Here is a 72,089-nt window from a genome sequence, read left to right on the forward strand (position 1 = left end):
AAATGTGTTTTTCAAACCGAAGCAGATGCGTGGATCGAATAATTTAGGTTTCCATAAAAGCCTCTATAAATATTTCTGCGCACATTAGCAGCTGCTACAAAGACACGTTTCAAACGCAGCAATGGAGATATCACATATATTTAAAAGCGGCAGTTTGACTTGAAGTGCCGCTGAGAAATTTGCATTCGAAGGCAGCGAGTGCAATTTCGTCATTAGATTTATCGCCACGTCTAATTGGACCGCGAACTTGGTCGACCGCACCGCAATTACCGCTTCCCAATGATCTAAATAAAAATAAACAATCCGCAACTTCGGGGCATGAAACGAAGCAATAAACTTGAAACCAGCTCGGCGTCTCTTTGCTGTTTGTCCATAATATATGTGAAAATTAAGGGAGCGGGAGTCGTTTTCCATTTAAAAGAGCAATTAAGTTCGATCGTCACCTCGGCAATGCCTGCCGCTTGATTTCCGATTTGCATGCAAATGGTCGCCAGACGCCAAACAGAATTACGGCGCGGATAAAAATTATAAAAATATCGACACTCGCTACATAAGCGAATTTATCGACCGCGTCTTGCGGAACCCCGGCGCACTGGGCGGTTAATTGGGTAATTAATTTACGCCTTCGCCTGCCCGCGACTCGTGGGTGTGGCGCGGTAAATTTCAAACTAATGGTTCAATAATTTTGCGGAATGAGTTGCTATGTTTATCTCTCCCCTCGACTTTAAGCTGCTGATATATGCAGCTCAGAAAATGCAACGGAATATTCCCTTCCATTGTGATATTGGTAAATATTTCAGAATATAAAAATTTATTAAACACTGACCGTATATACAACACATGAATTACAATATGAGTTGCTTCAGAAAATACTTTGTGTATTTGGCAGCAAAAAATTATTAGAAACTTCTAAATGGAAACTTTATTCCCTGCAAATCGGAAAGAGATTTCCATGGAATATTTAGTAAATATTATTTAAAATCCTATTATTTTGTAAATATTTTTAACAGAGATTGCTCTCAGCAAATTTTTTCCGTCATATCACCACCTTCCAAAATTCATAAGAATAAAATATAAGTTGAAGCTTACTTACCTTTGGACAAATGATATATAGTTAAAAATATTCTAAAACATTAAATGAATTAAAACACTATGAAACTCATATTCTGCAGTTTTATACAATGCAAGAATAATAATATAACTGCAGATTCGGCCCCTTTATTGGCTTGTAAAGTCAACTGCATTAATAGAATCGGCTTTTCGGGAGAAATGCTGAGCAGCTTGTTTACACACAAGCGAGAACAAGTCACGCCGAAAGCCATGTTTCACGCGTGTCCCGGTGAATTATAAATCTGATTCTAATCAAGCGCCGCCGTGCATGCTGGGATTTTTCTGAGAACGCCTCGTTTTTAATGAAATTATAACAGCCAGCAACTTTTGTGGGTAAGCCGCGCATAACAGCAACAACACAAGCGCGAGAAAGCTGATGATGACTTTTCACCAGCACGACCAAACAAGCAACAACACCTGAATAGATCACCGTGGCCAGATTGTAAATTTTGCTTTCAGACGAGAGCGTACGCGCACACATACAGTATAATTTCGTAACAAGCTCACACGTTTTCCTGAAATTCGCATTTTTCGCTTCTTAGAATGCTGATGAAATCAAATTTCTTTGTCCTTAGCTTACCTCTGTGTTATTAAATTAAATGCAAAAGGCAATTATTTAAATAGAATTTTTTAAAACGAATTCACGTCGTTTAAATGCTGCCATAAAAAGGAAAATGGTAATTTTACAGCCATAAATCATCAGCATCATGTCTTGGAAAATCTGCATATATTGGAGTAAAATTTAAATTCGTTTTCTGAATTTGGCAAAAGGTTAAATATTTGCAAAAACTTCCATATCAAACTGCACCACCAAAACACTTTTCAAAGAGTCATTCCAGCTAGGAAACGAAATGACTTCGTCTTTTCTCTTTCATTCTCAATAGAAAAGTTCAGCTACTGAATGCGATCGTTAAAATACCTCCGAAATAGCCGAAAATTAGTTTCCATAAGCGCGCAGGTGAGTTCGGCGAATCCGCTGCGAAAATAACTCCACTGGCTGAGCAGCCCATCTGTTTGAATCAAATTCCACAGAGTCACAATACGCAACAGCTGATAATTTTTCTCTCAGGCGCGAAGGAATTCAAAACAAAAAATAGCCCAAGGCTCTCCTTGAGTGCGTTTCCTCCTCTCAAAGCAGGGCCCTTGCCATGCTTTTTCACGGCGTGCGCGCGCGTGTGTGATTTTTTTCCCCGTCCGGCGCCAGGTGCATCGCGCGCGGGAAATAATCAGATGCACAAGATGAACATTCATTAGCGAATATAATGGACGCGCTTCCATTCGCGGGAGGCTGCGTCGTGATTAAGGGACCGCACCGGTGGCCCTTCAAACAGGATTTTTCTGCAATCCCAGAGCTGGGCCCCCGAAACAAGATGAAAAGAGAGTTTCGAGTCGCTGACCTGATGCAATTTATAAGTGTTTTTCTCTAGCTGGCCGGCTGCCGGCCTTCTGGTCCAGAGAACACCTTTCCAAGCTGTTCTCTAAACTGATATTTGATATCAAAAACCATCAGCACGTCATTTATTAATTATTAAAATCTCTCTCTAAAGGTTTAGTGGACATTCAGTCTCCTCTTGCAAGAATGATGATTAAAATGTTTAAAATCCCGTATTTCCGACAGAACATAAACATACAAACTTGATCCTTGTTGTCACGCAAGAGATAATTTGGCTTTAGACTCATTGGAGCTGTGAGAAGTTAGAGAGCAAGGAAGAATTTTACAAAGAAATTTTAATATCGTCGAAATTGAGGAAATTTACTAAAAATTCTAATTCTTCCTGCCCGAACAGGATTTGTGTTTTGCTATTTTAATTTCCAAACTGCGACTCAGCAACCCGCTGGAGACCAGGGCCAAAAAGCCAGCTCAACATTTGCATGAATTACATTGTGTGGAGAAGAATTTTAAAACAGGAGGTAAGTTAAACGTCGTAAAGAGAAATTTTATAAATTACTGCAGAGGAGACAACAGAGTCAATTCGGTAAGGGATGTGAATGAGCCATGATCGCCCCTTATAGAAAATATTTTTCGCTCAGTCCAGATGACTGGTGGGTATTTCAATTGCCAACTTTTCTGACGAAGACTTGGAATTATCCGAAATTGCATTATGTACAAACCAGTGTTTAATTGATTGTGTTATTGATCTCCTGGCACAGTTTTTAATTTCACTTTCCAAACGCACAAGCGTATCGTCCTGTCCTGGCGACGCAGAAATTGCGCATAGCTCAACAAACTCAAATTTTCATTGTCGAATTGATTGTTGCCCTTTTATTGTCACAAGAAAATTTGAGTTTAATTTTTTAGTTATACTCCAGGATGAAATGGAAAATTTCCTTCTCCAGCTTGAAAATTTTTCTCGAATTTATTTCAACATCTTTTTATAAATAAAAAATTATATCAACTTGTCCCAAAAAGCATACTTAAAATCAATATATGACATTCTCAGAAACCATTTAATGGTTCACTCTGTCAAATTTAAAGAGCATAAAGATAAGATCAGCTCCATATACAATGAATTCTAAATTCCATTGAGTCAGAGATGCCGCGCTTGATTAGAATTGATAATAGACTGCATTAAACGGCGAAGGCCGCTGGGAAGGGAATCAAACGCGCAGGTGATCGGACGTGGGGCCACGAGGTAGATCGAATTGGCACAGGAGAGAGGCGCGTGACTGACGACTGACTTGAGGAAAAAATACAGTCCGATGTGTGTGTGCTCGTGCGTCAGATTAAGAGCTTCAGCAAAGTGCAAACACAAGACGAGATGTTGACAGCCAGCACATGTGGGGCCATTAACGGACTTAAAATTTGTTGTCTTTTTGTAATAAACGAGATGTAAATTATCGATGGGAGTAAGTGGAAGAGCTTGTTTTTGCATTATGGAAATTCAACCTGATTTAGCTTAAAAGGTGTTGAAGAGGATGATGAGATGGATTTAGAGTACGGTCACTTGTTAGTTTTGGTTGGCAACTGTCACATCGTGGACGAAAAATGATAAAAAAATATTGGCGTGTGGGACCAACAATTTCTCTTATTGATGGCATATTTTGATATAAAGAAAACATTTATTTCTTAAATTTATGGAGAGTCATTTTTTATATTGAGTCTCCTACTCCCTTTCTTACGCTCAGATGATTTAACAAATTATAATAAAATTAAATCTGCAACTGAAAACCCTTTTTCTAATTTTACTCCAATCTTTAATCTTTGTGCATCGTGAACCCTCAAATTGTAATTTTCGAAGTGTGATTTAAGAAGGTGGAAAACCTGATAAATCGTTCTCAATGAAGTTAGACTTTTGGGACTAAGACTTTTCGAACTATCGAATATTCCTTTTTTCCGTGAAATATTTTAAGAATTGAAAAAGTAGCCTAATCACGGAAGAGAAGAATTAAATGGAGTTAATACAATTTTGAAAATAAATTAAAAGAAATATTGTAAACGTAAATCAACGGCAGTAATTAACTTTGTTAATCAGTTGTTAATTCCACGTCTGACTTTGAAATTTCCAGACACACTCCGAAGATGTTGCCACGCATTGGGAATGATATTATATTCAATTATTCGCTGCGATACCTCGGCATGATTAATGACGGCGGGGCACGAATGCTGCGAGCACACGCATCCCGACAGAGAAAAATGCACGCAGAGATGGAGAGAATGCATTCGGTGGCTTCCTGAGGGAAATTACACGCAAACACTGGCGTCGTAAATCAAAAAAAATTTCGGCCCGGCGTCCTCGCGCACCTTATTAGGATAATGAGACTGATCTGCTGCTCCTGATGAATATTCAATTAGGTCGACGGCCACGAATTAAAAATGAAGCAGCAGCACCGCCGGCAACTCAGCGCCGGGTAACAATAATTATATTGTTTCGAGCACAGTTCCTCGAATGCAGCATACATAATTTTTTCCTGTTTGGGATGGGAGGTATTTATTTTGCAATGGATTCAATTAAAATATCGACAAATAGTTATATTCTTTCATCTACCATTAGCTAAAACACTAATGTTTTGTGCACCGATGTTTTATAGGGCATGGAGACTAGTGATATATGGGGAAAAATTTATTCCCACGTGTGCGGAAATTATAAATTTATTTTAGCTTTTTCATAAAATTTCCTGCACTTGTGTTTTTTCCGGGTTTTTTTCATTTTGTTATAAATGATGGAAAACATATTTCATTTATTTTTCAATTTCAACATACAAAATTTGTCATTAAGGCTATTTTCCTTCTTAACCTCTTAAAATATTTATTTTCTTTTTTGTCACCGATATTATTTCACAGAATTTCCTTGATCTCACGCGCAGCCTTGAACGACGCTTCTTTCCCATTGAGTGCATCCAAAAGCAAAAAGCTGACTTCGGAACTCGCTCGTGCATTCAAATGAATGAAAATGCGCCGCGGTGTGTGGAGCTAATTACGTGCAGCCAGCGACTTTTGGAGGCGCACACCAATTTTCCTATCATTTCTGTTCGGCTGCCCTCGAATGAATCGAACGCCTACCTTTTTTTCTCTACGTGTCCAAACACTTTGCGGGCAAAAACACACGTCCAGCGAGCACCTGCTGCCGTCATTCAGCCAGCGTGGGTGCCCAAATGCGGCACGAAAAAGCCATCCGCAGTGTTTTGCCGGGCACAATATAGATGAATGATTCAGCACCGAACGCCATGCATCAATTACCATTCGCATGAATGAATTTCCTCGCAGCGGCCAGTCATCTTGGAAAACGACGTTTTCGCTCCTGAATTTCAGCTTGGCAGTCAAATAATGCTCGAGTGGATTAGATGAATGTAAGGTGTTTTCTCCTGCGGTCTGCGTACAGAGATTCCCCAGCTGCTTCTGGTAACTCATCAAAAGGGACTGCACTAGTAAACAACTTCAGCTTCAAAGAGCTTGATGGTCCAAGATTCTGCTTCAGTTCTTTATCATCCTTTTGTGAAATATTACCCAGGGCCTCTGTTTTGCATTTAGTCCAGAAAAAGGACGGTTCGTGGCGCGCTGTCCGAGACTACCGAAAACTAAATTCGAGAACCTTGAGTGACAGATATCAAAATTCCTTAAGCACTAGGAGACATTTATTCGAAGTCTCCACAACCTTTAATTGTAGCTTGATTTTCTACTCGGCAGGTTCCCTTGGCCGTCAAACCAGTGGTTTTGTCAACAAGGGTTCCGTTGTTATGGTGTACAGCAAGGCGGAAATGCACCAAGAAGTCAGTTCCTATTAATATGGGAGTGTTCACGTCTGCGATGAGGAAGCACCACTGAAATTCTCATTGGGCTGGAATTTCGACTGGTTTCCTTTCGGTAGCCACGTCCGGCTGCACCAAAGGATTATGACGCCCGCGGTAGACAGCCGAAAAAGGGTGATAGTAACCGCGGTTGGCGATTCAACAGAAGTAAATCGCGCCCGCGCAGTTCGCAATCTCGGGAAAATGCGTCAAACGACTCCTCACCCTGCTGGCAAGGCTTTTGTGGGCAAAAGTGTTTAATATGACTTTGCAGGCGCAAATGTGTTTCAGTCGGAGTTAGCTGGGATTCAGGTGGGGGCACTACAAATGGGACGGGAAACACGCTTTTTCTTGTTGCAGTCGCGGGTGATTTCAACGCACAAGTGTGACGCCTTCGCGACTCTATCGCTATTAAACTCATTGAAACTTTTTATTCGCGAGTGGCAGCTGCAACACTTGATGTTTGGGAACAATTCATGCCGCTGTGGCGAATAATTTATTTTTTATTGCTCTAGTGATTATTCAGTTTTTAGAAACTAGTTGAAAAAGTACAATTAACATCAATTTAAAGGAACCTCATGCTGACATATAAATTAAAATTATGAAACAAGAAAGTTACAAAAATGGTTAAATTATTAATGAGGGTTGATTTATTAAACACGAAATGTGTACAACTCAAATCTTGAATATCAGTTTGCTTTCTTGGGTTAGACTGATACCTCTCTTGCAGATTTTCCAAACTGTTGTAAATTCAAATTTAAAATAATTGTATTCAGTTATGGTGAAATACTGATTTTTTTATACATAAAAAATCTACTAGAATCTGCAAAAGTAGTTAAAAGAAAGAGTATTACGAGCCATAAATCATAAAATGGAATTAAGCCGAACAATGCCTTCGTTTTATGATGCTGATCACAATTTGCACGATTTTTTTTGCCAATTTGGGCGGTTTAAGACCACTTATACTTGTTACAATCACATATTATTGATAATAAAGGCATTGATAATTTTTAAAATCATTTTAAATGAAGATTCCCTCTTGCGTAATTCAATTTTCTGTTTTATAATCTGCTAATCTTAATTATTGCAAAGCAAAGGTGATTAACATTTCACCCGCGGTGATTAAAATATTTTCTCGACATCCATTCTAATTTAATACCAAGTGCGTAATGATCTTCCACTGATTTCATAATGAGATTGAAGTAAGATATTAAATTTTATTCACTATCACATTCACTTGGAAGCAGCATCCAGGTTACACGTATGGCGCTGGAGCATTCGAACTGCGTGCCTCTCGCATGCATGGTGCCGTGTGCGACAGAGATCGGAGTCATGCAGCACCATTGAGCGCGGAGGCATTCCACTTTAATTTCATTGCGGCACGCATCTGCATAAACAGCGGCGGCGGCGACATGTCAATACCATAAAAGTTATTGTTCGTTTGAGGCGAGTGTGCCCCGCGAGCAGAGCAAACGGCCTTTTACGACTGTTTGTCCTGCGCGCACCGCCTCTCGTGTGTGTAATAATAATCATCATGGGAGCGTCTCGTAAATAAATTCATAAATAAGCAGCGGAGAATGGATGGTAATATGAAATCAGATGCACGCCAACGATAATAACAGGGGCGCATTATTGCGCTCGCTCGAGGTGCACGCCGCGCGAATCAAAGCAGCACGCTGCTCACTTCGCGCCGCACGTCAACTTAATTATTGCACTGCGCTGCCTGGTGCCGCCGATCGCTGAAAGGGTTAGCCACATGCCATTATTTATGTGCATTTAATTTGATTTGCTTCGCCGAACTGGCTGCACAGCAACGCTGGTCTGCATTCCATCGCGCGGTGGTTTCAAATTGGAAAATATTACTCACTTAAATCAAGAGTGGAGAACATCACACTCAAGGGGAGATAATTAGTGCTTGTTGATCGGCTTGCAATTTTCCAGCCCATGCGTTGATTGGCTTCTAGCATTTCAAGCCTTGAGTTTATCCAGAGATGAAAATTGCTTATTTGTCGACAGATGAGTACAATTAAAGGAACAGAAAAAACACGGAGGAATTAAATGTTGAGTTTAGAAATTGGTGGAGTTGCACATTTTCAAAGACCGTTAATTTTGAGTTCTCTTATACTGTATAGCATGAAATTTGTTTTCTTTAGATATCTGAGGGGTCGAAACTGCGAGCTGTGAAGTACAAAAGCGCGTGCGAGATTTCAATTGCTCTACAAATTTATGTACTCATTTTTAATCTACCACATATTTGGAATAACCGCAGTGTAAAATTTGGTCTAGAGAAAGAAATTTATTATTTATCGAATTGTTACAAAATTAAATTCAAAATTTTCAGTAGCTGATAATTATAGGCTTCTGGCTACTCTTTCTTCACTCACATTTCCCATATGAGAGTGGTAGCAATTTTTGTAATTGTTTGTTCTTCTCTCTGATTATTTTCTTGTTTCCGAAAGACGTTCCTACGAGTTAAAAGCTTCTTTACTCACTTGTCCGTTGCTTAATTCACTAAACAAGGAGATAATTTTGCTAATTTTTGCTACGCTATCTTTTTTATTAGTCATAAAAACTAAATGCACGCCTAAAAAAGATAATTTAAATGTAAATTAACTAATAACAGGCTATTTTTTAATATAACTTGGTTTCTAAGTTTTGTATTGCTATTTTTACCGACTGCTAAATTTAACTGTACAGATTTGACGCTAAAATGTCTTGGGTCCCGACATTGGAAATTTAAAAACCCCCCTTGCATGTTACAGCGAACGCTTTCTTGTTAAATTATGACGCAATAAAAAAGTAAATATCCTAACTACACAATCGGCTGAATATAGGCAATATTTATGTGCCCTTTATTGCTATGTTGAAATGGAAGCAAAAATGAAGAATATTTCCGATAAATAGAATATTTTAAATGCGTGCCTCGTGCAGCTGCGTGGAACAACAATAAGCAAAATATTCAGCACCGAAAGACGGGCAGACAGCTCTGTGTCATTGCAGCGGAACGCGACTCAAAAATAGAGTGCGTCGTAAAACAGTCTATTTGGCCGAGCGTAAAAATGGCACTCAATCACGACGCTGGCATTGACACGAGGCCAAACACACATCTTTCCGAAGGCATTTAGCGCCGAATTTATGTTTCGCGCCTGGTCACTTTAGGCTGCCGTCGCCGCGCGCGTTTTATTTTCACAATAAAAAACGCATCTATCGTGCTGGATCGGAAAGATTCTCACGTGGGAACAAAAAGGAGCGGGGAGGCGGGCAACAGGGCAGGAAAGTTTATGATTTTGATGTTTTGAAAACACCTTTTTCAGCGGGCATACTTTATGATCTACATAAAATGACCCTCGATCGCGCGGCTGCAGTTGTTGTGCGCCGCGAGATAAGACGCGCGGCGGCAGCGGGTGGCTGCCTAAAAAGCTCCATTAAACACGGTGGTGCCGATGGGAAATCGTAAATATATACCTTCCGCGAGCCGAGGAGAAAAGGGTACGAAATCGTAAAGTACAAAACGCATAAAAACGACATGTTCTATCAGAGGTTAATGGGATTTAACTGCTCGTGCGCAGTTACAATCGACGCACCAGTGCTTTATGAACAGAAAGTCCGGCGAGCAGCTGTTCCACCAATCTTTTTTTTAAAATTGGGAAAAAACCTTTTATGCAGTTGAATGATAATAAAACGCATTCGATCTTTCTAATTAACCACGTGTGCTTTGAAATTAAACTTTTACGATCCGAACAGGCTGTCAACTTTATGAAATTTATTTTCAGAATTAAACGTCTGCTCTCTCAGTGAAAAGTCGGACTTGAGTGCTTTTTGATGGCCGCAACTAACTTTTCACATCATTAGTTGTGTTGAATCAAAACTTTCTTTGCCGAGCATTATTTTGAAATTTATGAGTGGGTTTAAAGGTTGAGCAACAAAAAATATCGTATTCTGTTTAATTGCAAGAATTTCTTTGTGCCCAGTTCAGTTAGTCACTTGAAATCAACTTACATTGGAAATTTGTTCTAATTCCTTCATAAAACAGTTCTTTACAAGATTGTCAAGCAAATATTTTCACCTTTTGCCTGATTTTGAAATATTTGATGCTACCCTTTTACAAATCCCATTTGAACTGTGTGAACCATTTCTTAGGTTTATACTGCACAGTTAAATGACTATTTTTCCAAACAAACATAAAATCCGTTCATTATCGTCCCTATAGAAAATTCAAATTCATTCTAGATCTGAATCTAGCTGTAGTCCATTTCATAGCTAATTTAATTTAAAATCTACAAAAAATTAGCATCATATATTTGATTTCATTACTTCATTACCCGGAAACACATCCCTTACTCAGCAATTTTTATCTATAAGCTGTTCTTATGTTTAGATTTTTAAAGAAGGTTTATTCCAAATCTTTTCTGGAAAATTTATCCTTGAATGTAATTAAAAGCCGGTGTCATGCATGCCCGCAATCAGTTTTATTTTATTATTATTATTCATTTTATTGGACACCATCGGTGTACAACTAACAGTCAATTACAATTTTATTTATTATAACGGAATGCTTGAGATAATTTTAAAGGTTTTTTGACACAGTCTAGTAAATGGTACATACTTGTAAGCAAAGAATCACAATAAATACATTTACAATTAGTGGTGACATCGAGATGAAAACATTTTTGTGAACAGACGAGGAAATGACAGCCATGAAAAGAATATCTAGTTAACATAGCCCTATCTTTACAATTTGTATTAATCCAATCCAATTTACACATAGCAGGGGTTTCAAAAAAATTTGGGTCAATAAATTGTCGTTTAACATTCATATTGTTTAAAAACTTTTCATAGGCAGTTGTAGAGAGAAGAGAGTATTTGGATTTAAGGTCATTAACAAAATATTCAGTCTGAACCAGTTCATTGACAAATCTAGACTTCATTCTCTTGTCTACGCTAAGGGCTTTTTTAAAGAATCTAAATTTAGCACATTCCAACTTGTTGAGATCATTCAGAGATAAATGAGACCAAATTGCTTCTATACCATAGGAAGCTACAGGAGAAATTGCAAGGTTAAATAGCTTTTTAGCAGTGCTAATAGACGATTTTGAAAGGTTTTTAATTTTAGATGTTGCAAAAATTGAAGCTTTAACTCTCTTATCCATATCAGGATGATTTTAAAAGCAAGTTCCAGACGTTTGAAATGTCACACCAAGATAGTTGACAGAAGAGGAAAATTGTAGGCAATTTGTTATCTCCCATTGTTTCTCGATTTTGCTATATCTTCCAACGCCCTTATATCTGAATTTAATGATTTGACATTTTTTTCCAATTTAAAGACAGTGACATATAGAAGCTAAATAAATCTTGATATTATTAATGAGTTTTATTTTATTATTTGTAATTAAAGAAGAACGATGCTCCAAACCTCAGATAATCCCTGTTGTCAAAGCACAAACTAATTCTTATAAGGATTCATTTGAAGCCGGAATTTATCAATTGGAGAGGACGTTCTCTCTACTTGAAATTATAAACAACAGAGAATTTCCTGGAAATGCCAAGAAAATGTGGTCAAAAGCTGTAAATTGTGGAGAAAATTATAAAATTTTGAATCGCAGCAAGGTCTTCTTTTAATTAGTGCTCATTGTTAAAAAAATGCCAATTCAAATAATTTTACGATTCACTTTATTTAGGTGCTTAATTCAATGCGCACCCATGGTGTTAAAAAATGAATCTAAATTAAAGTTTTCCAAACAAAATTTAATCAATATTGCTTAATGCTGATAGATTCAGGAGTTGCTTTTTCTTCATTGAAGAAATTCTCAACGAGCAAGAAAATTAAACTGGAAACTACTCAATCACGCGCTGTCTTAATAACCTTGCTGTTTGGAGCCCCAGCAGCAATTATCGAATTATAGTTCAAATATTTGATCTAGATTGGGTTTAAAATTAAAGGAGCAGAAATGAAGACATTCCGTTGAGACTCAGGATTGAATTATTGCCTGGTAATTATCTCTTTTCTCCTTTTTCTCGTTGCCCAATGGCTGGTTAATAACATTGTTTGTGCGCGCCGTGGCGAAAATAATTTATTATCTCGGCAGTTGTGCACGGGGCAGCGCGGGTAGAAACACACATGCACACGCTCCAATGGATAAACAAACGGCTGAAGTTCAATAATCGGCGTTTTTATGTAAAAAGAATAGTTTGTGTTCGCAATCATGGAATATAAATCACGCCAGGAAATTTAATTTGTTTTTAAATGTGAGGCTCGCGCGCATCCGCCTCTGAGTTATGGCCGCTAATAATGAAAAGCGTGAACTCATCCGACTAAATCCGGCACGCTTTATCCAGATAAACGAGGAAAATTGTGGAGGCACTAATATTCCACTGGAAGCAATAAACATATTTTGTAACTTTCGGTCGATTTATCGATACTAAAAACTTTCTTTTTAGTGTAAAGTAAAAAATGATACGAAAAAAAAGTTCTTTAAAGCAAAAATTTAAAAAATTGGCGTCAATAACATGCATATTAAATGAAACCAGGAAAATTTCTTCAAATTTTATCTTACTCTTTCTCATAGATAACAATTGAAATAGCTAAGTTTAAAGCTTATATGAAATTTACCACATAATTTTACATGGTCGTTGTTTATTATATTCACCATGGAAGATAAAAATAAAAATTGTGCAATTTGCAATGCTACGGACGACCTTTGGCCCTGATTCAAGGATTGCACGCCGGGAAATGATCAGGTACAGTGAGTTAATAATGTTTTTCATCTCTCGTGATTCATCATCATCCACCACTCGTCTTGTTAATAACGAGCACCGACACTGGACTGCACTCAAGTGCGATAGAGGAGAAATTGTTACAACTTTGTATTGCTAAATCAATTCATCTCTCTCTCTCTCTCTCTCTCTCTCTCTCTACTTGAGAGCAGCGTACACGGATGAGATCATAATTATATATTCATTGTCTTGATTTTGCCACGACTTTGTTCTGCTTGGCAGGCCGATTGTGTGCAGAATGAAGCGTGGCATGCCAGGTCAAAGATTAACGGCTTTTGTTTAACAAATTAACGTCTAAATGTGCATCCTAGGGAAAACATTACATTTTAATTTCAACCTTGGGGTTGAAACGCGGGGTTGTTTTTAATCCGACTAAATGAAGTATTTACTTGACGAATTTTAATAAACAGTAAAATGGTCTCCTTAACTATAACACGATAAAAAAAACCAAGAGAGCTATATGCTGTTTCAGAACGTTAAAACCTGATCTTGGAAATTTTTAAGTAATTTGACGCTTAACCAAAGCAATTAAATTAAAACAAACTGTCAATTTGTGATTATTTTTTCAATTAAGTTTCATTCTACACAAATATGATTTAAAACAACTATACCTTAACGCACTTAAAACAAACAATTCATTAAAAAAATGCAAAAACGTAAATTTACGTGTTTAACCGCACAGAAATTAAATTTTTAAAGGGTTGCTATTCTTAACTGTTGAAAAAACTCCATGATCCTTAATGAACGTGAGAAAGAAGAGGCTTGGATGCCCACGCAGATTTGCCACGAAATGAGTTCCACAACTACTGCGCTGGAATATGCGCGATAAACGCTGCATGAGAAAATTTACATGCCATGGCCATTATGTGTGTAAAGCACGCACGGTGAAAAAATCCACACACCGGTGGAAATTAAAATTTCATCCGCTGTGAGAAAAATGTAAAGCGTGATTTTGGGGAATACGCGACCCCAGCTGACCCCTGGCACTCGTGAAAGTTGTTCCATCCCGCCGGCAATTAGGCCCGGAGAGAGGTATAGAGGCTGTGTGATTTTATCTGCTCGTGTTCGGACCATCAAAAGGCCTCAGGCTGGCTGGCTGAGAGGCAGCCCGCCAGGCCCAACGCAAAGGTCACGGGCAGCAGTCACGACGGGCACGCCCTTCTCAGCCCCGTGACATGACCCCAGCGGCCTGAGCGTGTGCTCGTTTTTATCAATTCTGCATGCCCGCGCTTCTCGCAATGAGTCAGTGTGTTTTAATTAACTGCATTTGAGGCGTGCCAGAAAGTAAAGCTTAGTGAGAATGGACTTGATGATTTCTTAGAATAATTAAAATTTTGTTTAGAGTTGGTCGAAAATTTCACGGATTAATTCAGACACATTTCACCTTAATTTTTCTCCAAAAACACAGCGAAAAAAGTTTTCTCCCTAAATCCATTTTCTACACCGACCCGGAATTGACCCGGACCGACCAAAACAAAAAACAAAAAAATCAGTGAATTATATGATCGATTTTTAATTAAACATAATTTATTGGGGCCGACATGCAACCCTGACTTAAACACATTGCTAGGAACTGCAGAATTAAAATCAATATGCTAATGTATTTTCATTCCAAAATTAGAAGTAGGGCAAAACAAAAAATACACGTTTGAAAAGTCCAATTAAGAGCTTTGATATCTAGTTCAAACGATAACAATATAAAAAATAAAAACGCAGTTGAAAAAAATATTTTGTCATGAACAAAATCAACTGCTATCAACGAACGAAACCAAAAAATCGGACTGAAAAAAAGCAAAAGGCCGAGCAGCCACCCAAATACTCCGCTCTAGCGCCGGTTGTGTGAGAATAGCTCCACGCCCAGCAACTGAGTACAGAATAGAGGGCAAGCCAGCCAACTCGTAATGATGTTGCTTAAGGGAGAATTCTCCCCCATTAAACGCAGCAAGGAAGAGAGTTGGACGCGTCTTGGTTGTTGACTTTGTTTTAAGAATCTTTATTTCCTAGCCATTGAAAATAATTTAAATTTGCAACTGATCGACAGCCTGAAGTTTTTTCTATTTTTTAATAAAAAAATTACACGTCTAACAATAATGTGAATTAATTTAAAAATTAATCTAAACTAGTGATAATCTTCTGTTTTAAAGATTAAAAACTATTTGCAAATCACACCTAAATGCAATTGGTACACCATGAATATGCTTCCAACGCGCGGCCACTTATAAGGACACCGGATTTTTTACTCCACACCCTCACGGTTTAAATGTATTAATATCTTGTTTTTGTTCTGGAGAGTTGCTCTCGTATGCTGGCATGCAACCCTGAGTTAAAAATATTGCTAGGAAATGCGGAATTCATTTTCATTCCAAAATTAGAAGTAGTGCAACACTAAAACTCGTTGAATATTAGAGAAAATTTGTATTTGGTCGTGAGCAAAATCAAATTTTATTAATATAAAAAAACGAAACTGAATCGTATAGAAAAACAGCAAAAGGTAAATCAGCCCACCCAACTGCCCCGCGCCAGCACCAGTTGTAAGAGGTGGATCTCCAACACTATTAGGTTAGAGCAGAAAGCTAGCCGGCCAACCGACATTCTGTATCACTTACGTGCGAGTTCTCTCCCGTTTAGTCCCGCCAGAAAGAGAGTTGGATGCGTCTTCGTTGTTGACTTTGATTTAAGAATCTTTGTTTCGCAGTCATTACAAATAATTTAAATTTACAACTGATCGACAGCTTGAAGTTTTTGCTTAATTTTAAAATCACATTTTTGTGCATCGATATAAAATCTGAGTTTATTTAAAGAATTACATTTTGCATGGCGTATAGCGTGTCAATAAAAAGACCCCATGCGAAGGCATGTACCCGAGCTGGTCTATTTCTTGAATTGGACTGAAGGCTGTACGATTATGTTATTTGTTCGCGATGATGTCGGGACACAAAGTTTTCGCGAGTTGTTCGCTATTAGAGGGTCGCCAATTTTAAAAGAGATGAACTGATAAAAAAATCTACAAAAAAATAATGCAAATCTCGATTTAGTTAATTTATTTAGAAACGAAAATCATGCTCTGAAGACTTAAGTAAATTTAATATTTCTCTATGTTTCATTTATCACATTTGGTAGTCTAATTGGGGGGTTTCGCTCACTAATCAATTATTTGAGAGGCGCGCCCCTGCATGCATCGGGGCACAGCCTCTCGGCGTCTAATTAAGGCCGCGATCGTCGGCGGGGAAACGCGCGTGCCTCTCTGCTCATGTGAATTTCCGCCGCGTTTGCCGCGCGCGAGGCACCATAAAATGATGATGATGATCAGCCAAATCTCCACACCTGCAGCCGAGAAATGTGTGTAAATAAAATGAAACCGGCGCGGCCGCGGCCGCGGCGAGACCCCATCCATTCACTCTAACCTCAAACTGATTGAGCGGCTCGCGCAGCAGAATAATTGGGATGGATCTCCTCTCGCTCACCTCTCATGCCGCGGCGATTCTTATCGAGATATGGCAGTTCCACTCCAATTATACCCTCGTCGTGCCCTTTATTGGTCCTCGGAATTAGGGGTCTCGCGAGCTCAGGTTATTCATCCGATGCCGAGTGGAATACCCATTCCGACAGTTTCACTGACGAGCCTGCGTGCAGTGTGTGAAATTCTATTGGAACTTCTTAAAATTGAAACGAGCAATTAATTGTTAAAGTGGATTGATACAGGCCAGCAAGTGAATATTCATTTAAAAAGTGTGTATAGCATGCTGTTCTTAAATGAAATGAAAAAAATTCAAAGCAATATCAATAAAGCAGCCCTAAGCTGAAACAGCTGTTGTCTAGTAAAAGAACAACGTGCGAGTTTGTTAATTTCTCCATTTCCACCTTGAATTCCTGATTTCAATAAAAAAACGAACCAAATTTGTATCATTTCTTTTTTCATAACAAACATTTTGCCGTTTCTTGTATATGACAGTTAAGGGAATTTTCACCTTCTAAATATGAATTATTATTTATTATTGACAAGACACTTTTTTTGAAAAGAACAAAAAGGTTAAAACATTTGCCTTGATGTTTTTTCACTCTTTTCTAGGTCGAACCAAGGCTTTTGCTAATGGTCTTGCTGATCTGTGCTCAAACTTGATTTATAATTAACCAGGGCATAAATTCATTTTGTTGCTGCCTTCTATTTTATACGTGTAGTAAGTGCTGAAGTAAGTGGGTTTGGCGTCATATGATTGCAAAGAACCAACGTCTGGAAATTTCTGCATTGGAAATCCAGCTTGTCAGTTTCCCACAGGGACAGAGAGTCGCCTGAAAAACTACTATCATCTGTGTAAATCTGCACGATGAATGAGGAGTCGTGGAGCGTGACGCGGCGGCGGCGGGCCGACGGGATCGCAAGTCAGACGGGTGGCCGTCGAACGACCGGCAGGCCAGGCCGCGCCACGCCACGCCACCACACCAGGGCGACCAGCAACAGGTGGCTGAGCGGTTGACTTGCTATGCGGCGCGGCGGCTCCCATGAGAAGTGCGCCTCATCAAGCCGCGCTGCATTGTTTTGTGTTATGGGAACTTTCCCTGGTGACCGCCGCCCCGCGCTATTTTTTCTTTGCCGCGCGCGTTTGATCCCCGGTCGACTCCTCCTGTGGCTCGTTTCCTCTCAAAACAGTCGTCCGCGTCCGCACACACGCACGCACGCAAATTCGCTGCCGCGTCCTACATGACGGCGGACACGTGTGATTGCGTGGTGCGGGCCCTCCAGTCAGGTGCAGGTGCACATTGCAACCGTTTCGATCTTTGAACAGTTTTAACTGAAAAGTTCCAGAGTTCTGTTTACAAGAAATTTTACTAAGATTTTTTAAACTGAAACTCCCGAGGGAATCAATTGGATCAAAGACTTGACAGGCAATAAAATTGTGACTTATTTCAAACAGAAATTTATATATCTAGGTGAGTTCTAGATTGTTCTAGATTGTAGTTGAAAGGAAAAAGGAAAGTAACCATTTCCTAAAGAAAATTTCGTGAAATTTGTTGCAAAAGTGTTTTAAAACAGAATTAGTCAAAGGGGACGACCGCTAGGGTGCATAGCACAGCGGCGAGCTCTGCCCTTTGAAAGCATTTATTTTCTGAGTCACTCAAGCGAGTGGAAGAGCTGGTGGGTAATTTCCGAGCCAGCCTGGAATTGACCGAAATTGTAATGCAATACGGAATTCGATCAATTTTAATATTTTTTATCTTCGCGGATTTTTTCAGCAAAAGTAAGGACCCAAAAATAAAATCGTTGCATAACCTTCAAATTTTAAATTAGGGTCATGCTTCTTCTGTGTTAATTGTTGAAAAATTGTCTATTCTCCTTTGGTTTCGTAAAATTTTTCTTGTAATTCAATCAATGATAACATATACTTTGTAACCAAATATTTCACAATAACTTTTTTTAAATATGAAAAAAATTTGAATATGCATCAAATGATGGTCAAGATTGAAATGTGCAAGACATCGGAGTCGACTGCACAGCTTTTAGCTATATAGCTTGTAGTTGTTGTTGATGCAATTTCTATTTATTTTCTCCCTCCATGCATGCTTAGAACTTCCTTCTTCTCGTACATATATGTCCTTTTTTCAATCTTGGCTGACGTGATGGTTTAAAATATCCTCTTTTCAAGGGGGAAAACTTTGCTATAACATTGGAAATTGATGCTTTGGACGTACCAAAATATTTCTTATTGCTTGGAGCTAGAGCCAATTGCATATTCAAATACAAATAATCGAGTATCGTTTTTCGCGCAGCCTGCTCTCCCGGAGCAATACATTACGAATGTTGTCTGTTTTTACAACAGGAAATCCTGTGCGAGAGCCACGCAGGACTCTCGGCGAGCAGGAGATTAAACACAATAATATTTTCCATGTACGCGAGAGACGAGGCAGCAGCAGCACCATATAAATTAGCATAATCCGCCACACACGGCGTGCGAGAGATCTTTCGCAACTTTATTATCTGAATGGATTGTTATTTGTACTCTCAACGCGGCGGTGGCGGCGGCGTCGTGATGAAAAACGGCGAGCACGAAACGCGCACGTCTCCGGCCCTTTTCATTCTTCCATAGGTTGCCTCACAGGCAAGGTGGACCCAGCTTTGTGTGTGTCTCGATGGAATCAGCTAAGAATAAAAAAGAAAAAACCAAAAGTGATGGGTGTCAGTCACGCGCTCATTTCCAATTCCCCACGGCAGCTCGTGTGCGGGCATCGCTTGCCTCGCGAACCTCGCGATTCAGATTCAGACATGCATTCTTGTCTCTCTTGGATAATTTGCTAGTAAGTCACTCTGGGACATTTTCTTTAGGTGCTTTTTTATTAAGGAACATCCCACTACTCGTTGTGTTAAAACACTTATTTTCATATTAATGTCTTAGACCCTTTTGTCAATCATGATATAAAGGAGAAGAAAAATATATCTCGCTATATTCTCCAAGGGCTTTTAACTTCAACTTGAAATTATATAATAATAGTTGAAAGTTTAACTAGGAATTACTGGCTTTGATTTGCAGTTTGGTCATAATTTCAATTAATTTAATTGCAAAAATTACCTGTGCAGGCATTTTTCAACTTCCACAGAGTATTTTTATTGGCATTCCCTGCACCAAATTTACAGAAAACCCAAATTTTGAGGTAGTTTAGCGTCCTGCACAAGAAACAGAATTCGAACCAGTTCTGACTTCACATAAATCATCACTTTGCTTTTGCAACTTTAATTTCCTTAAAATAAAAAAATAACCAGGACAGTTAAAATTTTGCAATTATATTCTTTCGCGAAATAATTGTACAAGAGAGGTTGCACTGAAACAAAGTGATGACATGCCATTGAGAAAACATTGACACCCCTGCTGCGATGACTTGATTGAATGATCTGTTGAGCGCAGCAGGAAACGCGGTGATAAAAGATGCATGAGAGAGCGGATTGAGATGTCGTATTGTTAATCTACTTATGCATGCAGCCATGCACAACACTCGCAAGAAGAGTGCATTTTGTTTTCCCCTCAAATATATGTGTATGCATGCGCTCAGCAGATATTGCTCGCGTCTGTCTGCACTTTACGATTCTGCTCGTGTTCTCGCTCACAGCGGGCGCAGCCGAGGCTCGATCCGCTCGCATGCTGCACTGCACACACGGAGCAGACACTCCAGCCATAATTTGCATTTTTCATGCAGGCAATCACTGGCTGGCTGAGAGTGCGGCAATCAAAGAACGAATGTCCACGCCTTCGGGGCTCTCATTAGCATTGAGTTTCAGACAATAAGTCACGTGGCACATGGTGGTGATTTAAAAAATATTTCATTTTTAATTTAAATTGATTGCAATGAGAACCATTTGATTAAGTTTATGCTAATGTGATTAAAAAATCTTAAAAATCATCATTTTGTTTCTGAAAAGAGGTTTAAAGTCACTTTTTTACGGTTCCTTATTCTGAGAAAAGGAGAACAAAATTTTAAAACGATTTAGGGAGAGTTAAAGGGCCGCAAAAAGTCAGTTTTGAAGATGAACAAATAAGATGAAGTGATCTCCTGTATTCATATTTTTTAATTACTTTAAAGATTTTTGCTACCAGTTGAGGAAGTGACAATAAATACTTGCCTGTACAAGTTCCATTTCAAAATTCAGGAGCTAGAGTAAAAGAAAAATTTATGTTTGAAAAGTTTAATGAAGAACGTTTCTATCTAGCTCAAACAATTAAAAAAATAAGAATAAGAACCAGGCAGTGAGAACAGCAACGAAATTGTATCAAAAAATGAAACCAAAGTATAGGATTGAAAAACAGCAAAAGGCCGAGCAGCCACCCAAATACTCCGCTCTAGCGCCGGTTGTGTGAGAATAGCTCCACACCCAGCAACTGAGCACAGAATAGAGGGCAAGCCAGCCGACCCGTCGTGGTGTAGCATAAGGGAGAATTCTCCCCCGTTAAACGCAGCAAGGAAGAGAAGTTGGACGCGTCTTGGTTGCTGACTTTGTTTTAAGAATCTTTATTTCCCAGCCATTCTTAATAATTTATATTTGCAACTGATCGACTGTCTGAAGTTTTTTCTAAAATTTAAAATAAAAAAATCACGAGTTTAACAACAGTTGAAATTAATTCAATGACACACGCTCGGCCAATAGTAAATAATATTATTTGCAATTTACTCTTAAATGCAAGGTGCTTTACATGTATTGGCTGTTTGATCGTTTCTACTTGTATGGTTTTGTTATTTCATCGAACAGTTTCAAATTTGAATGAAATGTTACTGAAAAAAATCACTAGTTGATTTTACTCGCAATTGCCTTTATCTTTGTTTTCGCAAATGAATTAAATAAATTAAGATGAATAAAATCAACAATTTTAAGATTTATTTTTTTTATTGAGGAACTGCAGCGCAAACCACTCCCTGATTTGCGAGTGAAGTGGCCTGCCATTGACGAGGGACACCCTGCAAATTAATGAATTCAAGCCGGCTAATAAGAGTGCCGTGCATATCAACGACTTTTGCTTGCGGTACGTGAAACACACAGCCGTGAATGGAGTAAGCCAGCAGGAAAAGTGCATGGGCAGCATTTCTTCTCGCCGAATGTGCAAACGCGGAGCATGCATAATGCAGCCTGGCATGATGCATGAATGACAAATCTCTCGCGCGGCGATTGATAAAAAAGCGAAGGGAAAAAGACAAAGGCCGTCGTCTGGCTGACTGGCTGCTTGGCACTTTATTTATTATTGTTATTTTCAGCGGCACAAGTGCTACGGCGGCGTGCATGTATATAAGGTGCGTGGGAGCCGCTTCTCAGGTCACGTCTCGCCGCTCATTCAAATGTGCGCCTCAGGAATGCGGCTTTAATTATCATTGTGCGCCACCGAGCAGGCACGCAGAGGCAGCCAGGGCGCAGCAGCCAAAGCTCGAATAAATCAAGTCGTGTGTGTGTGTGTGTTTCTTGCGCGCCCCACACCGCTCCATCTTCCTTTCAAGGCCTACGCGGGCTGCTGCCGCCGTGTGCAAATACAATAAACAAGCAGCTTTTAAACGGTGGATTTTAAAAGAGGACACTAATAGATACTCCACTTTAACCGTAATTATACATTTTCATGAAGACTCAAATTACACTTAAATGCTTTTTCCGTAAGTTTTTCTTTTATGGCTTTTCTTGAATTCAGAAGCTAGAATTAACTTGAATGTATATTTTAATTCTGAAAATACATTTCAAATAGTCAGGAAATGACAGTTTTTTAATTTTTGGCACTCTCCTTTTCAAGCGTGAAATATTTCTTAAAGAAAACCAAGTAATAGTCATTAACATATCACAAATTTAAACGGCAACCTGCTGGGAAGCTCTTGTCCAATTTACAAATAATATTAAAGATGGAGGGAAAAATAATTTTCAGAAATTTTTAATTGACTTGTCCACTTGAAACAGTTTTAATTTTCATTTAGCAATTTTGTGCTATGATTCAAAACCTACTTAAATAATACAAAAGCTTATAAAAACCAAAGCTCACAACAGTCTGTAACCATCTTAAATCAGGTCCGTGCAAAATGATTATTTTGGGTTCGTGGTACAATCTTCAGCAATTATTTCCAGTGCGTTTTTTAGAACGAAAACCCAAAATGATGAAACAAATAATAAATAAGAAATAGATGACAAACAAGTCTTTTATCATACGACAATATTATATTTATTGTTTACTGGATGTGTGGTTACCGAAAGAAATCATCTTTGCATGTGATTAGCGATGCAAACCGTCAGAAGAATCGAAAAGATTCGTTGAATTTTTATCCGACGCATTGGTAAAAAAATTTAAATTTTATTAAAATTTAGTAAAAATTTCCGCTCAATAGTGAGCTTTAATTTAAAATAGTTCTGAAATTCAAGAATATCATGATTTTTAAAGAAATTTACTACTATAACGTATCAAATCCCCTGCTTAGCCTCATAAGCAGAATTCTCCAAGTAACTATAGAAATGTACTGCTTGCTCTCTGTCTTGCTTCTTGGTTAACAGAGATCAGACTCTGTGGCTGAAGCCGGGACGAATTAGTTGGGTGGCCGACTGGTATTTAAATTAAAAAAATTTTTTTTTGCTCAACAGCTCCATTTTTAGCGTTTGTACTTGAAATCTAGTTGCTTGATATTTTATTTAACTTGCTGCTGGTTTTAGTTGGATTCGTCAATACAAGCTGCCTGCAAAAAAGGAACATTTCGTTCTCGTTGCTGTCAGTTATAAATTCAAGGAAATATCATGAAGTTGAAATCTCAGAAGCCTGTCTATTGGAAACTATTCTGATCCGGCTGCTCGATCGAAGCAATCACTCAGAGCAAAACGTCAGAGAGCAATCTCCGATTGAGCGGCCAAAGAACCGAAATCGGGCAAAAACAGTTTGCAGAGCTGCAAAGTGGCACATGAGCCGCGCAACAGCGAAACAAAAATCGGGTTGATTAATATCCGTCGCATGCAGCTCTACACACACAGCGCAGCAGTGGCTGCTCCTCTTTCTCAGCGGCGCGGCGGCGGCAGCAGCTCGTCGGCAACGCAGATTGATGGTCCAGCATGTTCGGTTTAACGAGCCGTGTAAAACGTGCGCTCGCGGAGAGATAGCAGCGCGCGCCCTGCGAAATCAGCAGTTTGTTTATTCTGGTGCGCGCGAGTGTCATGAAAGTCAGTCAGTCGGCGGATTTATTTTCCCATTGAACGCGCGCGCGGAGAACTAGGCGGCACCCAATTGTTATTGTGCCGCCACCTGCAGCCTCGATTCGCTCGCGATCAATCAACGCTCGCACAGCCTTTCAAATCTGATTTATTGCTTGGATTTTTGTGCGTGAATGTGAATGGACGACAGGTGCATTCAAACGCTTTCGTGAAATCGGGACTGTTTGTTTTTCTTCAGGCCAAAAGAATAACACTTTTAAAATTTTCTAAAGAGACACAGGATGCAAAAAATAAAATAGCTGGCCTTTTATCTTGAAGACTCATGCATTTTTTCAATTCATATGGGCCATAAAATTCGTTTTAGGCATCCAGTAGATGGATGGGTGACAGCCTGGAAAGCCTCCCTGCCGACTACGTAAATGGCTCTAGGCCGACTCACTACTTGGTCGTTTGCACCTTTCCAGCATGCGTGATTTGTCATCACGGGATGAATGTCTATAGCGTTTCAAAAAGTCCTCTGTGCGAAGGCAAGTGGCCCTTCAGTGGGCTGGGTCCCTGTGCGGCGTGGTGCGCCCATGTTATCCGTTCGCGGTGTTATTGGGACCCAGGTGAGCACATTGCGCGCCCTTCCCGGTCCTCGGACAGGGATAAAGAGCAAAAAATCATCATATTTTTTTTATTATTATTAATGGTTTATTAAACGCAAAATATGCGTGCAACACTCTACATCTAAAGGTTAATCAATTTTTACACATTTTCGCTGCTTCTCTCAAAGTAAGTTTTCTTGCTGTACACTTTTGGATATGATATTTTTCACAAGTCTCGCCACAGAACTTACATCTACAATCATAATTAGGCTCATAGTGAAACGTTGCATCATATTTTTTTTAAAAAATCCTTTTCATAGTCAACCAAAAATTTGAAGGGAGTTTATTTGCTAGGACGGAGACAAAAATTTGCAAAATACAAAATATTTACTACATATTCCAGTTCGATTTTGATGTTGTCAAAAAATGCAAAAATAAAATTATTTTGTATAGAGCCTCAAAAAATTTAACTGTAGAGAGAACATTCAAACATTAAATTTTCCTCCTGTCTGTTATCCCATTGTAGTATTCTTTTGGTGCAAAAAATGTATTATAAAAATAGTGATCATGGGAATGAAAAAGGTGAAATTCAAACTGAACTTTTATTTTCAGGAAAATCAATCAAGTTTTATTTTCCAAAACACACAAATTTAATTCAACAAAGCATTTATCTACAAAAAATGCGCGTCAAAAGATTTTACAGACTTAGAGGACCTGTTTGGCCAGCTAACATTTCTGAACACAGCCACACGCACACGAATCTATTGCATACATTTGTAATTGAGAACTGAATTATCAACGATGTTGACCACCCAAACGACAAAACCAGTTTGTCGCTTCTCGGAACGCTCGCTACATTCAACAAGTGCTTCAGATGTTGACTGCCAGCGTGGCAAGGATGATGAGAAGGTTGCATAATCGACCCCTGTGAGTAAGCCAGAGCCGTCTGATCGCTCGCGTCTGCTGGAGAAATCGCTAGAACAGGCCTTACTCTGAATGTTTTGCTCAATTTTAAAGCGTCAGAAACAGACACATGTATATGCCAGTTTTTAGAACTCATCGTGGCGTTCGTTTGGCATACTTTTTTTTACTGCGTTGACGTTCCTATCAACGTCAAATGTCAACGAAAAAATGGCTTTTTAAAAGAAAAAAAATAATTATCTACAATCGCGATATGCTTCCGTTCTAGAAAAGTCAGAGGTGTGGTATTTTTTTAGTGTATTTTTCCTTCACTTTGTAGGAGCAGGATGGCATTTGTACGGCAGCACAAAAAATTATGAGCACATGTTACATAAATTAAATTTAATCAAAAATTGTACAAATTAACATTTAAAACAAATTTAGAAATATACGCAAGAGCAACATTGACCATATTCAAACTAAATTAAAATATATTGTGTTTTGTGCTTATAAAATAGTTGTAAAAATTTTACAATTTTAAAAAAATTATGTAAAACTTCAGGTTATATTTTGAGCAAAATTTTGGTGTTTAAATGTATATTGTTAGCGTATAATTTTTTCTTTTCGAATTTTAACGTTTTATCAGTAGCCTCCATAATTGTTTTGATAAAATGATAATTTCTTTGCGTTGGTCTCCCTCTCTCCAAGTAAAATATTGTTTGAGGGCTTCGTGTTTGCAGGCGTCCGCACACCTACTACAGAAAGTCACTGGGAAGAATTGACAGTTTAAAATGAGGGCTGTTCTTTTCCTCATTGCATGCGCAATTCTGATTGCCTCCTCTGATCAGGTGATTGACTTTCCATTGATAATTTAATGCGCTAATCATGAACATCAGAAGCAACACGGTCCTACAGCAACAAACAAAGACCGACTCCAAGCTCAGTACGCAGCTTACTACAAAGACCCGGAAAACAAGCCACATATCGATTTCCCACCAAACGGAACTGAGCCACAGCCAGGTATGTTAAAGCCTTTTGCATTAATTTCAGCGCTAAACTTTTGACTTTGACAGCATCTGCCGGCGTGTCGAGTCAGAGGCCGGCGACGATTCTCACCCGAATTATCGGAGGCGCTCTACTTAATAACCAAACCATCGTACCTTGGTTTGTCTTTTTGAAAACCGACAATGCTGTGGTGTGTGGTGGATCTCTCATTTCTACAACCTTTGTGCTTACTTCAGCCAACTGCCTTAAGAAGTAAGTTTTCAAAAATAAAACTCTTTTGTATTACAAAGAAACTGCATCAAAATAGCGGATCATCTTTTGAAGTGACTGCAGGGGGAGTCAACCGCCTAGTGTCAGAAACAAATGAAGCCACACAGACCTCCACGACGACATTTTTGCATCCTGACTTTGATGAATTCACCATGTGGAACGATATCGGTCTTGTTCAGGTGCCAACTGCGTTTACCTTGGGTAAGCTCCTAATTGTGCGATGCAAAATAAAATTTCTACAATTGGCTATTATTACCAGGTAATTTTATCAATGTAGTTAAACTGCCTGCACAAGCCGATGCTACAAAAGCTTTTGATAGCATCACTGTGAAAGCTTCTGGATTTGGCCAAACGGCAAATGGTACAAAAAGTCTTAAGATCAAAGTATGAAAAATACCATATTTTTTTCGAATTTCCAGATGGTCTACTGACTAACTTCTTGCAACAAGTTAGCCTTGTCACAATTAACAATGCGCAGTGTGCCTCAATGTACGGCACCAACTTTATCAAACAATTTATGATCTGCACACAGGCTCTTACCACCAAGTCCATTTGCGCGGTATGTGTTGCGTATTAATTGAAAAAAATTTCACAAAACACTTCCTCGGGAAAAGGGCGATTACGGTGGTCCACTCACCTACACTACAAAAGCGGGGATTAGCGTGCAAATCGGCATTTCCAGCTTCAACTCTCCGCGAACGTGCACCAGCTACCCTGCTGGATTTACCAGGGTCACCAGCTTTTTGGGATGGATTTCTTCCAAAACTGGCATTGCGATCCCGTAAACTTTGCATATATTGTGGATTTCAAAAATAAAGATCATCACAGAAACCTATTTCTTAATCTTTTTAATTTGTATAGCAATAATGATTACAACACAAAATAATATGCCATTCATAATTATGACAAATAAATTGACATTATTATAATCTATAAGCATATATATTATAAGAAATTTTTATACAAAATCAAAAGAATTTTGTGCACATTTTGTGTCTAATAAATACTTCGTTCATAAATTACAAGAAACTCGAATGCTATATATGAAAGAAAAGTCAAAATATATTTGGTGTACGCCATTTATTCTTTTTGCAACAAGTTATTTCCATTTTGATTTTTAAAATTTGTTCAACGTGTCTCTTGACAAAATTCATTTTTTAAGAGCACAGCAGAATTGTCTTTTTTAGTCGACAAACGATCATTATCTCGAAATAAAATGACGTGGTGTTCACACTAAAAGAGGGGCCAATATATGCCAAACGAACCATTTCCTCTCGAACATGCAAGGAGTTGCACACGCTACGCTGCTGCTGCTGCTCATCAGCCTATCTGCTGTTGTGCGGGTAAATTTTCAAAAAATTCTGTTAGAGTATAGTTATGCACTTAACTCATCAACGCAGACTCGAGAGTATGGAGGGAAAAGAATTCGTTTTTCAATACGGCGCAAAGAGGTAAAAAATGTCAACCAAGTAGATCTGGCGAAGTATATCACTGATGGCATGGACAAACCATCAATCGATTTTCTTCCAGGAGGACGTGTTCCACAGCCTTGTAATTTTGCTCAACTATTAATATTTTGAGTTGAACTTAGTGCGATATTTTGAAACAGCGAGCGCAGGTAGATCAGTCTCAAAAGGTGTTGATGGTCGAATTGCTGGAGGCATTAATGCCACGCTCGGCGAAAATCCTTGGCACACGTTGATCACCATCGATGACTCTTTTATCTGCGGAGGCTCTCTCATCTCAAATCAACATGTACTAACTGCAGGACATTGCGTTTACAAGTGAATTATTTATAATTTATAATATAATGACATATCAGTAAGCGGTCGTTTTTTCAATTGCAGAACTAGTAATTATGCTGTCACCGCTGGGGTCGTAGACCGAACGGCACTGTCCAATGGGGTTACAAAATATTCTACCAACAAAATCCTCCACCCAACCTACGACGACTTCTATCTTTACAACAACATCGCACTCATCAAGTTGACATCCCCGTTCTCATTAGGTAATATAAAACTTCAGCCGTAAAAGCACCCTCTAAAATTCGTTGGCCAAACAGGAGCCAACATCAATTTTATTCGCCTTCCAAAACAATCTGATGCTACCAACACTTTCGTTGACTCTGATGTGACCATTTGTGGTTTCGGCAAAAAGGGCAACTGTAATCAATGACCATTTCCCCAAATTACCTTTTATTATTAACCAATAAAATAACAGATGCCTACCCTTCGACCCTTCTTCAAACGGTTGGCCTCACCGTTACGTCTCAGGTTGAATGCGCAGCCACTTATGGAACTACTGCGATTACTTCTTCCATGATGTGCACAGGTGCACAGCCTGAACTGTCTGTTTGTGGGGTAAAAATGGTTCCTCATCAGTGGTTTTGATCTATTTTATTTTCTTCCAATCAAGGGAGATTTTGGAGGTGGCCTGATGTACAGAGAGGCTGACAGCCAGAAGACGATTATCGGCATCGCCTCGTTCATTTCAAGGAGGAGCTGTCTGCGTTACCCTGCAGTCTACACCAGAGTCACTAGCTTTCTAGGTTGGATTTCCAGCAACACCGGGATCGCTATTCGCCCATAAATTTTGCTGGAATTAATTCAATTTGAATAAAAATCAAACGGTTAATTTTTCGATGCCCAGTAAGCTACCGAAATAATATGTTTCAAGCAAAGCAAATAAAATCAATACATCATTAATATCTTATATATGAAATAACTTATGTTTTACTAACCCCCTGATTAGTAATTATTAGATACATTCCTGATAAATTCATCTGAATTTCCTGGATTTAAAAAGTTCAACAATCCAATTATAATGGTTGAGCAGAAAATCTATATCAACAAAACGATCTATTTTCCATACGATTTGTTACCAATTAGAATGGGTTGTTAAAAGCAATTAAATTTAAAAAAATATTTTTTCGTCCTCGCGCTGACACATTAGCTGTTCCAAGCCCTTAAACTTCATGTATGGAAACTAAGCTACCGTCATTTGAAACAATTAAAACGTACAGGTTGCCTTGGCCAAAATAAAAATGAGGGAGGAATCTAAAATCTGTAAATTTTTACGTCTGTTTCTTATAAATTTTCAACTTAAGCATTTCAATAACCAGCCCGTTGGATCGCATTGTTAAGGCACTCTCAGGAGTGTCAAAGCAATGGGAGGTATTTGAGCAGTTCGGAGATCTAATACTGGCTACCCAATGTCAGAGATAGCAAAAAGTGGTTAGTTTAGTGACTCGAATATTGCTCAAATTGCTCGACGGGCTGGGAGGCGCACCGGCGCCGACTCGCTACTTGCTGGTTTGCACCTTTCCAGCATGCGTGATTTGGCTTCACGGGACAAATGTCTAGCGTTTCAATACAGTCCTCGGTGCGGAGGCAAAAAGTGGGCCTTCAGTGGGCTGGGTCCCTGCGCGGCCTGGTGCGCCCGTATCCGTTCGCAGTGTTATTGGGACCCGGGTTTCAGCATTCGTGCTAGTACAGTGCGCGCCCTTCCCGGTCCGAGAGGACAAGGATAAAAAGAGCAAAAAAAATATTTGAAAAGGTGGAAAAAGTGAGGAAGGGTATTCCAGTTCTTATATAACAACACGTTCCATAGGAGAATATTAGCTTTTCTTTTTAGCGGTGGCATTTTTATTCCATATTCAAGTAGTGCCAACGGAAATGACGTGTGTATTTCTAACAAAAACCTATACACGCAGCCAACGTTTCGATATGTCTTATCAAAGTTAACAAGGTGAAACTCGATGTATATAAACCAGCGGAATATGTTGGTCGAAATCATTTTGAGTTCTTGGAAAAATGAGAGCTCTTCGTGATGGTCTTTTCGCTGTTCTGCTAGCAGTTATGCTACGCCAGGTAAGCATAATTTCTAGAAAACGTTCCACATGTGTAAGAAATTGTTGTATCAGGCATCAAGTGCTAAAGCGCCAACAACAATGGATATACGTAAGAAGCCTGAAAAATGGAGCTCGCAAAAACTCACTCAATTCATCAACGACCCAAATAACGCACCGAAAGTAGACTATCCTCCCAATGGGACTCACCCGCAGCCTGGTATAATAAATATATCATCGCATTTTGAGGATGTTACAATAAAACTGTCATTTATAGATATTGCTGGTACCAGAGTATTCCCCGTGTTGAGTAGTCAGATCATCGGTGGCACCACGGCAGCAAGTAAGCAGTTTCCGTGGCAGGTCTACATAATTATTGACGATAGATGGCTTTGCGGAGGATCTATTATTTCTGAAAGTTTCATCTTGACTGCTGCTCATTGCGTTTACAAGTAAATATATACACTAAACATGAAAAGAAATTCTAACAAAATTAAATTTTCAAAAGATTGTGTATCTGCTATTAGCGAGAGAGCATATTTAGTTAAGTCTTTTAATTTCACTGAGTCTGGTTTGCGATAGTATATTATTGCTATTTTAAGAACAGCATAAATCAAACTCATTATTAGAACGGAATAGTTCAACCCCGACACCTCATGTTTTAAAATAGAATAATTTGATTGATTTTGTTTGCTGGGATAATTTTATCTACACACACTTCATATATATTATTGAAGAAGAAATTCTAATTGAATCTTCTTGTCTGGCAGGAGAGTAACGTTCGTTGTCACTGCTGGTGGAGTTACCCGCAATACAGTTGAGACAGGAGAAATTGTAATGACGTCAACAGAAAAAATTATTCACGAAAACTATGACCCAGCTCGCATTTGGAATGATATTGCGCTCATCAAAATGCCTAACAACTACACCTTTAGTATTTACATTTGCTTTTTATCGACTTATTGCTACAAATAAATTTCAACAGATGATTTTATCAAGCCAATTAGACTGCCTAAAACTTCAGACGCAAACAAAACATTTTCGGGAATTCTGGCTACAGCGAGTGGATTTGGGAAAACGTCAAATCGTGCGAGATTTTGTATTGATTTTCGTTTGAATTACATTTAAAAAAATTTCAGTTGGCGCTGCAAGCCAGACATTGATGTTTGTAAACCTCAACGTAATCTCCAACTCTGCGTGTTCGAGGTCGTATGGAAGCGGAATTATTTCATCAATAGTTTGCACGGCTGCTTATGTAACCAAGTCAATTTGTTCGGCAAGTCATTCAAATACACATACTTTCAAATTAATAATTTGACCAACAATAAGACTATAATAAACAGCAAAATAGATCTTAATAATTATAAATTTACCGTCTGTGTCTCAGGGTGACAGTGGTGGACCTTTGACCTACAACGAATCGGATGCAAAGCAGACTATCATTGGCGTCGTTTCGTTTGGAAGTGCGACATCTTGTACAAGATATCCAGCTGGATATTCTCGGGTTACCAGCTTCCTTGGTTGGATCTCTACTAAAACTGGAATTGCAGTCCAACCATAAATGTTCATTGATGAATTTTTGATTTGACACTACTCAAATAAAGTTTGATCAATTTCAAACGTGGATATTTCTTACGCGTGCACTTCGGGTGCTAATACTAGAAATCTCCAAAGTTAGGCATTTATTTTTTAGGAGTTATTTGGGTCTTAAATATCTTTATAGCACTACTTTGCTATTAGCTTGTTTCTTTAAATTTAATTTGAGACTCAATTCGCTCTTAAGTATTAGCGGAAATTATCAAATATAATCTGACCAAGTTGATACCTCAAGTAAATCGTTTTAAATTGGATTAAATTGGATATATAGACGCGCACTCCTAATACCAGGCTTGAGCATTCGCTCTTGCCGGCTCACAAACATTCTCAATAGCGAATTACAAATATTTCCAAATATTTCCCTTGGATGGCGAATCATAACAGTCATACAAGAAATTAAACGAGTGATATACAATCACTCGTTACAAGTTATGCACACAGACGTGCCAACGTGTCAAGCAGGGTTGAATACTTTCCAGGCGCTTGCAAGAGCGAGTAGACATCTAAACATTTTATCTTCCCTTTATTATAAACGCAGTTGATTGAAAACATTCAATGAATTTTCATAAAAAAATGAGTTATGAAAATGCTAAAATATATGGGAAAATAAAACAATCCGCAGCGAAGCGTCCCATTCAGATTTGTAATAAAATATCAAACTAAAATGAATTTGCGACAATGAAGAAGCTCACAATCAGCAGCTGCATGGTATAGTTGTATCTACTTCGATGATCCCTGATGGTGGATTCACAGAAGGATGTTGAGCAAAAAACCGCACCCTTCAACAATCACGTGTCAAAACTAGGAAGAGGGTATGGTTTCCGTGAGGCGGATAATTTAATGCGAGAGCGTTTTGATTAATTCGTCCCCTGCACTTTTCCTTTGATGACACATTCTTAACAACACTGCCTATTCACAAGTTAGCTTATCACTTTTCAGATCGGTGGCCGAAGCTTCTGATATTCATTTATGTTATACTATGTATACTCGGATTTTTTAAAAGCACTTTTGTGGGAAAAACGAAGCGAAGCCTCAGCCTATTCAGAAAAAAAGTGACAGACAAGCGCATTCACCCAGCGAGCACAATGAAATTCCTCGCTGCAAAAAAATATGGAAAGGTGCATCTGCCGCAGCTCGATAATCCTTTTCATCACGCCAGATTACCAGAAACTTGGCAGAAATTTGCGTAAAAAGGACGCATCCACTCTCTTTGTGCGATAAAAAATGGGCTCCACGCGCGGCACTCTATGAGCCCCCTTTCTCAATCTAAGTTCAATTGAGCGCTTTTGCGTGCCATTAATTCAGGTTCACACAGGAAAATGCAGTGGTGGAGGAGAAAAACTTCTCGGTCGGGCCTACGCATGGCCGTGAAGAATAAGATCCTTTCAGGGAGGCATTGCGCCGCGACAAATCGTCTTCCGAAAGTAATAAATTTCCTCCTCGGATGCGTGTCTGTTAAATCCAACTGGATACACTGATTGAAAGTTTGGAGATAAAATGTGTAAGAACAAAGTTCAATTTATTTTTTTTAAGATGTTAATCATCCGTTAATTATTAATTTTTCAAAGTTTGTACGCCGAGTGTTCAAAAAATTTGTGCAGAGAGAGAGAGAGAGAGAGAGAGAGAGAGAGAGAGAGAGAGAGAGAGAGAGAGAGATTTATGCATCACTTGTTTGTACTGCAATATCGGTCAATATCATTTTAAAACTAGCCGAGTGATCACACAATTTGTTATTGAATCTATCAATTTATTTGCGGATAACATTAGTTTTCATCTCTTTTTATTGTTTAATTATTTATTCCTCTCCAATGTCATTTACATATATACAAAAAGAGCAAAAAGGGACATGTACAAAGTGATGAGGTCACTGTAACGTTGGCTATCAAAGAATCGTCGAGTCGTACACAGCCTTTGCTAAAACACACTCACAAACACACGTTAAAACTCCCGCCACAAATAATCTTTTAGCTCCGATGGGAAATATTCATATTGCCGGTCTTGAAGGGGCTGAGGCAAACTGTTCCATAGCCCAGCGATCCTGAATGAAAAGGCTCGCTGGCCGAAAAGAGTTCTCACCAAGGGTGGCAGCAGACGCCACCCTTGTCACCCTCCTGCTCAAGACCAGCCATCAAACGCGCGCCCGCATAGAAATCTGTCACGCCACAGGTACACTTCTTGTAGAACAGCAAGTCGTTGAACTGGATCTGCATCTCGATCGGCATGATTTTTTTAACATATTGAAAGATTAAAGGATGTTTTCTAAATTTTCTGACGCAATTTTTAAAGAATATAAGTGATAAATAATTTTATGTTAGAGATAACAGTCAACATTATTTTCTATATTGATGATAAATCCTTCATTCTTCATGCAATGAATAAAAATGCTTGTTTATTCAAGAATCCCCTTAAATGTGTGCTTGTAAAAATTCATTTACGTTAAGCCCTCCCGATAAAAGACATCCTCAAAGGAGATTTTGATAATCTTCCTCCAGCAAGCATAGGAACCCTTTGCTGTCAGGGGAGGGTACGCAGTTTGTTATCATGGTAAGCCACACACGATGAAATAATCAAATTGTGCACTGGCTCGCAGGTATGGGGACGTATTGTAGGAAACCCGCGCGTCGAGTAAGCAGCCCTTGTTTGTTGCGAGCCCGCTGTTAACAATGGTTGAGGATGTAGGGTGAATGCAAAGAAAGAAAAGATCCTAAATATAATAGAGATCACCGAAAAGAAGCGAATTACTGGCAACATTATTTATTTTTTTTCTTAAAGGTGGTTGACCACCACCCACAACTCGCTAGTTTGCTATTTTTCTGGAAAAATGTAGTTATCTTTTTTCACTCGCCGAAATGGACCATTTCCTTAATCAACAGTAGTATAACCTGGCGGGGCCTCAATGCCCGGTAGGGGGTTAAGATGAGCAGATGAGCACATGATTATTATAGAAAATCTAGATTAAATTTTATGAAACTTTTCAAAAGCATTAAATCTGCTTTAGCAAAATAAAATTCGCCGTCAAACATTTATTTGAACATTTTAAAATTCAGTGAAATACAAATCATCAGCTGAACAGAAATTGTATACATTCTTCTTCACCACCCAACTTGTTCGTCAAGAAGTATCTCGTCAAGACAAAAAAATCAGCTTAATAAGAGGAGCAGTGTCTTATTATCTTTTCGTTATACTTCAGAGTTGAAAAAATATCGGAAATTCAAGAAAATATAAAATTAAAAATTTGTTCTGTAAGTCAAACTTGCAAAATTAATAATTGTTACTAAACAAATTTCCTTTCAACCATAATAAATGTTCTTAATCGCGAAAATTTTCACGTTGCAAAGCTACGTTTTAATTCTTCATGTCATTTATTATTCTTTTTCGCTCTGCCGTATTTATTCTCCTGTTATTTGATCGTTGAGGTGTCAAGGTTTCAATCAGTGACGGATTTTAATTGAATTGAGGCATTCAGGCGTCCACCGCAGTGACATTTGATAAACGAGCTATGATAACTAATAAGATTTATTCGGTGTGGTTCGGGTAACCTGCTCAATCATTGCGCCAAGACCAATTATTTTTAATCTCTTTCTCGCGTTCTACCTGCGTCCGATGCGAGCAATAGATGGTCGGCGTGCGATAAAAAAATAATGGCACACACGCAGACAAACGCAGAGAGCAAAACGGATACCTGGCGAATTTTTCACGGGATTATTCCGTTGAAGAGCAATGTAATAAATAATTTAATAAAAATAATAGCCTCCTTTGTGAAATTTCCTTCTGTTGCAGCCACCCTGCGGCTATCATGTGGGGAGCTATAGGTTTTACGGCGGGCTGAGCTCACGCGGGGAGAAAATCGTATTATACCCTTTTGGAGAGCCTCTATCATCGCGCAATCCCTCAAGTAGAGAGTGACAAATGGTTGTAGTGACATGCAGGTGTCTGCAGATGCTAAACGGAGTTAAAGAGAGATTTAAATTCGGGGTTGCTGCGAGGAAAGCTCTCATGCTTTTTGTGCTTCAGCGTTGCGTTTGCTGCGCACATTTTATGATCCACCTCGTCAAAAAATGCACAGTGAGATTCGGCATAATATTGTAGGGGACGTACAAAATATAGACGATTTTGATAACCAAGCCGCTGGCTGGTGTAGATGAGCGCATTCTTAGCGTGCAATGTGCATTTGCTATGCGAGAATCCGAGCGAAGTTTGGAGGTCGATGGCCCCAATTGCGTGATTTGCGCCACAATTTCTGCAATCCGACAGGCTACCTGTTACTTTGCACCTTTCCAGCATGCGAGGGTGAATTTCACGGGACGAATGTTTTGGCGTATAAATAAAAAAGTCCCTGGTGGGGGGGGGGGGGGGTAGAAACATGATCTGGTCCATAATTCCGACTTGGCTTCCTCCGATTGCTCGTGAGCCAATGGTATTTGTTCTCGATGTCATTGCGACACGAAGTTTTCACGTGTTGCTCGCTATCATGAGGTTTCTCGTCAAAAAAGAGATGGGCCGATAAAAAATGCGATGGTTGACTTCAATTGATCATTTGACATATATTAGAGTTCAATTATCTTACACTGCCCTTTTTCAAGCGTTATCCTGTTTGATGATGCTCTAGCGCAATAGGATTGCACTTCTTTCCTGCCTTTCTTCAGCACTTTTCACGACCGTGACATTTTCGAGGATCAGGGTTGATTAAGTGAGGGAGTAATGCTCGTTAAATTTAATTGATATTGCCATGACGATTTTCCAATGATTTATTGCTTTCCCCTCTTTTTCCAGCAGGTGCTGTAAGGGGATTTAAAATAGACCGAGAACCTTTACAAACTTAACTGAATAAAGAGATAAATTTCTAAAACTGATTTATAGATACTCAAGTTTTTTTTTTAAAAAAAAAATAGACAAAATTGTATTGTTTAAAATCTAAAGAAATGCCTTTGTTAGCTAATTTATCATTAATTTATGAGACAAGCAAGAAAAAACTGTCAATGAAGCTTTAAATGACACTCACTTCTTTCAGCTTATAGATTAAAAAAACTAGACTATAATGTTCACATGAACGTAACGACAAGAATTTTAAAACTGAAGTTGATGACAAGAGCACAAATGACGTAAATAAAATACACGCTCCTTGCAAGTGGCGTTCGAAACTTTGAACTTGTCAACAGAAGCAAAAAGCAGCCACTTTTTGGTATTGCAAACAGTCCGTTCCCATTTCTAGAGCATGTACTTAAAACTCCTTCTTTAGACTGTAACCCCTCAGGAGCAAGCGTTCTAAAACTTTTTAACAGTGACTAAAAACAGCATCATTAAGCCAACCCTTTTGCTCTTTTGTGAAATGAGAACACAAGCACGTACAGTGGTGCGGGTTTCTTTTATTTACGGCTCCGCTATTTTACTATTTTAGCCGATGATGTGGCTTCATAAAGAATTTAATGAACGGAACAAACTGAAATGAAAGCAATACCCCTCAGGCCGGTTACTTTTGTATTTTATTGGCTACAAAAGGGCACTACAGCTCGGCAATTAATCTTGGCAATAAAAGAAAAGTCAGTCAAAATAGTGCGCACAAGCGGAGGCCTCTCAGCCGACAGGGGTTGATTTGAATAACTGCTTGAAGAGGGTAGTTGATTCGCGCAACAGCTCGATACGAGTTGATAAGTTAATATGAGTGTAATCTGAAAGTCTAATACTCATTTTAGGTGGAAAAGAGCATCAGTCAATTCTATATAGGAGGGCTCGAGAAGTATCCGATTTCAGATAATGGTTGCAAAATATTTGACCAACATGCATTCACAGCTTCACACGCATGCTGCTGCTGCTGTGTATTCACCCAACCTGCGAGACCAAGGTGAGGGGAATAATAGAGTATTATTTGGAGGAATTCCTTGCTATAGATACATCCTGCACTTCTTGTGGAATGCCATTGTGGGTGGCTGTCACTCCGATATTATATCACCCATCCGCGAGCAGAGCAGACCCTCACTGTCGCCACCAGGAAGCTGGACGCAAAAGATTGCTTTTTTTAGTTGACGGCTGAAATGTTAAATTTATCGCGGAATATTTTATTTATTTTGTCTATTGCAGTTTAACTTTTAGACTTTTTGTTTGGATTTTTTTAATAAATTTACCACCAAAAGGCAAAATCAAATTGGTCCCTGTGAATCACAACTGTATTGTACTAGCCCTTGTGCCTTTACAAATGAGTATTTAAAAGATAACCTCGGCCTTAAAGAAGCTGCGTATGAATGGAAAACTGCTCGTAGTTATACCCACATTTGACGCGAGAGTGCACGCATTCGAGTATTAAATTCAAGAAAGCTGTCAGTATTAATCTCTTGGGGCTCTGAAAAAGCTTATTTATACAGCTGGCAATGGCCTTTGACTCATTGTGTGCAGCCAAACCCATTGTGCCGAAATGTGCGTGATAACATTCAGCGCAGCCAGCTCCTTCCAAGTAGTGAGAGCACAAAGTGACTGAATCGAAATACCTGAATATATGACCATATATAAGGGTTGTTGTTGCCAGCAAAATACTTGGTGGTTCTTATTGTGCTCTTTGAATAATGGATGTTTGTGAGGATGACCAATAATAGGCTGACCACCCACACGCTTGAACCACAACAGGGGATCGCGTTGTCTTTTTTTTGTGCTTAACGCCTCAATATATGCGTCAATTCAAACGTAGAAGATCCCAAGAATTTATATTTGTAGTGGATTTCTCGCAGAGATTAAAGATTAAGAGCTAAGTGATTCAAGTTCAATAAATGGAGCAAGAACTTGTATTGAAATTCAGACGCATTGATAGTACATAAACACACACACGCACACGCGCACGCCCTCGCGCACGCCCACGCGCAAACCCACGCGCACGCGCACGCGCACGCACACGCACACACACACGCACACGCACACACACACACACACTTATAAATTGGAGTTTATCGGATTTATATAAAAAACTGTTTTTGCTTTATATTTTTAGAGAATTTCAGAGAACGCCCTCGCGCACGCCCTCGCGCACGCCCACGCGCAAACTCACGCGCACGCCCACGCGCACGCGCACGCACACGCACACGCACACGCACACACACACACACACACACACACACACACACACTTATAAATTGGAGTTTATCGGATTTATATAAAAAACTGTTTTTGCTTTATATTTTTAGAGAATTTCAGAGAACGCCCTCGCGCACGCCCTCGCGCACGCCCACGCGCAAACCCACGCGCAAACCCACGCGCAAACCCACGCGCAAACCCACGCGCACGCGCACGCACACGCACACGCGCACGCGCACGCACACGCACACACACACACACTTATAAATTGGAATTTATCGGATTTATAAAAAAAACTGTTTTTGCTTTATATTTTTAGAGAATTTCAGAGAACGCCCTCGCGCACGCCCTCGCGCACGCCCACGCGCAAACCCACGCGCAAACCCACGCGCACGCGCACGCACACGCACACGCGCACGCGCACGCACACGCACACGCGCACGCGCACGCACACGCACACACACACACACACTTATAAATTGGAATTTATCGGATTTATAAAAAAAACTGTTTTTGCTTTATATTTTTAGAGAATTTCAGAGAACGCCCTCGCGCACGCCCACGCGCAAACCCACGCGCACGCCCACGCGCAAACCCACGCACACGCGCACGCACACACACTTATAAATTGGAATTTATCGGATTTATAAAAAAAACTGTTTCTGCTTTATATTTTTAGAGAATGTCAAAGAGTTAAACAATTGATAACTATTCAATTGATTTTATTCATCAGTCTCCAACGGGAAAAATTTACGAGCGCCATTCGTGGACAAAAACCAATAAGGCTCTTGGTTTTTTGTTAATGAGCAGCGTTAAATTGGAAATTTTTGTTTCAAATCTGCATTTCGAGCATCCTACATTTGCGAATCAATGCGAACCGGCAATTTGTTGTACCGGTTGTGCGTGTTGCATAAGCGTTCCTATTTAACAGTTTTTACAATAAATTTACCAAAAAAAATTACCACACGGCAATACCATCACTTGCAGATCTCAGCAATCCTAGGAATTAAAGAATATTGAGTTGGATGGATTCATGGCAGATTAACTTATTGTCATCACAAAGGTTTTTCGCTTTTCAACACACTCAAACTGAGTTCTTTCATGTGTTGTTATGATTGCCCCAGCAGTTGGTGATTTATTGATGGTTCATAAGGGAGCACGCACCCTCGGAAGGTTGTGATAACTAGGAGTGTTGCGTCCTGTTAAATTTAACCTCGCGCTCCGCACCCACCGCATGTATAATAGCGAGACATTTTCTTCAGCGTGTCTCGTGGACGTGTGGCGTTTGAAAGAATATCCTCAGAGAATAATGAGTAAGGACTCAGATTCATACATTCATACAAATAGTGATATGGGGAATGGTGCAATGGTGACAACAAACAACATCATACAATCGCTTCACACTACAATTGCATTTTTGATCCTTGTCGTTATAGGCTTGTGTGCTCCTTTGTACGAAATCGCTTTGAATTAAAGACGGAACCTCTCGCACCTGCTCTAAATTCTCAGATCATCAAAACAGTTTCCCTGCTGACCCGTAATAAACCAAAATTTTTGAATCTAAAAATATAAGAACGATATTGGATTTAAATTTAGATTAAACATTATATTAAATTAATCAGCATTTCCCGTAAATTGATAAGGGGATATTTTGATGTAACAATGGGGACCGCTTGTCAGCGTATGCAAACTGCACGGCAGGTTACTTTTGCTGATTCTGATTTTTAAAAATATATGAGGAATAATTATATAGTCCCAATACTGCCACATTATAAAATGAATTTTCTCCCCATATTTACTATTTATTTGATTGAAATAACTAGTTTAGGTAACTGAAGAATAATCAGGATTAAAAGCAATGAATATTTAAGTTTCGTAATGGATGTCTCAATTTCACATTGTATTCTTCTATTACATAAAATTGTAAAAAAACTTTAGTTCTCTCATTCCGTGCGAAACGAATGTAAAGCTCAAAATATTTTGTGCCACAAAGGTAGTGATTCACGCGTTTCACGGTCAAATTAAAATTCCACACGCTTTTTGGAGGAAGAGGGTTAGCCGGTTAAGTGTTGTCAGCCTGTTTGAGATACGTCCACCTCACGCACGAATAAAGAAGAGGAAAAACTCAAATCATTACTCATCTAGCAACAATCTGCAGTGGTGCGGGTTTTCAGTGGAGAAATCGTTTTTCAAGCGCAGCTGCTTTCAATCCAAAAATTGAATTTTCTGCTCGGTGACGCCAAAAAGACGGACATAATACGCTCAACTTGGGTTTTCTTCCGCTGTTGGTTTCAAATTATCCGCGGCAATTTCAAAGCGCCTTGCATATATATGTGCTATTGAGAACTGCTCTTTGTGTTTATGTAGTTCTTCCAGAGGGGGAAAAAGCTCGCTCCGAGCCGTTTTGTTAAGGGGTGTTATATTTTTTCCTCAGGCTCCTTCACAAGCAGTGTGGTAAGGACTACAAAAATTGTTTGCACAGTCATTTATTAGAAAAAAAAATTGGTTTATAGAACAACTGATGGTGGGAACATTGTTTTTTCAGCTGATCGTCACACTAAGCTTCAAATGTGTGTTTAATAATGTGATTATTACGCAATAAAGATGTCAGCCGGTGCGTTTTTATTACATGTTAACGCAGTGGATTACATTGCAGATATTAGCTGTATATAATTATGGCCGAAAAAAGGTGATTTGTGCAGTGCACGAAAAGGTGATGTGCACATTTTGATTGAAATAGACACCTGACAGACCGTGGGAACGTTTTAAACTCATATAACAATAAAATAACTTATAAGTTGTTGTTTCATTTCTGTTAAGTCACTTTGACTTAAAAAAATAAAATGTCAAAAAGAAGAAAATATAATAAAAATTAAAACCAGCATACAAAAAATACACCTAATGGTTTGTTATGAATTATCAATTGGTTCATGACGCAAGTACTCTGCCATGTTGTAGAGATGTACATTTTTCATTACCATGTATGTTTATACAGATTTAAGAATTATTAATTTTCAGCTAGATCATACAATAAAATATCAGACATGACACTGACCCCAATGTTAATTGGTAACACACTATTAGGTGTAATTTTTGTTTGCTGATTTTTTCTTACTGCAATTTTTCATCTAGGAAATAGAACAACAATTATCTTCAACTGATTACCATTAATTCATCATCAATCAATTCCACAAAACGTTTTCAAAATAAGATGCCACTTGCTGGCCGCTCGTCGGTGTGTGCGTGCGCGGGCGGGGGCGGCTTGCTGCTCGTCGACTGAGCAGTGAGGATGGTATAAACCTTAAAATTCTATCAGCACGCGACTGCTGATGCTCATTCGGTTCACCTTAATAAATAAGTTTCCATTGAGTTCGCTGAATAGAGATCAAGACCATAATAAATATCATTCCTTGCAGCGAGAAGCACAACTTCTTGGTTTATGGAAAATGCATGCCTCAAATATATTATTGTACCATTCAACAAACGAGAATGGTCAAGTTTTAGTTTGATATATATGAAAAGTGCGTCGGACAATGGTGAGCAAGCATCACCATGACTCAGCAATAATATCGAAGAATGATTCGTGTCACACACAGGGGCACGCTGGATAAACATATATGTATACAATGGTGCCTGAAGAAAATGATAAAAGTTGTCAAATGCGGACTATTTACCGCCGGAATTCCATACGTATTGTTGAGTTTGCAGCAAAAATTTGGTTGGGTTTGTGTGTGTATATAAATTCACCTTTGTTGATTTTTTCCAAGCTGGTAAATTCTTACAATGCAATTATGAGTGCATGGATGAGCGAGGTTTCCGTGCTGCGACGCCTGCGAATCGCTCTTCTATGGTCACTTTCTGGGTTTCAGCGCCATTATTAGCTCCTTTGGTAAACGATGCACGCCAGTGCGTTGGATTTGTACAAGTCACGCATAGAAATTGTTGAAATCTGCATATAAACCGAATCCAGTATTTGATTATCTCTCTCTATTATCGCTGCTTTCATGAGTCTGCCGAGTCACTTATTTGCTCTTTCTGTCAGTCAAAAATCATTAATAATTTTATTGATGAAAGGGTTGGAGATGGACGTTAAATTTTGTTTTGTATTCACTGTCATGCACAGACAGCACGGTTTAATTAATAAATATGTCAGCACCTTGACCGACGGGAGAAGCGATAATTGCTCTCTGCTCCCAGGTGCAGCAGCTTCTTTTTACTTTCATCTCGCTATCATCACTGGACCATGACGATTCAAGTTTGACCCGTTGCACTGGGCTCATATGCGACATCCAACCGTTATCATGTTGTTTTTCATACCCCTGAAATAAACTTGAAGCTCAGAATTGAAAATTTATATCTTCAAATAGCATCAAAAATTCCATTTGATAAAATACATATTTATGCTACGTGAATTATACCGCTCTCAAATTTATCTCAGCTAATACATTGTTGACAAGAGAGATAATTAATTACATTTAAATCATGAGCATACTTTAAACAATTCTTTCAATAAATTAGCTTTTTCCTGGTAGATTCATATGCTTTGTTGGGTTGATCGTAAACTCTACTTTTACTTTTTATACAAGCGAAGTAAATAATATGAAAAAGCATTCAAATAGAGTCTTACCTGAACTGTTTAATTCAACAAGATCTCAAATCACCACTTCTCACACGTGCCAGCTGTTGTTTCGATCCGTTTCGTTTCTACTTGTTGCAAGCCGATAAATTCTATATTATAATCCCATCAACCTTTCCTGCTGTGTTTTAATTTGGAGGAAGCGCACAAAACAAATCAAATTATCATCAGGTCGGCGCGCGAGCAAGGTGCACACGCGGGCAAGGAACCGATTTGCTCCGGGCCGCGGGGGAAAATTACAGGGTGCAGCGTAGAATAAATACCGAGGGGACCCTCGCTTGAACGAAAATAATTGCCGCTCGGGGTGGCAAAAGTGAAAAATATCGCACCTTAGCTTCCCTTGTCAGCTTTTTCAACGAAAGGCAAACACAAATGTATTAATTTGGACGCGAGGGGCCAACTCTCGTCCTGCAATTACCGCAGCACGCGGGGTGCTACATTTCGTGTGTCGGTCGACACCTTGCTCCTCTCAAAATTACACCTATTTATGTGCAAATCAGGGTCAGCATTATATATTTGGTGCAAGAGAGGACGGGATCGCCACGATTTTGCTTTTAATGCGGCGAGACGTGCTAAATCATCTTATTACACGCGGACGGACGGACTGGAAAATAGCCAGGGCACGACTTTTGGCTCTTATTCATATCAGATGACAACAACCATCGTGTTTCTTCGATTACTTGCATGTTTTGCAATGTTCATATTATTATCTCTACAAATTTTTTTTAATATCTGTATGAACTGTTAAAATCGTTGTGTTGATGTGTTATACCTGTTGTTTATTTTGAGTCAAATGAATCATTCATTGATTAAAAACTTATTATTCAAAAATTGCAATGAAATATCAGAATAGCTTGTCTTCAAAAGACCGGCACTTTGATTTAGAAGCCTTTTTTATCATTTCAAATTAATGTTTAAATAATTTCATTTCACACACACTCACAAATTTCTTGCTTGTTTATATTACATACATTTTTATTGCCTTTTAGAATGCAATTAAAATCTTAAATTAACTTTTATAAAAGACCCAGGTGGTTGAGGCATTCAGCTGCCACTCAGGTTACGGTCCAAAATTAATGCAAAGATTTGGAGAGCAAGTTTAAATTGCGGAGTACGTGTGCAGGTAATAAAGATATCAAGAAAAATAAGATTTGGTGGAATTGGCTGGGAGCAAAGTGTGCTTGAATTACCGGGCCCGTCAGTGGCAATAAGTTATCTTGACACCAAATAAGGCCGGAGCATGAGAGCTCCATAATAATAACACACACGCGCGTATATTATACGATCGTGGCTCAGCACGTTTGATAATCAAAATAGCAGCTCAGCGCAGAGAGAATCGCGCGTTGCTGCGGGCGCTTCGCATTAGGCTATTAGTTTAAGCAAAGTGTACACACACACACACACACACACACAACAGGTAGTTTTCCACCTGCTGTTGAATAAACATGGAGCCGCCGCAGTCTCATTTCGCAGCTCAAGGGACTTTTAGATTAGCCAGTTTTGTATGCCTGACGTGCATAATTTTCGCGTCCGACAAAAGGTCGCTACTTGCTGGCGTTGCTGCTGCTGCGATGCTGCCGGAGAGGTGCTACCTTTTTGTAACACACAGTGAGCACGCCTTATTATTATTTATACATGTGCTCGTTCACGTCTTGTTTGCACAACGTTTACATTTAGGCAAGAAAAAGGTGCCTGCAGTCATGTTCTCTTCACGGCAGTGACAGGATATGTGTATTACGGGCCAAACAAAACGGTCGGCGACTTCTGACGTGTGAGTCTGCCTCCTGCAGATGCAAAAATCTTTTCGCTCACGGGGCCAAGTGCGATGAGCATTTGACGTGGAGGCTTCCGTTGTTTGATTACACTATTTGCATTTGGTCTTTTTGCTGTGAGCGTACTTCTATGTGTTGTGTAGTTGTGTTATGTCATAGAAAAGACAGCCGATATCCGGTTGAACCACAAGTCTCGTTCTTTCAAAGTATACTAACACTTGATTTTAAAAATGTATGAGAGCTAAAAATGTCCTTTTTCTTCGAGACTTAACTGCTAAAATAACATACATATATTGAAAATAGTAGTTTTGGAATCATCAAAAGGCTTCCAAAATAAAAAAATCGCCTTAAAATATTAATAATATTATAAAAAGCAGAATTTTGACCATATGGACCATGAGAGTGCCTATTCACTGATTTTATTTCCCCCAAAAATCTATAATATTCTAATATGGCTAGATCGCTTGAATGTCATTTGCTGAAGGATCATTTTGAGAGATAGTTTAAATTTAGGGCTGGCAAAAATCGCTAGCCTCGATTTCTTGATTTATGTGCGGTCTCAAGAAATAAGTGCACGATAATTGATAGCAGAGGATAGTTTTTTGTAAAAAAAAGATCAAGGAATAGTTTTTTCTCTGCTGCACAAAACTTACTAAAGGGCAGAACGCAGTTTTTGGCTCACATTAAGGAAAACCAACAAAATTTGCAACAGTATTAACTACGAATTCAAGAATACAAATTTTAAACGAATATTGTGTGGAATAGTCTCAACCTTTTAGTTACAATTTTTAAACGTACTTTGGAAATCTTTCACTTAAGAAAATGTCTGGCTTATTTAGACTTTTTTTTAAATCAACTTTTTTGTTTTTTTAAATTTTTAAGGATATAATATTTTAATTGCTGACTGTAACATTTTCAATCATGAACAATAAACAAATATCTATAGGAAACTTTATTATCATGTTTTTAAGTTTTGCTCCTCTTGTTCTAAAGACCAAACAAGCTGCCTGTGATTTGAATCGCAGCAGCCAGTAAGCAAATTTCAAGCACCAAAGGAATAACGACGAGATCTCTTCCGCAGTTAGAAGATGTAACTAATGATAAACCCCGTTCAACATCTCATCAAGCTCACGCTAAATTTCCGCACTATTAATCAATGATTCGATTAAATAAATCCAACGTGGGAAAGAGCAACAAGTTGCTCATTAAAACGCACAACTTTCACGCTCACAGTCGTATAACAAAATTATGCTAATTAAAATTCAAATAAAACTCTTCTCCGCCTGACGAATTCGACCATCAATCAACCATAAACGCGCAGCATTCGTTATTTATACAACACCCTAAACAAAACAACCCTCGACTCGCATCTGATTAATTAACGTTGAAAAGGAGATGTGCTCGGCTCAAAGTCGTGTTTCTAATGCATAAATGTTTATTTAAATTAACCAAAATCAATCCCAGCCCATCTAGGTGCATCGAGAAGAGGCGTCAAACAAAAAACAAGCCATTTATTATGGTTTCTCTTTAGCTTACACGGCCGATTTTTTCACCCCATTGACTTAACCAAACGTCGTCTCCCTTTCAGCTCCTGTGGGATCAGATTCCTTGAGGGTTGGGTGCCTACAAAAAACTACCAACACGAGGGGAGCCGCTTTTTTAGAGTTCCTCGAGAGAAAGACCTGTTATTATAACAACAAGTTTCAAATTAACATAAGATAAAAACACAGGCTGTCCTTTTTTTGTGTGTGTTTGACTGGAGCTGTCGACAAAAACTGCGGCACGGATCATTATTTCATAGATAATTAAACAATGCCCATATTTGTGGCGAGCCTAGACTCGTAATTTAACGAGGTTCTATTCATGCGTAGTTCGCTCGCTAATTAGTATAGAAAAGCGTCAAGGGAAGCTTGCTTCACGTTGACGACTTCTGTGTTTATTTATTCGAATGCAAATACCTATGGTCCGCTCCCATAATTGAATACTAATTTCCAGATTTGCATTTTGCTTGTCTCGAAAAAGACGTCCGCCTGCAGAGGATGGCATTTGAATCGCAAATTCGCGCGTGCTGCCCCACCAGCCCGGCTTTTCAGCTGGAAAAACTCGTTTTCTTGGCTCGCATGACCGCGCAACACACACGGCGAAAATAATTGATATTTCAACCTCCCATGGCGATTCGTAATATTTTATCATCTAAATAAGCACACGCTCTTAGCATCGCCAATGAGGCTGCTGAAGAATAGAATTCTCAAATCTCTTTTGGTGACTTCAACGCCAGCAAATTATATATCAAACATCTTGATGCCCTTGTTCGCATGCAAATTCATGAACTTTTTTGTTCCAATGATTATATATTACAACTTTATCAGGATTCGCGTGCCAGTGTAAATGAATAAAACATTCAGATTTATTGTGGGGAAGCTTTTCCTTAATTGTTAAAGTATAATAAAATTATTATTGTTAAAATTGCTTTATTAACTTTCTGTTAAGGTTCTTCTGCTTCTATATTTAAATAAAAATAGCCACTAGATGCCTTCTGTGCCTAAATATAGCGAAAAAAGAGCAGGCAATATAAAATTTCGATAAATAAATACGAAAAAAATAAATAGTCATTTTGAAGCAAACTGATAACTTTGAGTTTTGGCCACAAGTGATGTGCAGCATTAATTAACAATACATTTTTATTTTAATGAGGAATTAAACTGGCACCAAATCCATTTTGGTAAGAGGATGATTTATTTTCTGTAGCAAAAGACGTCCGCATTACAATCGGGACATGTTGGTTTGAATGGACAATGCTGGCGCAGGCCGTGCGGATGACCTCTGCCGCGAGACAGACGCCGGCCGCGTGCATCACGTGTGCGCGGCCGGTGAGGAGGGACAATGGCGATGAATGCAAGTGCATTGAATTGAAGGGGCACGCGTTGTTTCCGGCGTGGCCGTTGCCCGGCCGCACCTCTCTCGGCGGCCCACGGGGGCCCAGCCGTCGACAAAGGGCCGCTTTCACAGTCAGCCGGCATCAATAGCCACTCTTTGTTGCCACTTGATGAGACGAACATCCGCGCGCCGCACAGCCCGGCGCAATGCGGCGCGCGCCTCAATGAGCATCAGATGAATGAATGAGCCACAGGAAGAAGAAAGTTTCTCTCGGCTGCTTGCTGCGTGCCTCATTGTTAATTTATTTTGCGGCCGCGCAAGATGTGCTTTTATACGACACTGTCACAGTTTTGACCTCAAGTTTTTCCATGAAAGAATATCATTTTTTACGAGTGCGTACTTCCGCCGGCTCTTGACTCTTCGATTGTGCAGATTGGACGCTGCGTGTGTCGGTGGTTTTATTCTGCATTGTCCATGCCGCCACTTCCTTCACCTGAATTGGCCGTTTCTTTGAAAAAAGATGTAGCTCCGTGAAAACTACTTCAAGGTGCTTAAAAATGCAGGTTGCCGGAAGTACCTGAATCGAATTTATCAATAGAATTTCGGACAAAAAGCTAAAATCGTGCTGGAACAAGTGTTTGAGGAGAGTGTTCACATTTGATTTCATTTTTCTATCCATTTATGGGACTTTCAAAACGTGTAAAATACGCACGGGAAGTTTCACCGCACATCGTTAGGATATTAATGAATGATCTTTCTCGCCGTAGAAATTTACAATCGAATCGTCCAAGCAAATAGCATAATCACGCGGCAGCTTCTTCTCAATTCCTTTCGGCCGCGTGGTACACTACACAATGGGCAATAAAATAAAAAAGCACCTTACGCAACACAAACGCGCGTCGGCATTTATTTTAAATCACAAATTGCGCTGCGTGTCGAGCAATAACGGTCTTCGCACCCATTGTCCGCCAAAAAACGCGGGAAGCCTAGTCACGCAGAAATTATTCCCGGTGACAGCAGATGTGCATCTCGACATCCCGAGAGGAATATCTGCATTGTTGCTTGAGCCCACAAAAATTCCTAGGTCAGCGAACTCTTGCAAGCATCCCCTCAGGAGCAAGAGGCGATCGTCGACCCTGTTGCTTTTTTGGCCAATAAAGCGATAAAAAAACCGTCTGTGCGGAACGAAATTTTGACTCATTGTTTGACAGGTTGGAATATGGAGGTTGTTTTGCACCTTTTGGCATGTAACAACCCTGTCCTTTGTGGTAAAGGGATTTTGTGAACTCTGAATAAATCCACACATGGTTCATTGTATTCTTATACCTGCGGTCTATAGCCTTTTGGGGAAAAATGCACGACCCCCCTAGTTCCTTGACCTTGCGCACAACAATGAACTTTTGTTCATGGTATATTGGTTTTAAAATGAGAAAATATGACATGCCGAAACGTAGTTAAGCTGATGATTTATTACAAAAATAAGAAATATTTCATGTGCTGAAAAACTTCCGTGTAATTGTATTATTGTAAATGTTAGTTAGAATCGGCCTCTAAATTGTAACCATTGAGACATTTTCAAAATTTCTAAAGTTCTATTCTCTGTTGTGTGTGATTTAGCTTGCCCAAGTTAGAAAAAACATTGGCATAAAAATCTGGTTGTGGGAGATCATAAAAAGCAATTTTCCCCTTTTGCCGTCTTAAATGACACATAATTTTGCGATCCACCGAATCTGCTGGCAGTAAAAATGCCGAAAAAACGCGTTCCAATTCTCCGAGCCAAAGTCAATTTGGCGCAAGAGATGAAATCATCGCGCGGAATATAAAATTGAGCAAAAAGAGCGCTAATTGCGCGCTATAATGTCTTTTTTATCTAAGCCCTTCTTGGTCTCGCCTATAAGAATGTAAAATAATCGCACACACGCTAAAATCCGGGCTCGTAAAATGGTTCATCTGTTGGCGCAGGCGACTGGCGGCACAACTACGCCATCAAATTTAATGGGGCTCTATTAGCAGTTGCCTCTTTTTTGCAGTCAAGTCAGCATGCAAACCAACCTATACTATAATCCTCTCGCTTTGTCAGCCACATCTCATCACAGGTGGTTGTCCCGTTATCGTGTATATGGTGAAAGGGCCATTTCCCACCGCCGATTGCCAACTCAAAATCGCTATTATATTTGCAATCTTTTGGAGCGTGCACTCGCGTGGCTAAGCGTGTGTCGGTGCCAAAGAAAATTCAGGATGCTTTACAGGAAAAAATAAAACATTCTTTATCACACGGTATTTTCATTCAGATTTTACAGCTCTCTTGATCAATCTCTGGCTCGCCTCCTTGACTGTTGTTGCTGATTAACATGCAAACTCTTGAACAGATTTTCTCAAAAATGTATGCGTCAATCTGGGAAATTATTAGCTTTTTCCTCATATTTGGATACTATTTCAAGTAAAGGTAAAAAGGATTGTTCTCAATTTTACTTTAAAGCTTTACTTAAAATCTCCTCCTTCAAAACGAAAGAAATCTATTCACAACAGAAACGCAGGTATCTCATAAAGAAAAAGCTATGAGAGCTGAAAGGCATAAAATCCACTAATATAAATTAAAACAGGCACATCAGCCAAGCAATAAATTGGACAGAAAATGCATTAATATATTTACTCTCTCGGCGGCCGCGAATAAGGTGCGCGCGAGGGCAAAGTGCCTGTAGCTTTCCGTTTTTTACCTGATTTTCCGCGCAGCAGCATAAATAAAACACAGGCGGCATTAATTGAAATCAGCCGGTGCAGTGATTAATGAGTCGAGTCGCGCATCAGATAATCCTGCTTGGCTGCTTTTCGTTTCCCTCTCGCGCATAAAATTATAAAATCTTTCTCCCAGCAGTGCGCTTGGTGCGCTTGGGGTCAGCTCCGACATTTTCACGCAGAGAGGATGAATTTAATCAGACAACACGCCTCTTTAATATTTTTGCGTGTACATAATTATTATTATTTTATTTTATTTCAAATGACATGCGATTTTAATGTAGCAAGCAAAGAAAATTAAGTTTTCTTTTCACTTTTAATTTTCGCGAGATTTTGACCTGAAAATCAGATGAGTTGACACTGTGCCGCAACTATTCGTAAATATGAATATTGGGATAGCTCCCTTGAATTTCATAGATGGCAGTGCAAAGGTGAAAAGCACATTTACTGCACCTTAACCCCTACTGCATAATTATAGACTCGCACGGAAGCAGTCACATCTGATGTTGTCTCTCCAACCTGGATTGGAGAGACTGTGCGAGATTAATCCAAATGGATTTTGTAAAGATTGACTGAACCCGATTTGGGGTAAGAAATTTTTGTTATTAATGGATTTGACATTTGTTAATGTGAATGTCCAAATGGTTGATTTGTTATTGTGATATATTGACTGTGATTGTTGTCACTTTTAGTTCTATTCAAGTACTTCTAATGCTGCGATTATTGCCACGACAAGTCCGAATAAATGAGATGAAAGATTGAGGACGTTAAGCTGCCCTTCGTTTAATTTGAGGCTCCTCTAACTCGAATCCGACCGCTACAACACTTAGAGCGACGAATTAATTAATTTACATCATACGTCAATAGCAAAAAAAAATATTCAGAATAAATGTTCAAAATTCACGGTTGGATAGGATTAGCTTATTATGGTTAAAATATTAACTTGCATGAATTTTTAAAAATATAATCTTGGTCTTTATTTCATAAAAACGCTCTCTTGAAAAAACACATTCAACTCAATAGCAGAGCAAAAAGTGTCTATTCAGAAAGCAAATAAAAATGTTGTAGTGCCTGCCAATAGGTGGCACTCTCCTCCACCTTTTTCCTGTAGATTTTTCTGTAAGCTCGAAACTTTTTCGTCAATCGATTTGTCTCGCCTACCATTGGAAGCAAAATTAATGTTGAACGAAAATTTATTTATTTAATTACATTTTAAATTATTCAATTGTAGAATCCGATTAGGATTTTATTTCTTCGGAGCTACCTCAGCATCATTAATTGATAGCCATATAGATAAGGCTTTAAATAATATCGAAAACATTTTGTGCAATGCAGAAAAAGCGACTAAAATCCACGCTCCCCGCACTCACATGCTGTATTTATCGCTTGCAAATAAGGGTCAGCGGCGTCGACGCGGCGCACAATTGCGCTGAGAAAAGTGTGTGCGACCATTAAACTCATCATCATCATCCTCAGGAGTCGGTCGCAGGTGCTGCAGAGATGCGGTCAAGAGGTCATCGGTGGGCAAAGGTCGCACAACTCGGCGTGCACAGCGGGTAACGCGTCTAAAAGGTCCGCCGAGTGCTGAGAGATGCATGTACACAAGCAAAACACCGATCGCGCAGCAGCTTTTCTCGCACCAAGCCGCACTCGAACGTGAAAAATGAATTAGCGGCAGTGTTTACACGCATATTGCCTCTCGGTTGGTGAGCTTTGCAACCTTCCGACCGTGCAGCGAAGAAATGTGATGTGTCAGGTCACGAGTCAATCAGAAATTTTTATTATTGAGTGATGTGTTGAGAGAAGAATTTTTCGTGTACTCGAGAGCGGAATTTTATTGGATAAATGTCTTTCTCAGTGATTTTGACAGCAGGCTCCTAAGAAAAAGCTGCTTTCGAAATGTTTAAAATGTTTCTGCCATGACTCATGAAAAAAGAAATCTATAAAAATTAGAAGTTACCGTAAATTCACACGAGGATGGAAAAGTATCATGTTTTAAAGCTCTCCAGCATTTGCATAGACATGAAACAATTTTTTTCTGATCAAAAGTGATAAAAACGCGCTTCCCATCGTTTTTTGTCTCGGTTTTGTATTCAAATCGAACACATATGCAAATGGAGGAGATCCATAAAAAAGCTCACACTCAAACAGTCAGTAACTCGACGCGTCTATAGTGCAAACAAGGGGTGAGAAACGAGCGTCATCATTTCTCCACTTTATTGTCTGCACCGGCAAGTGCAATAAAAAAGAGTGACAAAAGGAAACGTGCGGTGCAAATAATATGCGCGATCAGGGTGGCAGCATAGCTTTTCGCTCATTTACAGGCGGGAGACGAGTGTTTCTCACAAATAAAAAGTGAGCAGTAGGGTTATGCATTTAAGGCGCTCGTAAAAACAGCGTATATTTGCATACAAAATTTTTAATTTATAGCAAGCAATATAATTCTTCGTTAAATGTAAATAATCCAAGAATGGTTTTAATTCAAAGATAAATGAGAGCTTTCAATTGTTATGAACTTTATAAGAACGCTTTGATGTAAAATGTCAAAGCCATTTTTTTATAAGGCTTAGGTAATCTTTCGTTTTTTGTAATCTGAAAGAAAAATATAAAACCTATATGACAAACCAAAAAAAATACACCAAATACGAACCAATTTCCAAGGGTGGCTACGGTCGACCTTTTGATGATTTTCAAACTTATTTTATTATTAAATATCCATCAGCTTTTCTCCAAAGAGGGGACGACCGTGCTCCCATTTTATTCTTTCGCGATGCTAATGGGGTGCGGAGATTTTCGAGTTTATTATATTCTCCAATCTCGAAAAAGAAAATAGTAATAAGGAGAGGAGAGGAAAGCAACTAGCTGACTGAAAACCTTTTTAGAGATCTCAAAAAACTTGAAATTTTCTCACATCACCTTAACAAATTTATCTGTTTCCTTTCTCAGTCGATGCCTCTTTTTATGAAGCTGGAATTTATGGAAAATACTTGTTTGTCTAAAATTGTAAACCCTCAAAAAGGAAGTGGCGTTTGAGGAATGAGAGAAGGCGCATGGCGGGTGCGTCTTTTACACGCGTTTATTATTTCAAACGCGCGACGGCAGGGACGAGTCCTTTCTCACGGCCGAATAGACACTTGGCGCTTATCAGATGAAACAAATAGCCGACGGTGCGGTCAACGCGCAGGCAGACTAATCAAGCAAAACGCACGTGCGCCGCTCAGGTGGATTGACGAATTAAGAATCAAACTGCATGACTTCCTCCTCAAGCCCGCATCCTCCGTCGAGCCAAAAGCCACCTTTTAATTTCAGCCTTCGTCTTCGTGAGCGATTAATTGCTGCTCGCACTTCACTTATGCGTAAATTATTAACACCAGTATGATTGCACGGGCTTTTTAACGAGCATGAGAGTCAGCGCCGAGCGGTTGATTTCGGTTGATGTTTGTAAACGGGCTTTAGCGATGCCATGCAGATAAATATGTATGTTCGCATTATACGCTGCTCAGATACGAAATTTGCATACGGTATGTCACTCGCTTGATTGGTCAAAACGTCACAGAGGAAGAAAAAAACTAACTTGCCATGAACTTAAAATACAAAAAAATTAAAGAGGCCAGCAATATAACTAATAAGAAGGCGCTTGCAAATTTATGGTAAATAAAATATGAAATTTTTGAATTTTAACTGTAGCAAGGTCCTCTATTTTAATTGTTCCACATTGGGTGTGCCCAAAAAAGTCGAGGGGTCGACCAAATTAGGAATCACTCGTTTTAGAACAAATAAAATTGTTAAAATTCACCATATTTGATCAACTGCTTATTGTATAGACAATAATTCTGATATTTTTCAATTGTTGCCCTGCATTAATCCATTTTGTGTATTCTGTGGCATCGGCCATTGCTGTAATTCCTGACAAATGGTTGAATTTTAATTGTTGTTTTAATTGAAGAGTGATTTTTGCAACACTCAAATTTGTGCTTTATATAATAGTGAGCAGCTGCTGGCAATCGCCGCTGCCACAGCGTTTTTGTTTCAAGAAAGCTTCCAGAATAAACTAAAAGAAAAAAGGTCTTACTACATACATACGCATCATTTGCATCTGTTGAGTTAAGAAGCATCAACAATGCTATACATAGAAGAGATAATCGAGCAAATTACTCTTATGTTTCTTTTAGCTCCCGAGGCCGTCGGTTTTTAGGTCAGCTAAAGGAACGGTGTCTCTTGTGTGCGTTCGTCGTCATTAATTTGTAGAATTTCGTCCCAGCAGGGGCAGCGAAATATCTCTTGAGCAAATTCGCGCACTTTGGCCCACACACCTGCGAGCGATAATTGAGCCGCGGGCAACTCACCTGACACCGGCAACGTGAGCCAACCGACTAAAAGCACGACTCGGCGAAGGATGCGGACCGCGAGAGTCAGCCAACGCTTATTTATGAGGTGGGATGCAACGCAATTTCTGCACAAGTGCTCACTCGCTTCTTGTTGCAAAACTATCAAATCAATACGATCGCCTTTCTCTGATCCACAAGTTTGTATAGTGAGGTCCACTTTGGCGTAATTTAATTCAAATTGAATTTTTAATGCAACTCGGAAGTTTTAACTTTATTTACAATCTTTTTAGCTTACTTGACTAAAAATATTTGTATGTTATGCAAAAGCTGAATTTTATACTGATCACGATCATATTGCCTTGAGCGATCGTGAAACCAGCGTAATTAGTTTATGACTGTAGTGGCAAAAAATAACTCAACTCCTCACTTTTAGTGGCAAGAAGAGTTATATAGAGAAGATATATATATACATACACAGACTTCATCGCAAAATTGGCATACATAATTGACAAAAGTATCAAGATGGAAACGTTTGTCTTTACATAAAAGAAAATGATAATCATGGAAGAAGTATCTCGTAAAAACATACCGATCCTTACAATGAGGTAACCACCAGTTCTTATTTGTCATAGCTGGAGTACTGTAAAAATTGGGGTGGATGTTTGGTTTTTTATGCATCATATTTTCCAAAAATTTAATATACACAGGCGTATCTGGCAGGGAGACTTTTATCTTTAAATCATTTACAAAATAATCAGTCTCAACTAAGCTCTTATACAAGTCTTGATTTCATTCTCTTATCGACACATAAGATTTTCTTAAAAAATCTTGACTTAGCACATTCAAGATTATTTAATTCTTTTAAAGTTAGGTATTTCCCGTATTTCCAAACAGCTTCAATACCATATGAGATAACAGGAGATAAATAGCTATTTTAAAGAACATATAGCAAGTCGCTAAAATTATCATAATAGACAAAGCTTTGCATATAGTTTTGAAGCTCCTTTCAGAGTTTTTTCTTGATAGGCAAGAAACTCATTCCCTCAACACATCGCAGTTACATTGACAATCAACGTTAGGCTCACAATGAAAAACTTATTGACACAGCAAAGATGTGATAGCCTACGATATGCATATATATGGAAAGAAAAATAATGTTTTCCCTGAAAATGAGGTTCACGCCAATGCACACTGAATTTATCATTGTATCAAATCCCCCACGTTTAACCACAAATTAATAGTCCCTTCATATCAGTGAAGATCTAGAAAGCAATTTGATGGTAAAAATGTGCTTCTGCAAGATTTAAGGTTTGAAACGAAAAGTGATAAAATATTTTTCTAACTTATTCAAACTCAGAGAAAAAGAGCATTATGTTGAGAGCAGCCTGACGTATATGCGCACGAATACGAGATGGCGAAATCAAGGCGCTTCGTTTTGCTGATGCGTGCTTGGCAAGAAAAAAGACTCCTCAGGCCACACACAGAGAGCAAAGTTTCATATGTGCGCACCTCTAATATCTTTTTCCGACAGAGAGAGAGAGAAAGAGCAATCAAGAAAGAAACCCCAGCCTGGCGAGCCAAGAAAAGTGAATCAGGTTGATGAGAAGAAAACTTCGCCGCCGCGTCCGCGGGCACAGGGATCGAGATGAAAGTACGCACGCTTGATAAATATTTTCGCTGTTATGCACACCGCCCGTGAAAAACAATAATCAAAGGGAGCAGTTATATTCTCCTTGCACAGTTTCTCCTTTCAGCGGGACGCGAGCGAGCGAGCAAGCGAGAATGCTCGATCCGCAATTTGCTCTTTTATCACAAAGTCATCGTCTGCTAATTATTTATTTAATGCTGGGTTTATTGTTTTTGAAGCGGCGAGCCAGGGAACGCCCATCACGTGCGAGATCAAGAGCCGACTTTGGCTGGCTGCCCCAGCGCACGACTCTCACGGTGAGCCGTAATTGAATTTTTAATAAATTCAATCAAAAGTGACGGGCCCTGCCAAGAAGCGGTGAAAAAGTTTTCAGTAATAGACGTTGCGTTAATAGAAAATGCATCGCTCCTTCCGATTTAATTAAACCTCTGACGTGAATCTTAATTTTTCCCTGGCAGGTTGGGGTTTCAGGTGCAAGTATCTAGGTAATTACTAGTCCCGCCGAGGAAACGGGTTTTCACATCAAAATAGAATTTTAATTAAAGTTATGTATATATTTTACATTGCAACCAAGGAGAATAATTTTCTATCAAGTGACTCGTCTAGAATGATAAATTCATAGTAAGCATGTCGAGTTCTTGACCTGGCAAGGAAAAGAAGAGAAACGCCAACAAAGCTCGCTTTTATTCCCCCTCATTAAAAGTCGAACAACTAGCTGGCTGCGATGTTTTATGCAAATCACTCTGTTTATTTATTTGTGCACTCCAACAGGCTGTGATGTCAACAAAATCCTCCACCTAAACGCCATTGTTTGGGCACAAAGTTTAATTAGGAATCTGACTCGATTCAAATCTCCCTTGTTAATCAAAAGCACTCTCTCAAAACTCCCACTCGCGAGGCGTGACTATTTTGTGCTTCCCTTGAAATGATCTTGATCGCACTCTTGGTTTCGTTTCTTACTTTGGAATCAACAGTTGCCACCTTTCTGGACACCCAAGTGTAAGCAGCAAAAAAGAATAGCAATTTAAGCCAACGGATTTAAACAATTTTTCTATTCATTTGTATAACTGGAGTAAAAATTAAATTTTACCTCCTCTTGATTTATCCATTGATTCATCAACAAAAGTTACATCTATTTAAATAATGCACTCCTGTTGTACTGTATTCATTGATTTATTAAAAATGTTATTCAGCAGTGCATATAAAATTTGAAATGGACACCACCTTAAAACGGATCATGTAATTAATCTGCACGTTCCTGCATGAATTATCACGCCCTGCGATGGATGTAACTGCATTTTGCGGGATTCGCCCGATCCGCGATCGAGCAAGCCAAAGTGTCAAGCTGAAATGTAATCGCGAGGCACGTAGGCTGGGAATTATTAAATCAGCGTGTTTAATTTTGTAACTTGAACTACACTGACCCAGGACAAGCCCGAGGTCGACGACGCGAAGCCCCATTATGTATAGAGTGCGTAAAAATGCGAGTTGGGCAAGCGAACGCAGACCTGAAACCAAAACCATGACCTGCCTGCCGTGAACAACATTAGGCACCCCGTTCGCGCGGGTGGTCTTTCCTTTTCTTCCGCAGCAGAGCAGCTGACACCCTCCGAGAGTTACATAAACTCGTTATGGATCTCTGGTAATATATGTCATTAAAGGCACGCAAAAGCATCCTTACATGCGCTCACTGCTCCGTGAACCAAAGTGGTGATGGCCTCATGTAGCCTATGTCAACCTGATAATTATTTTATCTAATGGAAGGGGAAATATTAAAAGCAAAGCGTACTAAAAACTAAGGACCTGCAGAGTTGAAAATGTAATTTTGCTCTCAAGTGTTTCCCAAGTTTAGTTTAAACACTTTCTTACAGGGGCAGCTTATTTAAATACGTCAAATTTCATATCCTAAATTACATGCTTGATCAATCATTTGGAAAGTCAATGGATGGTTTTTCATCACCATTATTTAAAATTGTGAAGGTCGCCATATTTAATCAGCTATTCACCTGTAAACAGTGAATAGATTTAAATAGGCACAAACGAATGAAATAATTTGGTTCTAAAATAAAAATAAAGTAAAGAAATTTGAGAGTAAAACTCATTAAATATTAGTCCCTTCATGTGAAAATGGCCAAGCCATGATTCAGCGGCTTGGCAATAGATTCGAGGATAATTTAACGATGTAGTAAAAACACAACAAAGGATTGTCGTCAAGTTTAGTACGCAACCTATGCTATCCTATTTGCTTATTCATTAAATTGAAAAATGTTTCTAAACTCATGATTATTTCATATTAAAGTGTGACAAAAATTATAGATCGGTGATCAGTTCCAAATTTTTAATAATAATTTAAAGTGCACTCGAGTTAGAGATTGTCACAAGAAATTTTCAATTAGCACACATAAGTTTCCTACCCAAGCTGCTTATAAAAGGGGAAAGATAATATTTGGGCTCGCTGTCATTGATCATGTGATGCGAAGCGCTATTTCGCGATGAAATACATAAAAGTCAACAATATAGCTGGCGGCTGGTTAGCTTGCTGACTCACCACCCCCAGATGATAGTGGAGATATGTCTCTGTTGATGACACTGGGTCAAGTTAGTGGAGCGGCCAGTTGGCCTTTTTTTCCTTCGAACCAATCCAAACTTTCCAACAGTCAAGATGATTTTACCTTAGTAAAATAGACCTCACACATAACTTGGATGCTCGCGTTGCAAGTGCTTATCGATGGAAGCAACCATCTTTGTTCTCAAATTTCTTAAAAAATTTCTTTGTGCACTCTGTCTCACGCTCGGAGTTAGCTATATAGATAAAAACCACCCTCACATTAAAGCGCATCCGCCAAATGCACTTGCCAGCCGTCAAGATTCTTATTTTTCTTGCGCGTGTTTTTTTTAACAAAAAACGCCAACCCATCCCGACAGTTAAACATAAAAAAAGCAAAGGGTTGCGGCTATGTGAGTGTTCTTTCATATATGAGGGCGATTAATAAGGGCGCGTGTTTGGGCGTCTGGGCATGTGCTTATCAGGGCGGAAGTCTCGCTCACACACGCAGAGACCATTAGATATTTTGCCGAGACTTGGATAATTTGGTAAAAATTCGTCGGCCTCGTTGGTGAGTGGCATCAATCATTTCGTTTTAGGGTGGAAATTTTACCATCGTCGGGATGAGTTTTAATCTCTTTTTAACTGTGATTAATGACTCAATACTAGATGAAAAATTGTTGTTGAAGACAAAAGATTGTTTGATGCCAAAGGAGAAATAATGAGACGGTGGATCACCAGCTGAACAAGGTTACAAATTAATCTCATTTTCATGGGAATTTTTTGTTACATTTTAAAAAATATTTTGTTTAAATTTATTTTAACTGGGAAATTGTATGTTTGTCATTGTAACAACTTTGCAAGATATTAATACTAACATTGAGTTGTTCTTGAAAACAGAAACTTAGAATATTGTAATTTTCAAATCAAAAAGCGAGGGATTTCGACGAATCTGAGCAAAATTTGGATGTTTTTTTTAATTATGTGTCAAACTAAAAATTAGAAACTCTTTGGGAAACAATGGTATGTTTGAATTTATATTTCATTGTAAAAAACACACCCATTCTAGCCAATAGATATAAAGTCTGTTGTTTTATTCGTTTAGGTGATAAACGTGTTTATAAAAAATGCCAAAGGCTCGCGCAGGTTACAATTTTACAGACACTTTTATTCCTCTCAAAATAATTATTAATATTTAATTTTTGCATGGCTTTAAAAAATACTTCTAATTTCAAGAATTATTGTGTTTATCCGAGGTCCATTTATTTTTATACTTTTAAAGACGTACCAGAATTTGAAAAATAAACTAAAAGAGATTCATTACTTTATTGCATGGACGCAGAAACACGAAGGGCGGCGAGATGGCTCTCGGATTATCTGGCGACTGTTTCAAGAAGCGAAGAAGCTCGCACACGTGAAAATAAAAATCGTGTTCAGCGCGAGGCACCCAGCATTTAAGTGGTGTTTACATTTTGAGGTCTGGCCGATGCGAAGACGATACCATGCGGCAGAATCACTACTTTCCTCGACACGGACAAAAAGAACACGACGATGGAGCAGCAACGCCCGCCTCCCACGCTCCGAGAGGCAGAAAAAAGCACCTGCGCTTGTGTTTGTCCAGAAGGGCGGGTGGAGGATCCTTTCCAACGCCGCCGCCGTCACAGCAATAAATATTGTATTTATTATAAGCTCACCAAATACAAATTCCAGCCCTCGTCCAGGATTTGTCTTCAAAGGCAGCCCACTGCCTTTGCTGAATATGTGCCCGTCGAAAAAGCGGGGTAGGTACACCCGGCGTAAGCAGACGGATCAGGTGTTTGTTTTCCTCTCGAAACGCGCGCCTCTCGCTCTCTCGATTCCTCAGATAAACACATAATGATTTCTGCTCCTGATGCACTGCTGCCTGTGCCTTACACGGTGTTACTTGAGAAATACAAACATTAGGGTATAAAAACTGAAATGCTATAATCGAGGAATATCATGTATAATTTGGGGCTGAAAATGAAACGGCTGCCGTGGGTTTGCTTGTTTGCGTTGGAAGTGATATTTAATCTGTTTTATTAGCACAGGTTGAATAGGGTACACTGTTACATCTTTTTCAATTTCCTGTTCAATTTTATTTCTTTATGGAATCATTAGGGGCTGCTCATTTCACTCTGTTGCCCCTCAGAGCTCTTTTACAGCAAACAAATTGTGATAGACTTCAATTTTTATGTATGAAATCGATACTTGGCCACGAAACATTAATATTTTGAGCCTATTTTTTGCTACGGGCCCTTTGCTTCGGATACTCTTATATTAGACTGCATTATTAAGTCTCACTGTACTGTTTTGTCGGTGAAAAATGACGTTTAGCTATATGTATTTATATGACCTCAAATTGTAGGTTCTGATGGGGAAAATGAGATAAAGCGACACGATCGAAGAATGCTAATTTCGGCTTCATAGTTTATAACAGCCGAAAAACCCACACCCACGTCCAAAATTCATGGCCTTTCGATATCTGGTGATGATTTTAAGAAAACGGCAAAATTTTAGTGATCTTTGAATTATTACCTTGACTTTAACTGCTGAACCTCTTAATTAGCTTCCAAATGGTGTTCAGTTTGTTCTCTTTGCTCTTGTGGAAGTCAAGATAATCGTTACAAAACTCAGCGCAACTCTTTGCCATCAAGCTGTAAGTTAGGAAAATTTAGGATATCGGAAAATTATATCGTTTTGGTTTGTCACCTTCCAAGAGGCAATTGACATTTATTTCAAATCGATTGACAGACACTCCAATAATTGGAAAAAGCCAACTAAAAATCATGGTTAAATTTATACAGTGATTGGGAAAAATCAATAATTTCTTGCTCCGTTTGTGTCAATATATAGTCCCTTGAAAGGGTGCTACGAGTTTTAAATTCAATAGCCATAATTTTAAAATAAATCCACTGTGGAATAAAATTAAGCACAGCTCAACGTACGTTCAATTTTCTTTCAATTGCAGGAATGAGAGCTATAGAAGCGAGAGTGAGAAAATTCTTTCGATTCAACGCTTCTCACCCGCAAGTCCCTTCAAACTCGAGCGCAATTTGCATGACAAACATGTTGGTTGCGGCACTCAAAAATGCTAAGTACGCTGCTCAAGTATGGTTTAAACCTAATGCGAATAATAATCGCGCAAGTACACATACACACAACGTGCAGCCGGGCATATTATTTATTTCACACATCACCCATGCAAGTAATGAGAGCTTATTTCAAACTCCATCAAGAGCACCAACAATGAGTGTCATTACACAATTAGACTCGAAAAATGCAAATTCCTGGGCCCAGGTGGGGCAATGACAAAGCACGTGTGACGGGAGCTGTCAAAAGAATGGCCGGCGGTGGAAAAGGGCGCGAAATTTATTTGCCCATTGTCTGACGGAGTAAGGAACACACAACACGAGATTCGTTTTATCGGCGGCGGAACACGCGATTTGTTTTGGTCGGTGCGCCACCCAAACCGCCGTGTTCTTCAGCTCCAGGTGAGATATGGCCGGTTTCATTGTGTAGGCACCTTACAAGTGGCAAAGTGGAAAATGTCATTAGTACAAGGTAATGGCCGTTAAAGAGGCGAGGAAAAGGCGCGAATTTATTTATCTCCCCTGCTTTTTATTATTATTATCAATCCTCGTCGGCTGCCTGCACCGCTGCGGATAAAATTAAAGTAGATATGCTGTTAAATTAATCCAACTCTTTCACCAGCCATTTTCTAGAATTATCTAAAAAAGTTTGCTTTTTTACTTAAAATCTTGAATCTTTGCTTGTGCATTTTACTGACTGAAAGTGCGTTTTAAATATTGCCTATTCCTAAGAGGTTACCCAAGTTTGTCCTTTCTTTTACTGGAATTATTTCAATCTTGAATATTTGCTTTTAAATAAAAAAAAAAAAACAATGTAAGAATGGTTAAGTATAGAAATTCAAGAAGTGTGTGTAAAATAAATTTATCTTATATAATGCTCTCGGCTCCTCTCTAGAATCGAAATCAGGCTGCACGCCAAACAAAGAGCTGGCGATGCGTTCGTGTCACCGTTTAACAGCCGCAATCTGTTTTGCGGCCTGCAGGTCACGAAGGGTGGTCCCTGGCTTGATCGAATGCCTCGGACCAAGCACCAGGTGCACAGAACGCCGACCGACGGGTGTTTTATTACATTCCATTAATCTGGTGTGCTTTTGTCTTCTGGAGTTTGTAACCCACTCCTTGAAGAAAGTTGCGTTGAGGATTAAAAGGTCACATCAAGAGAACCGACATGTTGTTTTTAGCTTCCAAGATGCTTTTGAAATTGCCAGAAAAATTTATTAGGTTGATATTGTTTGATTTTAGCTAAAATTCCAGCATCGATTTTTTTAAGGGTTAGGGCCACGAACTTTAAAATAGAAGGACATTTTGTATTTTAAATAAATCTCTTGTGGGTAGGTGGAAGCGTGACAGAAATGCGTCGTTTAGTAGTGCAATTATTCGTCTTTATTCAAGTCTCGTGCTTGATGAGTCTAGCAGTAATCAAGACTGTGATATTACATAAATAATCAAAAATCACAATTACAACAAATAATTATAGCAATAAAAATATCACATTCAATTATTAACAATTATTACAACTTACCCCGTAGTGCGGGTCTTATAAGAAATAGTTTTTATGGAATTTTCTAATTTCCTAATCTCATCCTAGCCAGAGAGAATATTGTGTTGCGACTGCTGTCGTGAGAGGCTTAAGGTGCAGTAGGGTGCACTGCTTGTCGCACACCTTTGTACTGCCACCTGGCGATACAGGTTAAATGCAAAATAGCTATTAGGACAGTAGTGGCGAGAAGGCGCCACATTCTAGATGCTGATCTTTGGAATCCGGACCCCAGACCAGAACTTATAGTTGTTGGCTCTTAGATGTGGTTCTACAAGATATTTAGCACTCTCTCAGCTATTTCTGGTGTTCTGCAAAAATCACAGATAACATTTTTGCGTCCGCGAGTGTATATGCTTATTCTAAATTCATTTCAGGTCCGAATGACTTGATCAAGCTGTCCAGCTTCATCTGCGAGTAATCATTATGATGCCCGCCATGTTTAATTTATGCAGAGAGCCCGGTAGCATCGTTGCGAGGGAAAAGAGGAGGAAGAAGAAGATACGAAACGCGAGAGAGTGATTACAATAAGTAGCGGCATGATTAATGAATTATTCAAATTAATGCGCCGTGCACATGTTCGTGCCGAACCAAATGAAAATCGTTCCTATTCTCCGCAACGCGCGGCATCTCATGTACACGAGAGCATTTTAAAAGCAGCCAGCCGGACGACGGCGCTGTTGATGATGACGATGATAATAATTTTATACACCGCGGCCGTAGCAGTCGTGCATTATGGGAGAGCGGAGATGTAAAAATATTTGCCGTCTCTCATAATAGGTTAATTAATGGTACCTCACACGTAGATTATTCCAAACACGTCATGTTTTTTAACAAAGTTATGAAAGAGCCTTTCAGACTCATTTGTGCACGAGAGATGACCACACAGATTGAGAGGGAGAGAGAATCACGCCGGCGTGTGTAAATTTCAGCCTCTTTAATCCTACTATTTATTGAGCACGACATGCGACTTGCCGTATAATTTATTTGCATGTTTCTCGTGCAAATCCTTCTTTTCATACAGTTTACTGAAAAGTTTAAGTAAATAGTAAATGAAACTAGACGCAATAACCTTTTCTGCTTCATGGGTTTCTCGCAATATTAACGACCTCACTTATTGCTAGAAAAATATACTTTTGAAAATATTGATCAAATTTTAATCTGATAAAAAATGGAAGATATAGAAACAAACAAAGCAAAAGATTTGGAATACAAAACGGAAAAAACACAATGATTGTCCGGAGCAGAAGCAAAGCAGCTCGTCACGAGTTTTCAACCATAAGACTGAGAACTGAGAGCTTAATTTACGATCTGTATTAATATTTTTTTAAATTAAACATGAAATTCCTTGTAGAGTACAAAAAATTCTTCGCATAAAAACTATAAATCTGTATGGCACTTAATTTGCTTCCATAGTAAGAGAAGAGCAAGAATTTTGATTAATTTTCTTAAACGGCACGAAACCAGAAAAAAACTCGTAACTTATAAAAGGTGCAGTATAGAAAATCGTGTGGCACAACGCAGCACACTTTTTCAAGATGACGGGCACATTAATAATTTGAGATTTAGTGGGAAGGTGACAATTACACGCGGACGACCGTTTCGCGGGAGAAGCCTTCTCTTGGATGATGATTAATGCAGCATTGTGTACCTGGCGCGAAACATGCAAAATATTCGACGTGGGCGATCGAGCCGCACGGATTCCGGCGGCGGCGCGAGCAGCGTCGCATGTGATTCTGGCGCACAATCGGCACCAATTTAAAACACATAATAGCCGCGACACAATGACAATTCAGACGCAATTAGCAGGCTAAACCTTTTAAACGCGTTATTGTGAAACAAATCCACCTTTTAATCAAAACAGCAGTAAATCATGTGAAGAAACCCAACAATAACCGTACTAACTGCTGCATCTTAACCTCAACAAAGAATGGATGGACGCAGAAAATTTCTTGGAAAGTCTTGCAATCGGCTCCAGGAGGAGAAACGTTCAGAAATGGTCATTAAATCATATGAGCTTGATAGATGTGAAGTTAACTGAAACTTGTACATAAAGGTTTAATATCTAATTAATTAGTAAAAATAAATTCAAATACTCTGAGAATCAGAAAGATTACACACGAAATTTCCAAGTTTAAAATAATCACACGGGTAAATGAATCTATTCATAATATTTATTAATGCAGGGAAGCAGAGAGCAACCAACCAACCATCAGAATGTTAAATTCTCTCTAATACAAATACAGTATTTTTTTGAGAAATTTAACAAAATCTGACTTTAATATCATTCACTTGATGCACTAAATAATCCCCGAAAACTAATGCTAAAGCTAATATTTCCTTGGGAGACACGTGTCAACATCATTTCTGGGATTTTTCCATGCGTGTCCCTTGGATGTGCGCGCGGATGGTGTGGTCGGATTTCGGATTTAGCGGAAAATGTATATTGCTTAACGACCATCGCGCGTGATGCTTACTATTTTCAGAAAGAATATTCCCTTGGGTAGAGTTTACATGCCATGGTATCCTTTTTCAGCAGGTGATACCAACTTGCACAAAGTTAGAGAATAGAGACCCCCGTCGGAGCTTCTTTTTTCCATTTATCTGCACAAGTGTATAGCTCCAAGTAAACAAGCGCATTCATAAATCTCGTTTTCTCCAGGGTGTCTTAATAATCGGCCCTCCATGCGATCCTCACGATTTTGGTCTGCTGCTTCGAAAATTATTAGATTGCGTCGTACTTAAATTTTTAGTGAATATCACAAATCTCTCCAAAAAAATGTTTGCGGCCAATGATTTATAAATTTTTGCACGGGTTTTATTAAAAATCGCGCCGCATTCACTTGCAATAAAAATACATCACCGAAAGCGCGTGAGACGCCCAGCTGAACGTGAAAATTGTGATTTCTTCATAAAGCGAGGAAAAAATTCATCTGATTTATTTCACGTGGCGAGGAGAATTGCCAGCACAGACGTACAACTCATTGTGTACAAAGCATTAATTTATTATTTCGCCCCATTCAGCCGCAGAGATTTATTTTGGAGTGCCCTTTGGCCTGGCCGGCCGGCATGCTCACAGGTGGTTTCCCATTTTAATATTTCCCTCGTAAAACGCGTCAAGATGCTTCTTTCCAACCCCGGATGCGCCAAATTTATGAGCAGACGACGCATTTGCCAGAGAGGGATGCGTTTTGGAATGAAAATGTCACACCCTTTGGCACAATAAAACTTGGTATATATGTATGCTCTCCGGCTTAAGAGAAACAAGCTGCCTTCCACTTCTTTTATCACAACAATAAAATTGTGGCCCATTAAAATTTAGCTGCTCGCTATTCCGGCTGAGAAGGAAATGCGTGAGCGCAATATGGGAAGGGCAGCGCGTTTTACGCGCGACTTTTACGATTCTGACCCTTTTAATGCCGCATCCGCCGCAGTTTCCACCGCTAATAGATTAGCCATTCACTATCTGCGATTTAATAGTACAAATCTCTATTATCACCTGCTGAGTGCTCTAAAATGCCGATGTGCGCGGCCACTAATTCGAGGTGCGATATTATTTAGCCGCGTCGTAAAAGCGCGTGGTCTGCGTGAATGCCGTGTATACGCGTTTCTGACGGTCGATTTCCTTTTATTTGCTGAAGACGGATTGATTTATCACTGCTTTGAAGATCCCTAGGGGATGAGTTGGTACATGTTGTGCACTTGGAAACTGCCCCGTCTGTTGTAAATTTAGCAAAAGACCATACCGAAGGCAGCACATTGAATGCGACTCTGGTTTCTACGCCAGATTTTTCTAGACGAATTTTCACAAATAATCTCAGCAGCAGAGCTGTATTTTTTACCCACACTGCTGGCTGTTTTAATAGTGAATTCAGTCACAAACTGACGCAGTGAATTCCACAGAAAGCAGGGCTGTGCAATTGATGGTTTTAAATAGTGATGGTTGACTTTGTCCTGCTCGAAATAAACACACATCTTGGTGTCAATTTTTATTTTACAAGAAGTGTTTCATAATAAGAAATTTCAGACGGTGATGTTCTAGGTCACTGACCTTCTCAACCTTGCCAACGCAGAGCCAGGCTGTGTGCAAGAGGAGAGCCGTGTCGTATTTTTCGGCCGTGTCCCATATGCCGACATAAAGCGCGCAGCCATCGAGGCAGAAGCATTGTGTTTTAAATGCACGCACACAATGCGCGAATAAGCGATAACCGCGCCTGACAAGTCACGCTGATTTAATCAAAGGGATTTTGCGACCTGAAATCTGATCGGCAGTCTCTTGAGAGCCGACGCGCATAAATAAATGGAAAAGAAAACTGGCGGGCGAACTCGATCTGCTGATGCCTCGCTCGTCGGCGGTAAGCCAATACTGTTGGACCGCGTTTTTTGTAGCCTGCCAGCCACTCAAGCGTGCGTCCAGCCCGTGCTGAAGCATTTTAATCGCCGCCGCGCACCGATGAATTAATTACCAACGAGCTCTGCGTGAATTTTCGCCTTTTTACTACACACATCTGGCCGCGCGGCATGAATTTGATCCACTGCGAGCTGTCGCCGCGGATTTGATTTCTTGTTCCTGAGGCGCTGGAAATGAGGTGTTAATCAGCTTAAATGACACTTCTTCAAATAACCAAAATTATGGGCTTAGTATTCTCGAAGATAAAATTTTCCTGGCTCTGAAACTCAGTGTAAAGGCATGCATTATAGCTGCTAGACATTTGTTTTCTTATAGACATATATAACGAAAATTCTGATAATATTTTGTTAAGTTTTCCCACAATGCCTGCCAGACTAGAACTGCATAGATATTGCTATTAATTCATGTATTGCGGCAAAGTGTATAGTGTTGAAAATTATGTATACAAGAAGAGTGATTGGCATCCATGGATCCATCTGCCTTTAACTCTATAAAAGAAAGGACGCATATTTTATTTGCTTTGGCTATGAAATATTTCTTATTGAATCTCCTACTCCTGTAAATGTCAATTTTGCAGCAAAAAGTACAAAGTGATATTCAATTAGGCCATTTCCGACAGGAGAGGAGATAAAAAAAAATCGGAGGAACTGCGGAGGTTATAATACTTCCCGTCCAGCACTTTGCAGCTGTTGAAGGATGAGTCATTAGGACGGCAATCTGAGAAAATTTAGAGGCTGGATTGCTTCCTTTCTGACTCAAAAAAAAAAAAAAAAATGAATAGAGAATATAGACGATCACTGTGATGGCAGCGTGCAGTGGGCCGCCTTTTGTGCTTGTTTGGTGTCTATACGCTTGCTTGCCTTTTCTAATAGTGGTTTGACGACTTCAGAAAAGCCATGCACTGCAGCTGCACAAACCAATTGCAAACAAAGGAAATAACCCCCGCAAAGTGGAGAAGCAGCGTGATCCCAATTTTTATTTAGCGTGGTGCACTTAACACACGCGCTCGAAAATCTGTGCACCTCATGTCTTTTGCTTTTCTGTGATGACCTTCCTCTGCAAAGCTCTATATCGCTCCATCTGCTCTGGCCAATCGCCCAAGAAGACCCTTAATTTGGTTGTTTTGACATCGTTCTCTACAGTCGGGAGCTGCAGTGAAGCCGTGTGAATCCGGCGCTTTTATTTGGGAAAAATCTGCTCCCATTGATTTGGTACACAATTCTCCTTCCCAGCATCAGCTCCCAGATAGATTTATATCACTGCCCGCCGCGTCAGTCAGTGGACATGAAGGTCTCTCTCGGCTTCGAACGAATTTCGTGACCGCAGGGATGAGAATGATCACACGGGAATGCATGCGCGCCGTGAATGAGTAGAAACACGAGAAAAGTGTAATTATTTCACGTAATCGTTTTTTGCGCCGCCGCAAAGTGCTGCAATCGCCGTCTCGACTGTCTCGAGCCGGCCGTGAAGCTCGCGAATCCAAGGAGAGGAAATGGGAAACTCGTCTCAACAGCGCGTGTTTTTGCGAAATAATATGCCAAGCCAAAGAGACTGGCCGTAAATTTATTTACGCAGCAAATACGTCATTTTACCAACGGACATTATGATCATTTTTAATCAATATATGAGCGGATTGGAGTGAAATGAAATAATTCCACATAAATTAAATAATACAACTTTACTATTTTCACCCAAATATGGTTCAAATTGGGGGCTGGGCGTCGTCTCACTCTTAAACTAGAGTATAGCCGGTGCCACCCTGTGAGGTGCCACGATGGGAAACGAGCTTGCAAAATGTTTCGAAACAATTTGATATTGTGAAATATCCATTAACAATGAATTTGGTTTGCATTTGGACTAGTCAGAAACACATTAAAATATTGCAATTCTTTGGAATTAAACTATTTTTCAAATACATGTCAACAAATTGTGCTTAAAACGTCACATTTTCTGGGCGAATAACAAGCAAATGCGTCAATATTCTGCCTTCGAGACTAAAGGTACTACGCAGGTTCAAAGTTACAAAAAGTTTCTAATGAGTCGATGAGTCAAGTTTTTTAGTGATCGCTAGGCGCGGAGATGAAAGTGAAAAGAGATGTGAGATCAGGGAGATGAAGTCAGGGAGCTGCCTGGTTGAATTTACGTGCTACGTGCGTGGGCCAAACGGATTTAAATTAGAGGCAGCAATCACCACGAGAGATGATACTCAATATTATTTTAAATCAGACACCGCAGACACCGTTTATCTCATTGTCAGAGGAACGGGGCGTCAAAGAGGACGGCCCCGAGTATTTTATTTTTATGTGAAGTTATGGTGTCATTCGTTCGTTGGCGATATAAAATATGGTTCTTTGCTGTAAGCACGTTTTTATATGCTATTGATCTGCTGAAGGCTGGCGTGTTTATCAGGCTGCCTATCGTAAATTTCGTCTACACACACAAGATAAAACCGCCTGTCTTCATTTCCCGCAGCCTCAAAGCACATGAGCACCAAACACGGACTCTCTCTCTCTCTCTCTCTCTCTCTCTCTCTCTCTCTCTCCGTGCTGGTGCCTCTCTTTGATATCAAACCGCGCTTTCCCAATATTTATTTAATTTGCTGCGCTGCTGCCGAGAGCCGCTGCCGAGAGCTGCTGCCGCAGTGGACGACGCTCGCTTCGCGTATTTTTACGCTAAAACGTCCATGTTTGCTTTATGTAGTATCTTTTGCAGCTTAAAAAATAAAGATTGTTGGATCTCCTTCTGTACGGAATCAGGTAAATTTATGTGTTTGTCATTATGGAACATAACAAAATTATTGAATTTGAGTTTAATAATGGTTTAATAATGATTAGTAATAGTAAATGAACAGTGCGGGCTTTAACAAGTAAGGTCCACAGTGGAGATGAAAGGCATTTTGCATTATTGGCTCTAGAAAAAAGTAAATTTAATATTTTTTGTGAAATTAAGAAATTTATCTCTATAATGCATGTGTAAATTATCAAATTAAGACTAAAAAATAGTTAAATTTTAGATTTTTTCCCATCTTCTTGAATAAATAATTGGCTTATTCGATTCCCTTTCGTCACGATCTATTAAATGGTGGTAAATTTCTGTTCTTGTGAAATAAATCATAATTTTCAATAAAGGAGACAGCGCGCTCATCGCTCGATTGTATAAGCCATTATTTTTAAATTTAAACTGCACTAATTTCCAATTAGCAGAGAAACAATTTTTCAGGATTGGTAAAAATTCAATTTAAGAACAAACAACAATCATAATCCAGACATTTCCAACCATCTCAAAAATTGCAAAGGTTTTTTACTTTTTTTTCGAACCATATCTGTGCATTATCGAACAATACATATTTGTGTCTTGTTAAGTGAAAAAGTGACACACACGATTTTCAGTGGGCTGACAGGGCTGAAAAACAGCATGAAAACTTTGAAGCCATCTTCCTGGGAAATCTGGACAAATTTTGAATCTAAAAT

At 39.2% G+C, this 72,089-nt stretch overlaps 3 protein-coding genes across 3 annotated transcripts; all 3 read left to right on the forward strand.

Annotated features, from left to right (window-relative positions):
• Nucleotides 1-25,968: 25,968 nt before the first annotated feature.
• On the forward strand, nucleotides 25,969-27,302 carry LOC135938339 (brachyurin-like). Its single transcript, XM_065481954.1, has 7 exons — nucleotides 25,969-26,090; nucleotides 26,139-26,262; nucleotides 26,316-26,499; nucleotides 26,555-26,718; nucleotides 26,777-26,878; nucleotides 26,937-27,076; nucleotides 27,132-27,302. The coding sequence occupies exons 1-7, from the start codon at nucleotides 26,034-26,036 to the stop codon at nucleotides 27,300-27,302; spliced, it is 942 nt and encodes a 313-aa protein (XP_065338026.1). The 5' UTR covers nucleotides 25,969-26,033.
• A 625-nt stretch (nucleotides 27,303-27,927) lies between these two features.
• Nucleotides 27,928-29,126, forward strand: LOC135938340 (chymotrypsin B-like). Its single transcript, XM_065481955.1, has 5 exons — nucleotides 27,928-27,968; nucleotides 28,365-28,525; nucleotides 28,580-28,681; nucleotides 28,738-28,877; nucleotides 28,933-29,126. The coding sequence occupies exons 1-5, from the start codon at nucleotides 27,928-27,930 to the stop codon at nucleotides 29,104-29,106; spliced, it is 618 nt and encodes a 205-aa protein (XP_065338027.1). The 3' UTR covers nucleotides 29,107-29,126.
• A 1,143-nt stretch (nucleotides 29,127-30,269) lies between these two features.
• LOC135938341 (trypsin delta-like) lies at nucleotides 30,270-31,682 on the forward strand. The gene is made up of 6 exons (XM_065481956.1): nucleotides 30,270-30,386; nucleotides 30,440-30,584; nucleotides 30,642-30,816; nucleotides 31,135-31,298; nucleotides 31,350-31,451; nucleotides 31,504-31,682. The coding sequence occupies exons 1-6, from the start codon at nucleotides 30,330-30,332 to the stop codon at nucleotides 31,680-31,682; spliced, it is 822 nt and encodes a 273-aa protein (XP_065338028.1). The 5' UTR covers nucleotides 30,270-30,329.
• Nucleotides 31,683-72,089: the final 40,407 nt, after the last annotated feature.

The sequence above is a fragment of the Cloeon dipterum genome, chromosome 3, assembly GCF_949628265.1.
Source record: "Cloeon dipterum chromosome 3, ieCloDipt1.1, whole genome shotgun sequence".
Taxonomy (NCBI): Eukaryota; Metazoa; Arthropoda; class Insecta; order Ephemeroptera; family Baetidae; genus Cloeon; species Cloeon dipterum.

What these genes read in the sequence shown, in the direction of transcription:
- LOC135938339 (XM_065481954.1), top strand. Translation starts at nt 26,034, where the DNA reads ATGAGGGCTGTTCTTTTCCTCATTGCATGCGCAATTCTGATTGCCTCC. An exon ending in TGATTGCCTCCTCTGATCAG is followed by an intron (nt 26,091 to 26,138) that starts GTGATTGACTTT and finishes CATGAACATCAG; the next exon opens with AAGCAACACGGTCCTACAGC. An exon ending in GCCAACTGCGTTTACCTTGG is followed by an intron (nt 26,719 to 26,776) that starts GTAAGCTCCTAA and finishes TATTATTACCAG; the next exon opens with GTAATTTTATCAATGTAGTT.
- LOC135938340 (XM_065481955.1), top strand. Translation starts at nt 27,928, where the DNA reads ATGGAGGGAAAAGAATTCGTTTTTCAATACGGCGCAAAGAG. An exon ending in GACATCCCCGTTCTCATTAG is followed by an intron (nt 28,526 to 28,579) that starts GTAATATAAAAC and finishes TTGGCCAAACAG; the next exon opens with GAGCCAACATCAATTTTATT. An exon ending in TTTCGGCAAAAAGGGCAACT is followed by an intron (nt 28,682 to 28,737) that starts GTAATCAATGAC and finishes ATAAAATAACAG; the next exon opens with ATGCCTACCCTTCGACCCTT.
- LOC135938341 (XM_065481956.1), top strand. Translation starts at nt 30,330, where the DNA reads ATGAGAGCTCTTCGTGATGGTCTTTTCGCTGTTCTGCTAGCAGTTATG. An exon ending in GCTGCTCATTGCGTTTACAA is followed by an intron (nt 30,817 to 31,134) that starts GTAAATATATAC and finishes CTTGTCTGGCAG; the next exon opens with GAGAGTAACGTTCGTTGTCA. An exon ending in ATTTGGGAAAACGTCAAATC is followed by an intron (nt 31,452 to 31,503) that starts GTGCGAGATTTT and finishes AAAAAATTTCAG; the next exon opens with TTGGCGCTGCAAGCCAGACA.